The following is a 62,408-nucleotide window of genomic DNA, read 5'->3' as shown; positions in this document are numbered from 1 at the left end:
ACCGATCTACGTGGCCCTGACGCGGAATTCCAAGCGGTTCTACCTTCTGCTGCTCTGACGCCCCACCAAACCCCTCACTCATCGTCTGACGCGTGGCTTCATCAACGGCTCTCTTCACTTGCCGTTTGCGCTTCCTAAAACCATTTCGAAAACCCTTAAACCCATTTCGCTCCACTGTTCCATCACTTTCTTCGTGCTTGCAAACGCTCTAACTTCCTTCTGCGAAAACTCTCAACGCTCTTCAACACTCTAGATCACCATCTTCCTCCATCGTCTTCCTGATCATCGAAAGGTAACTACTTTCCTTCATCTGCTGGTTTTCCTTGCATTTTCACCGATTTGCATCATCCTGTAACTGCTTGGTGCATACGCTGTGGGCTGTTTTTCCACTTATTCTTCTGCGTAACTTAGGGCTTCGTCAATCGTCGCAACGAACCTACATTCGTTCGTCTTTCACCTTCCTCCTATGATCGAGTCAGCCTTTGTAACCCCCTGATCATTTTTCCTTTCTTCTTCCTTTGCAGCTGCTATCATGACTCGTACCAAGATTACCCCGAACCCCCCTCCTTCAGCACGAAACCTCCCTTCACAAGCATACGACCCAGCACCAGTTCGTGGCGCTTCGTCTTCGCAGGCTGAGAGGCCTGCGTCTTCCCAACCTGTCCTGGCCCAGGCGACTCCACCTAACGCTGGAGGAGGCCCCGTTCCTCTGCCAGACTTCAAAACTTTATATCCCTGGGCCACCTCAACCCTTCTGAAAGAGACATCCTCTGTGAACACCGCGGGAGCAGTCTTGCGGCTGACTAAGGGGGACGAGATTTACCAATCGTTTCACAAGGAGCACGACGAAAAGATGATGGTGCTGCCTTGCCCCGCCGACCTGCCCGTGTGTGCTGATGACAAAGTAAGCGCCGACGGGCCCTTCTGCTTTGTCTATACGACTTTGTTCAAGAAGGTCAGGCTCAGGTTCCCCTTCACCCGATTCGAGAGGGAACTTCTGACCGAGCTCAACATTTCTGCCGCCCAGCTTCATCCCAACAGGTGGGCGTTCGTTCGAGCCTTCCAAGTAATGTGCGCCCACCTGGGGTTGCCCGCGTCGGTGGACGTGTTTTTATTCCTTTTCGAAGCCAGGCACCCAGGAGACCGCCTGTGGATCAGCTTGAACGCGATTGCTGGGAGATCCATTTTTACCATCTTCCAGCAATCGTACAAAGACTGGAAGGGGAAATTCGTCCAAGTACGTGCAAACGACAAGGACACCTCCCTTCTCGACGGCTTCCCCTTGTACTGGGTGGACAAGGGGAAAATGGAGTCCAAGAGCTGCTTCAGGAGGCCCAGAAGTCCTGATAGCATGGGAGCATTGGACAGAGACCTTTGTCTCTTCTGGAAGAAGGTGGCGGACGCCCATATAACTTTCCTCACCACCTCCCTGATCAGCTTTGAATTCTACGAAGATTAGCTAGAATTTCAAATAGGTTAGGTCATTTGAACTGTTGCTTTAATACTGCTTCTGTTTAGCTGTTTCTGAGCGTCTTGTGCGTTATGCGCAAGACTTTGGTTTTACCTTTCCTGCATATATCATCTGCTTTGCTGTTTTATTACCTTATGCACTTATCTGTTTTCCTTAAGTTAACCCATGCATTTCCGTCCCCTGCAGACAACATGTTGCCCAGGAACATGCTCGCCGAACTAAAGGCGCTCGCCCGAAACCACGGGTTGGCGACCGGTTCCCAAACGGTGCCAAACTCGGTGGTGGAGGCCGCCATTGTCCATGGGCGATCACCACCGAAGGAACCCGCCCAACACAAAAAATTGGTCCTTAAGAGACCCAAAACGAAAGCCCCTCAAGTCGTCCATGAGGAGGAAGAAGAGGATGACGAGGTCACCGAGGATGGCCTCGTTACGAAGAGGAAGAGGGTGGCACCCTCTTCACCACCTGCTCCACCCCCTCTTCCATCCTCAACACCACCATCGACGCCCGCTCCTCCTCCATCATCGCCAACACCACAGGCTCCTTCCTCACCAGTCCAAGCGGTTCCACTGGCCACCGCGCCACCTGCAGCTGAGGCCCAAGAGCCAAATTTCCTGGAGGACCCCCCAAGCGCCTCTACGCCATACGTGTCAGCAGGAGGGGGCCCCCCTTCAAACACTTCAGCTGCAGAAAATGTTCCAATCGGGGATGAGGTTGCTCAAACCTCTCCAATTCTGATCACCGAATCCCCGATCCCGTCGCCACGCCAAGAAGCAAACACTGAAGATCCTACTAGGGAAGGTGGCGACGAGAACCCACAACAGGCCCACCTGGCGCCTCTCCAAGCCGCAAACCTTCCCCTTGAGGTCACAAGGATGTGGGAACCTCTAACCGCCAAACTAAAAACCATAGCAGAGGATATCCCAGCGATTATAACCAGGGCTGTGGAAGGCTCAACCCGGAGGCTCCAAGACGACCTCTTCAACCTCAGAACCGAAAACAGCACCATGAGGCTCGAGGTGGAGAAGTTGTCTGCCAATCTGACGCTCGCGGAGATGGAACACTCCCGAGTAGAAGACGCGATGAGCACCGAGCTCAGATTGGCGCGCCAGGAGGCCACTGACCTTCGCCGCAAGGTTCATCAACTTGCCCAAGAGAAAATCGAATTGGAGAGCAAGATCGTGCCTCTTCGCACCAGGGCGGCCGACCTGGAGGCTCTTATGAAAGCTGACGCCGCTAAGGTGCAGAAACTGGAGCAGAGGTCGATCGACCGAGAAAAGCTACTTGGGCAAGTAGAAAAGGCGAGGGACGACGCCACGGCTGATCTCGTTGAGGCCAACAAAGAGAAAGGAAAGGTGGCTGCTGAGTTGGCCCAAGCACAATCGGAATCCAAGAAGATTACTGAAGATCTTCTCCAGGCTCAAGAGACCAACGAACAACTCAAAAAACAGGTTGAAGAGCTGGAGCGACAGAATCAAGAGCTGAAAAAGCAAACTGAAGACCTCGAGAAGCGCATTGAGGAACTTCAGAAACAGATTGAAGAACTCAAGCTGAACTCTGCTCAGATTCTGGCCGCTGGATTCGAAGCTGCGCGGGAACAAGTCGCTTGCCTATTCCCCAATCTGGATCTCAGCCTGGTGTCGCTGAACAACGAAGTAGTAAATGGAAAAGTCGTTCCCGCTGAAGACTAATCAACTCTTCTCCATCTGCTACTTTTATGATTTCCCTTGTATATACCTTGTAACAAACTTTTATGTTCCTCGTATATATGTTCTAAACTGTTATCCACTGTTGCCTGTTAATGACAAAGGTTTTCGTTTTCCCCTTCATAACTTCTTCACTCACCTCAGCTTTCCTTGCTTGCTTAACTTTATCGGACTTAACTTAACGATTTTGCAAACACGACCTTTTGACTTAACTGCTTCGAACCACTTCAAACTCAAGTAATAATCACTTTAACCAACTTGTATTCTTAAGGCAACTAACCTTATCGCAAGAATACCCTTCAAGCGGCGAACTGTAACTCAATTATTGGCTCAAACACCGTCCCACTCGACCTGCTTCATCAAACAAGTCTTTTAACCTTTTCGCCGCTGTTTGAACTTTTCCCGATCGCCAAGAACTCTTGGTAACGTTAGCTTTTCCTAGCCTCATGCTTTGGCAATCGTTTCTTTGCATGGGGGCAGAGACGCCTTTAGGGATCTCTCTCTACCCTCCTGGACTTTAGAACAAAGACCGGCTGACTAGGTGTTCTCTTCAAACCTACCTTAGCCACCTTCCAAACTTCTTCCACCCTCTGCGCCATACCTGAACTCGTTCGAGACGAGAAGGATTTTATCTTGCCTAAGCTCGCATGTAAGCGAGAAGGTCTTTAACTCGCCTGAACTCGCTCATCGGCGAGAAGGTCTTTATCTGGTGCCTCAACTTGCCCAGGGTGTACATCTCCTCCCCCCTGGATGCACTGAGGACCTTTCTCTTTCTCGCCTGCGCTCGCTCGACGGCGAGGAGGTCTTTAACTGGCCTTAACTCGCTCGACGGCGAGAAGGACTTTATCTGGTGCCTCAACTTGCCCAGGGTGTACATCTCCTCCCCCCTGGATGCACTGAGGACCTTTCTCTTTCTCGCCTGCACTCGCTCGACGGCGAGGAGGTCTTTATCTTGCCTCTACATTGCCCCAGGGGTTACATCTTCTCGCCCCCAGAAACACGGAGGACTTTTACTCTTTCTCGCCTGCACTCGCTCAACGGCGAGGAGGTCTTTACTTGCCTCAAAACGCGCGAGGGCGTTGAGGTCTTTCATCTGGTGCCTCCGATCGCCGAAAGACGATGAGGACTTTAAAAACTTAACTGGTGCCTCCAATCGGCGAAAGACGATGAGGACTTTAAAACTTAACTGGTGCCTCCAATCGCCGAAAAACGATGAGGGCTTAAAAACTTAACTGGTGCCTCCAATCGCCGAAAAACGATGAGGGCTTAAAAACTTTAACTGGAAAACATGCGACATATCTTTTCTTGCCTTAAATCACTTACAAGTGACAAGGTCTTTCTTCAAAACTTTTGGAAAACAGCAAACATGCAACCAGAAAACGCCTTATACTTCGAAAACTCTTCTTTTATTGGGTGGCCTCATTAAAAACCCTCCTTAGGGAAAAAAGAGTGCCCCCTTTCAAACTGTTTCATCAGAGACATTGTATTATGACTTTGTGTTTGTCTTTACTTACAAAGCTCTTAACTATAGTACAACTTCAGGTGTGTGGCATTCCAGGTGCGAGGAATCGCCCCTCCTTCCAGCGTCTCTAAGCGGTAGGCTCCGTTCCCGAGCGCCTCGGTTATTCTGAACGGTCCAGTCCACTTGGGTGACAGCTTATTCTCCATCTCGTACTGGTGGGCCTTCCTCATCACCAAGTCTCCTTCTCCAAACTGCCTTGGCATCACCTTTGAGTTGTATCTTCGTTCAACCCTTCTCTTCACAGCTTCAGCCTTCAACCTCGCCTCTTCCCTGACCTCATCCAGTAGATCCAGGTTCAGCCTTATTTCCTCATTCGAGTCTTCCTCTACGAAGTTCTGGAATCTCGGCGAGCTCTCCTGGATCTCCACCGGAATCATGGCATCACACCCATAGACCAAGCTGAACGGGGTCTCATGGGTTCCTGACTGCTCGGTGGTGTGATATGCCCAGACTATACGGGGCACCTCCTCGGTCCAACCTCCCTTGGCTTTCTCAAGCCTTCTCTTCAAACCTCTCAACAACACCCGATTAGCTGACTCTACCTGGCCATTTGTCTGAGGGTGCTCGACGGATGCAAACACTTGTTGAATTCCCACCCCTTCGCAAAGCTTCTTCAACAGGTGGCTTGCAAACTGCGTCCCATTATCTGACACCAGGCGTTTAGGCACTCCAAACCGACACACGATGTTCTTCCATACAAAACCTTCGATTTTGTGTGCGGTGATCTGGGCCACTGGTTCTACTTCAATCCACTTGGTGAAATACTCAATCGCCACCACCAAGTACTTCATCTGCCTGATCGCCAGCGGGAAAGGTCCCAGGATGTCGATTCCCCAAGTATGAAACGGCTAAGGGCTATAGATCGACTTCAACTCCTCGGGAGGTGCCTTATGCCAATCGGCGTGCTGCTGGCATTGTTTACAACTTTGGGCATACTTCTTGCAATCTTCTCTCATGGATGGCCAGTAGTAGCCTGCACGGAGAGTCCTCGCGGCCAGAGCTCGACCCCCGACGTGGCTTCCGCATATACCCTCGTGGAGCTCTGCCATGATCCTCGTGCACTTCTCGCCGTGTATACATTCCAGGAGCGGGTGAGTGAACCCAAACCTGTACAGATCACCATCAATCAACGTACACTTGCTGGAATTTTTCTTTACCTTCCTAGCTTCTGCCGGGTCAAGCGGGAGGAGACCATCTGCCAGGCATCGCTTGTACTGTATTATCCAAGTGTCTGGCTCATGGGTGGTGCAAACCTGCATCACGTCCACCTCCTCTCCTCGACATGCTCTAATTCTCGGCGATCTCAGAGTTTCTTGCGTCAAGGACTTATGGCTTCTCGCTGCTCTCTCCGTCGACTTGCTTATTTGAAGGACCAGGTGATCTGCTACAAATGCCCTTGGCGTCTTCAGAGTTTCTTGAATCACTGTCCTCTGCCTACCCCCCTTGCCTGAGCTGGCGAGCTTGGCAAGCAAGTCAGCTCGGGCATTCTGCTCTCGGGGAACATGTACTACTTCAAAAGAGGCAAAGGAACTCTTCAATTCCTGCACATACGCCAAGTAAGCCGCCATTTGTGGATCTTTAGCCTGGAACTCGCCTGTTACTTGCCCCGAGACTAGCAGCGAATCACTCTTAGCCATCAGCACCCTAGCTCCCATCTCCTTGGCCAGTAAAATCCCGGCGATCAGCGCCTCATACTCTGCTTGATTGTTGCTGGCTTTGAAGGCAAATCTCAACGATTGTTCGATTAGCACGCCGTTGGGTCCTTCCAATATGACTCCAGCACCGCTGCCCTGCTGGTTCGACGATCCATCCACCGAAAGTACCCAACGGAAATCGTCTCCTTCAACCCGATCGCCTCTGATGAGAGCTCAACCACGAAATCTGCAAAGATTTGCCCCTTGATCGGGCCTCGGGGCACGTACTTAATATCAAACTCTGACAACTCTACCGCCCACTTCACCATCCTTCCCGCAACGTCAGGCTTCTTCAAGACCTTCTGGATGGGCAGGTCAGTCATCACCAGTATTGTGAAACTGTGGAAGTAGTGGCGCAACCTCCTCGCCGAAAACACCACAGCCAGCGCAGCCTTCTCCAGGGCCTGATATCTCGTTTATGGGCCCTGCAACACCTTGCTCACAAAATAAATAGGCTTCTGAGCCTGATCTTGATCCTGGGCGAGCACCGCACTCACCGCCCTCTCAGTCACAGCCAAATACAACCTGAGAGGGACCCCCTCCAGCGGTTTGCACAGAACAGGCGGGCTCGCCAGATACTCCTTCAGTTTGACGAAAGCTTCCTCGCACTCTTTCATCCAAACAAACTTATTATTGCGCCGCAGACATTGAAAATAGGGATGCCCCTTTTCTCCGCTAGCTGACACGAAGCGAGATAGGGCTGCCATCCGACCTGTTAGCTGTTGGACTTCTTTCATCGTAGCTGGGCTCCTCATCGCCAAGATGGCGGCACACTTGTCTGGGTTGGCTTCTATTCCTCTTTCAGTCAAGAGGAAACCCAAAAACTTTCCAGCCTCCACGCCGAAAATGCATTTCTCCGGGTTGAGTTTGAACTTGAACTTGGCGATCGTCGTGAACAATTCCTCCAAGTCTGCAACGTGCTTGCTCTTTTCCTGCGAGGTCACGACCATGTCATCGACGTAGGCTTGCACGTTCCTTCCCAGCATTGGTGCAAGTACTCGATCCATCAGCCTCTGGTACGTGGCCCCCGCATTCTTCAGCCCGAACGGCATCACCTTATAGCAGTAGCACGATCTCTCCGTCATAAAGGCTGTTTTCTCTTCATCCATGGGATGCATCTTGATCTGATTATATCCCGAGAAGGCATCCAGGAAACTCAGCAGCTTGCACCCTGCAGCACTATCAACCAGGGCATCAATGCTTGGTAAAGGATACGAATCCTTTGGGCAAGCTTTGTTCAGATCGGTGAAATCGACGCACATGCGCCATTTCCCGTTACTCTTCTTCACCAGTACGACATTTGCCAACCTTTCAGGGTACTGGACTTCCCTGATGTGGCCTGCGGTGAGGAGTTTCTGTGTCTCGTCCCTGATCGCCTGCCTCCTCTCCTCGTTGAATTTTCTTCTCCTTTGTCGCACCGGTCTCACCATGTTGTCCATCGCCAGATGATGGCACAAGAAGTCGGGATCGATCCCGGGCATGTCCGAAGCGGACCATGCGAACGCGTCCAGATGCCTCTCAATCACCCTGGCGATCTGGTCCTGGAGCTCAACCTCCAGAGATCTTCCCAGCTTGAAGATCTTTCCTCCGATCTCCTTTTCGAGCCACTGCTCGACAGGTTTTGGCCTGGATTCTCCGGCGATCACCGCCCTGGCGATTCCCTGCTCCCTCGCTTCCTCAGGGCGATTCCGCGCCTCTTCCTCCTCCAGACCAGCATTCCTCTCGCCCAGCTCAGCGTCCACCATCTCCACATCTCTTCCGACGACCTCCTCTGTTACCGTCGATCTGGGCTTCCCACCGGGAGGTGGGGTGGTTGTTACATAACTCACTGATCTTTTGTTTTTCAGGATATTCTCATAGCACCTTTTCGCTTCTTTCTGATCAGACTTGATCGTGATCACCACCCCTTCCATGGACGACAACTTTACCTTCATGTGCCGAGTTGACGGAATGGCGCCTATCCTGTTAAGCGTGGGCCTTCCCAACAGGATGTTATATGCTGAAGGAGCGTTTACGATGAGGTACTTGATTTTCTCCGTCCTCGACCCAGCCTCATCAGTAAACGTGGTTCTCAGCTCTATGTACCCCCTGACCTCCACCTGGTCACCAGCGAACCCATATAGGCACCCTCCATAGGGCCTTAGCTGGTCAAGGGGCAACTCCAGCTGCGTGAAAGTCGGCCAGAACATCACGTCTGCCGAGCTTCCTTGGTCCACCAGAACTCTGTGGACCTTCCTTCCCGCTGTAACCAACGAAATAACTATGGGATCGTTCTCATGAGGCACAACGTCCCGAAGATCCTGCTTGGTGAACGTAATGTCCACTTCCGGCGAGTGATCTTCAAACATGTCCACTGTCATCACCGATCGCGCGTACTTCTTCCTCTGCGATGCGGTGCATCCACCACCTGAGAAGCCCCCTGCAATGGTGTGGATCTCCCTGTGGATAGGCATCTCGTGTTGCTGGGCATCTCCACCTGCTGGCTGGGAACTCGACGCTCCCCCCGTCCTCCTGTCCAGCAGATAGTCATTTAGGAACCCGCTCTTAACCAGATCGTCGAGCTGATATCCCAAAGACAAACACGAGTCCAAAGTGTGGCCAAAACACTGGTGGAACTCACACCAGGCGTCCGGCTTTGACCCCAGCACCTTGTCGCCCACCTTTTCAGGCGCTTTCAACCTAGCAGATATGTTAGGAATGGCGATCAGATCCGCCAGCCCCATGACAAACTTGTGCTTAGGCGGGCGATTGTATTCCCGACGTGCTGGTTGCTGGCGTGCTTGGCTCCTTCCCTTGTTCCTCCTCTCGTAAGGATGGCGAGTCCTCTGGTCCTTCCTGGCCGCCGCTGCTGTCTCCAGCACCCTCTGCGGCTGGATCCTGGTCTGGGCGCGTGGCCTGGCGGGAGCCACGCTTCCTCTCTTCTCGGCGACTTCATTCTCGTCAGCGATGTGAGCCACCGCAAGTCGCCTGACTTCAGCAAATGTCGCAGGGTGAGCCCTGATCAAGGCCTCGCAGAATGGTCCCGGCTGCACGCCCTTCTTGAAGGCATAGACCAGCATTTCTTCATCCTTGGCCGGCGATCTGACCATCTGCGCTCCAAAGCGATTCAAGTATTCTCTGAGGGACTCTCCCTGGTACTGCCTTATATCAAACAGATCATAAGACACCCTGGGCGGTGCCTTATTCACGATGTACTGCTCGACAAAAATCTTCGAGAACTGTTGAAAATTGGTTACGTGGCCGTTAGGCAGGCTCACGAACCATTCCAACGCCGTTCCCTGGAGCGTACTCACGAACATCTTGCAGTAGACGGCGTCTGACCCTCCTGACAGCATCATCTGCGTATGGAACGTGGTGAGATGAGCCTCAGGATCCTCCACGCCGGTGAAAACAGCCTTAACCGGAACCACGCTCGCGGGAATGGGCGTGTCCGTGATCGCCTGAATAAAAGGCATGGGAAAAACACGAGGTGGCGACGATGGCGCAACCTCTTCAGCGGCAGAACGCCCTTGCTGCTCCTGAAGAGCTTGACGCAGCTCCTCAGTCATCTTCCTGAGCTCCTCGTTCCTGGCGCGAGAGGTGACCAGGTCCTCATGCATTCTCGCCTGCTCTACGCGTGAGGCTTCCACAGTTGCCTGCAACGAACGCATCATCTCCGCCATCTGCGCCATGGTCATGGCAGCGGCGCCTTCAGCAGCGACAGGTGCCACGGGCGCAACCGGACTTGAGCGATTGCTTCTCATTTTTCTCATGAAACTCAGCGAACCACAAAATGCAGCGGACGACACTTACTTCAGCTACGATCGACTCAGCGATCAATCGGAGAAAACTGTGCGAAACTGCGCAAGAAACTCAAGAACACCGTAAACCTTCCAAGAAAACCACAACTTCACCAGAAACCCTACGAACAACCGATCGAGCAAAAGAACTCAAACTCCACCGAACAAACCACGCGCAAACAGCAGGAAACCTCGCTTCACCGAACAAAACTCGGAACGAACGGTGGAAAAATGCGAATTCACCGAACGAAACTCAGACAAACAGCGAACGATGGTTGCACCAGCACACAACCACGCCAAAACTTCGAAAACCTCCACGAACTCACGCTGTGGATGGGAGCAAGTTTTACACGGCCCCACGGTGGGCGCCTGATGATCCTGCCTGTTGACCGGAACGCTGGAAACTGCCTCGTCAAAGGATCGACGTGTGCACCGCCTCGAACCTCCGTTCGTCTTCAAGATCCACCTCAAGAACCTGCAAAGAAACAGGGCGGCGCCGCTGCGGCCGATCGCACTCCAACGCCCAAGTCAGTGACGGTATCACCAAATTCTAAGAGAACAAGAACCGTGCAAATCCTCTCTCACAGTCAGCTATATCACTCGCAAGCGTAAAGAGTATGAACTGAACGTGCGTACCTCAGAAAGTTCGTTAAGAACTCTTATATACCTGGTGGCTTTTCCTCTCCTGGCAGTTACAGACTTGGACACGTGTGATGTGATTCCAATAGCCACATAGAACAAGATTCTTGACATTTTTAGGAATCACCTAGAGCTGGAAAATATAGAGGCACTTTTTCTTAGAGTTGGATCATGGTTCTAAGTCAAGAACTCACCAATAACAAGTACCAAATCCCAAACTCATTTGGATGAACCAAATATTGTCAAATTGAATCAACAAAGGAAATTAAAAAGAAAGGACCGAACAGAATTGTACCAAAATCAAATGTACCGAACAGAATTAAGAAACAAACAGAATATATGTGCTAGAAAATTAGAAGAACCGAAACAACAACAACTCAAAACACAAGGCAACATGAACAAATTGAAGAAGAAGAAAGGAAGGAGAAGAGAATGCTCATGAAGATGGAAGAATGGTTGGATGATCACGCCACTAGAAGTATGGATGCTCCTAGATGAGTGTGCAAGCCGCCACTTGAGGAAACCATGGTCCTTCAAGATAAGACTAGAGTAGAAGGCTCAAAAGCTCTCCAAATGCTCACTCCAATTTTGAGTATAGTTTCTTTAGATAAATTCAAATCTGAATTTTACAAAGAGAGCACCTCTATTTATAGCCTAAGATGCTGAAATGTAAGCTACACAAATTCAAAAAAAACTCCCTCCCAAAAAGCTTCTAGAATTTGCGCCTAAAACAAGGCATGAGGAAGGTGTGATCCTTTCTCTCACTTTGGCACCTCCTTATTTACTCCTACACCTATCTACTAATACACCCCCCCTAAGACTCTTAACTAAAGACTAAAAGATGCTTTAACAATAGAGGTTTCTAATGTTTCCCTCTAAGCACCTTTCTAAACAATATTTATTTAAAACTTGGCCTTGCCCTTCATGGGATGGTCTTTGGGCTTTTGTGGGCTTTGGCCTTCTTGGGCTTGGGCTTGGGCTTTATCTTTTGCAAAGATTAACAAGAAAAACTTTAAATGTGAAGGCGAATGATCTTGTTCTTCATTATAAAAAGCCACCTTTAGTTGATTCTCATCATACTCCCCGAGTTGGAGAGAATTCGCCCACGAATTCTGAATCCCTGCATATAACAAAGCCAATGTACTTTTACAATCAAAAGAGTAAGAAAAAGGAATACATGACTTAGTAGAGGGAATCAAAGGGATTGCAGAAAAGGAGGTCCTATGAATCAACCAAGTTGGAAAAATTTGTTTGGGAATGATGATATTTTTGGAAAAAGACCTCTTAAATGGTGAAACCCATTAGGAGGTATGAAAAAATCATCCCTAACATATTTTAACCAAGGTGGTGTTGAAATAGGAACCTTGGGTAATGAAAAAGATAAAGAAGAAGAAGACCTTGGAGGGTCCATTTGAGGTATAGCACGAGTCAACATGATGGATTTAGAGGAGAAAATGGTGTGACTCGGTGTAGTACTTACTTCTTTTTCTTTCTCATTTTCTCTTTTAGTTTTCATTTTTATTTGGTCCTCATGAACCTCTTTGGGAGAGAGGGGTTTTAATATAACCTTGCGCCCTAGGAAGGAAAAAGACATTGTATTGGATAGGCCATCATGTAAAACATGTCTATCATATTGCCAAGGCCTTCCTAAAAGAAGATGAGAAGCTTCCATGGGCACAACATCACATAAAACCTCATCTTTATACTTTCCTATAGCGAAGTTAATGAGGACTTGTTTATTCACCATGATTTCACCTACTTCACTAAGCCATTGTAATTTGTAGGGCTTGGTATGAGAGATAGTGGGTAAGGCTAACTTCTCCACAACTCTTGTACTAGCCACATTAGTGCAACTTCCCCCATCAATAATCAAGGAACATAACTTGTTGTTGATAAGACATCGGGTGTGAAAAATATTTTCTCTTTGAGTATCATTCAAAGATTTTGGAATTGTGCCCAACATACGTCTTACCATCAATAAGTCACCTTCACAAGGACTTTCACTCTCATTTTCACTTGATGGTCTAGAAGGTGAAGAATGCCTAGGTGAAGTGGAATCATGCTCACTAACTACAATGCCTTCATGCATGTACATACTTCCTTTAGAAGGGCAATTAGCAGCAATGTGACCATATCCCAAACATTTAAAACACTTTTGACTAGACGATTTAATTGGGGATTTAGGCCTAGAAGTAGATGGCGTAGGATCCTTGGGTTTGAAAGAAGAATCTTTGGAAGGATGTTTAGAAAAAGAATTTTTGGTTCTCCAAGACTTGGAGTAGTATCCATCATTGGAAGCATTTTTTAAAGAGTTTTTCTTAGCAAGTTGGGCTTCCACCTTCATTGCAAGATGAACTAAAGAGCCCAATGATGAATACTCTTGTAACTCAACAAAATCTTGAATATCCTTCCTAAGACCACTCACAAACCTAGCAATCATAGCTTCCTCACTTTCCTCTAATTCAATTTTAAGCACAAGCGTTTCTAGCTCTTTATAATATTCATCCACATTTAGCGTGCCTTGTTGAAACCGTTGGAGTCTCAACATGAGGTCTTTCCTAAAATGTGGGGGCACAAATCTAGCGCGCATTTGATCCTTTAAAGAGTTCCAAGAGTCCACGGGAGGACCCTTGTGATAGATAATGTCCTTTACAATTCCATGCCACCATTTCATGGCATAATCACTAAACTCTAGGGTGGCTAGCTTAAGCTTATGCTCATCTTGGATCTCATGGATCTCAAATATTTGTTCACACTTAGCCTCCCAATCTAAATATACATTAGGATCACTTGAGCCATTGAAACAAGGAAGCTTGACCGAAGGTAGCCTAGCCTTTGCATCTTGGTAGTAGCCATTGCCATAGTGAGGTCTCTCCCCTTGGTTGTGATGTCTATGTCCAAGGAATTGGGGTGGAGTTCTCCTTCTCCTATGGTCATCTTCACGGCCAACATCATTTGAAGAAGCTCTTGAAGATGGTCTATGAGAATGATGTCCATCATGGATAGAAGGAGATGGTCTAGCTTGTTGGACCTCCATCTTTTGCATTTTCTCCTCCAACCGTCTAATGGTTCTTTGAGCTTCATGTAATTCACCAAGGATTGAAGCTTTGGAAGGAGAATTCTGCTTGTAGGATGCATCACTTGAAAATCCAGCCATTTGTAATTAAAAAACAGCAAACACACAAAAACAGCAAACAAATTAAAAATTAGCAAAAACAGTGAGCTTTGGCAATGAAACTGCCGAAGTGAAATGAAGCTGAAAAAAGAGATCACTCTCAAAGAAACAATGTTCTTGCACCAATCTGATCTTGAGGCCTTGGAATCCTCAAATGAAATATGTCAAAGCAAGCACACCAATCTTAAGAGCAAACCACCACAAAACCAAAGAAACAATAAAGACAAACAAGAAAAGGTATAAGCAAGGAAAGGTAATTGCAAAAGGAATACTATATGTAAGACAAACTCAAAGAGTAAGAATGAAAGACAATCAAGAAAATAAAGAACTCAATGAGAAAAGTAGGCACACAAAAGAATACCTAAGGAAAAGCACTAGAGTAGATGAAGAAAACAAAAAAATTTAGCTACTGGAAAATTTTTTTTTATGCAAACTGTGTTTGATATTCACTGATTTAACTGGAACGTTGTAGAGCGAACTGGATTATGAAATTTATACCACAGAAACTTCAAGATGTTAACTCAATAATGGCACTGGAATCAATTAAAAACAGTAAGCCAATTGAGAGAAATAAATTTTTTAAAATCACTGCCAGATTACCGTATTTTTTCGGCAGGAATGTACACTTTTTTTATTTTATTTATCATTTTTTGTGTACTTCATATTTTTGAATGATTCTTTTTTCTATTCTTTTCTAACACTTTGAATATCTCAAATCCAGAATTTCAGAATTTTACAGTACGTAAATCAAATGCAATAAGGAAAAACAGTAAGCACTTTTTTTCAGAAACAGAGGAATCCTAATAGGAATAAAAAAACAGGATGATGAACTAGCAAAGACATAATAGAAAATGATGTATTGGAACTTGTATAGGTCTAGAATACAAGTATGAACTCAATTCTAAAAAGAAAATGCACAAAGGATCAACATCAATTCAGAAAATTATATGACACCAAAGCAAGAAACAATCAAAACAATAAAAGTACTACTAGAAGTAATGACATATATGGAATAACATGACTAAGACAAAACTTGACATGATTCAAAAATTAAAAGACACATCACAAATTGTAACAAGTGAAAGGAAGCTTAAGGTAAACTCTAGGAAGGATAATGCCATTCCAAAAGAGCAACCATACTCATAAGAATTATGAGTGCCATAAACCTTTCCACAAACACTTGGAGCAAAAGAAAAACAGCAAGAATACTCAATTAAAATTCTAAAACAGAAACTTAAATTGCAAGAAATTAAAGAGCTCTTGAAATTAAAGTGCACACAACTCAACAATTAAACAAGAAGAACCTAAGACTCATGATACCACATGATGTGATTCCAATAGCCACATAGAACAAGATTCTTGACATTTTTAGGAATCACCTAGAGCTGGAAAATATAGAGGCACTTTTTCTTAGAGTTGGATCATGGTTCTAAGTCAAGAACTCACCAATAACAAGTACCAAATCCCAAACTCATTTGGATGAACCAAATATTGTCAAATTGAATCAACAAAGGAAATTAAAAAGAAAGGACCGAACAGAATTGTACCAAAATCAAATGTACCGAACAGAATTAAGAAACAAACAGAATATATGTGCTAGAAAATTAGAAGAACCGAAACAACAACAACTCAAAACACAAGGCAACATGAACAAATTGAAGAAGAAGAAAGGAAGGAGAAGAGAATGCTCATGAAGATGGAAGAATGGTTGGATGATCACGCCACTAGAAGTATGGATGCTCCTAGATGAGTGTGCAAGCCGCCACTTGAGGAAACCATGGTCCTTCAAGATAAGACTAGAGTAGAAGGCTCAAAAGCTCTCCAAATGCTCACTCCAATTTTGAGTATAGTTTCTTTAGATAAATTCAAATCTGAATTTTACAAAGAGAGCACCTCTATTTATAGCCTAAGATGCTGAAATGTAAGCTACACAAATTCAAAAAAAACTCCCTCCCAAAAAGCTTCTAGAATTTGCGCCTAAAACAAGGCATGAGGAAGGTGTGATCCTTTCTCTCACTTTGGCACCTCCTTATTTACTCCTACACCTATCTACTAATACACCCCCCCTAAGACTCTTAACTAAAGACTAAAAGATGCTTTAACAATAGAGGTTTCTAATGTTTCCCTCTAAGCACCTTTCTAAACAATATTTATTTAAAACTTGGCCTTGCCCTTCATGGGATGGTCTTTGGGCTTTTGTGGGCTTTGGCCTTCTTGGGCTTGGGCTTGGGCTTTATCTTTTGCAAAGATTAACAAGAAAAACTTTAAATGTGAAGGCGAATGATCTTGTTCTTCATTATAAAAAGCCACCTTTAGTTGATTCTCATCAACGTGGCTCGCATCCAGCTGTACACGTGCCATCATCTAGAGGCTCCTTGACTTGGGCGCTGCTTCTGACTCTCATTTTGGCTAAGTTACTTATGCATGGTACTGCCGAGTGCATAGCTAACTTGGGAGTGCGATCTCTACTGGAACTGGCGAGTTAAGGGCCTTCATACACCTTCCCTGTGGTCTCGCCGGCCGCCTTCATAATCTGCTTCTCCTTCGTCTTTGGCGATGTGCTTGCTCTGGCGATCTCCAATAACTAGGTCGCCTGAATCTACATCTGGCGACTTCATCTTCAACCTGGTGATCGCCGATTCTGGTAAGCTGGAGATCGGAACACGCCAACTTAACAACTGGCGACTACGCGAGCCCCCCGACTTCCTTCCCTTCTGCCAACCTGGCGCCTTGTCAACACGCCTATACTGTAGCAGGATGCCACGTCATCACTCCCGACTACCAGGGCGGTACAACATTCAAGAACTCACCAAATCACAAGTAACCAAGCCAAACTCATAAAGAAACCCATAATATGGCAAATGAACCGATTAAAATACAAAAGAACACAAATGAACCGATTAAAAACACAAATGAACCGATTAAAACACAAGGAAACTCAATTAAAATCACAAGAACAGAAAAATAAGAAGAACTACTGAATAGAAACACAAATCAAGCAAGTTTAACCGATTGAAATGGATAGAAACAACAAAGACATGTTTTGGAATGAAAATGGATGAAGAAGATGAAACGAAATAGGAAACTTATGTGGTTGGAGTTCTTGGAGATGAGCACGCCACTTCAAGGGTGAAAGGCTTCAAGATGAGTGTAGATGCCGCCATTTGAGGTTGGTTCCAAGAATGCACTCAAGATGAGACTAGAAGAGGAGAAGACACAAGTCTCTCAATCACTCACCAATTTGGGAGAGGTTCTTTACTCAAAATATCAATTCTATTATTTCAAGGACTCAAGCCCTCCTTTTATAGGAGAAAGGATTGGTCATGAGTTACAAAGAAGCTTGCAAGGGAAGCTATCCAAGGTTGCCTTACAACTTTTCCACTTCTAGCGCATAAAATGAAGAGTGAAGGGACACCTTCTAGACTCTTCCTAAAGCTAACGTCTAAAGATGCTTTACACAAGAGGTATCTTTAGGTTTCCCTCTTTAGCATTTTCCTAAACACTACTCTATGTATTTTAAATTTTATACAAAAGAAACTACAAAAAGAGAAAACAGTTGAAGACTGCTTCCTAATTCTTTAGATTTGCTCCTTGTAATGCTTTGAGGTAAAAAGGATGATGAACTAATATGTCTCTGAGCATCTTCAACTTCTACCTCTTTCTCTTCTTCTTCTTGATCTCCATCAGGAAGTAGGCTTCAAATGTTTTCTCTTTTTGTAGTTTCTTTTGTATAAAATTTAAAACACATAGAGTAGTATTTAGGAAGCTGCTAAAGTGGGAAACCTAAGACACCTCTTTTGTATAGCACCTATAGGCCTTAGTTTTGGAAACATCTAGAAGGTGCCTCTTCACTCTCCATTTAGGCGCTAGAATTGGAAGAGTTAGAAGGCTACCTTGTAAAGCTTCTCCTGTAAGCTTCTTTTGTAATAGGTCACTGGTCTTTCTCCCTATAAAAGGAAGGCTTGGGTCTTTGAAATAATAAGATTGATTTTGTGAGTAAAGAACCTCTCCCAAATTGGTGAGTGAGATTAAGAGAGACTTGTGTCTTCTTCTCTTCTAGTCTTATCTTGAGTGCATTCTTGGATTCTCAAGTGGCGACAACTACACTCATCTTGAAGTCATTCATCCTTCAAGTGGCATGCACATCTCCAAGAGCTCCAACCACATAAGTTTCCTTGTTCTTTTCATCTTCTCCTTCCATTTCCATTCCAAAACAAACTCTAAAACATGTCTTTGTTGTTTCTTATCATTTCAATCGGTAGAACTTGTTTGCTTTGTGTTTATATTCGATAGTTTCTTTTAGTCTATTGTTCTTGTGATTTTAATTGTGTTTCCCTGAGTTTTAATCGGTTCATTTGTGTTCTTTCTTGTTTTAATCGGTTCATATGTCATAATATGGGTTTCTATATGAGTTTGGCTTGGTTACTTGTGTTTTAGTGAGTTCTTGAATGTTAAGAACATTGATCCAATTCTTAAAAAGTGCCTAATCATATTCCAACTCTTGTTGAATCCATAACATGTTCATGTCATATCTCTATCATGTTATTGGAATCATATCAATTAATCATTTACTTGTCTTCATGTAGAGAAAATGCTTTCCAACATCAGCAAGGCGGAGCTAGCTGAGCTTACCAAGAAGATAAGAGCAGCTGCCAGCCTGCCCAAGGAGTCTTTGACATAGAAGAAGAAGGCTCCAACTATGATTTCATGAACTTCAACCGATCAAGACAAGCATACCACTTCAGGGCTCATCTTCAAGAGGAAGTGGAAAGCGACCACTCCCCCTTCCGAGCATTCACACTCAGACGATCAAGCACCTCACCGAGAGGTTATCACCATTTAGGAGTGCGAAGCCGAGAGCTCAAGGGGAAAGGTTTGTGGGACCCCGACTTCGATGACCCAGCCCATGGTGAGGCTTTCTTCCTGCCCAGCGAGGACAAGGCTAGGCTGATGGTCCATGATGAAGATCACCTACTCCATGACGCCTTGAAGCTATCTGGGAAGCATTTGCCATGGCTTTTCTAGTTAATGCTAAGGCAAAAATTCAAAATGATGTCGAGGATCAACAATTAAGGAGAAAATGGAGCTTCAAAAGAAGGTAGAACGCCTCCGGGCTGAAACCAACCGCTTGATTCATCTACACTAAGAAATTGAGCGACTCTGAGCTGAAAATAACTGCCTGAACAATCTATACCAATAAGCTAAACGACTCTAAGCAGAGAAGGCCCAATAGGCCTCGAGCCTATCTGAAGAGAGGAGTACACTTTTATCGGAAGTCGACAAGTTGAAGAGGGAGGTAACCCGTAGAAAGGAAGACCTCACCAAAGCCACTGAGTCCTTTAAGCAAGATGCTGCTCAATCCTGCCGAGTAGGATTCGAGGCAGCCTTGGAACCTATGAAGCTCAAATACGCCTCTTAAATGGCATGTCCGTGTCGGACACACGTATCGAACACCGACACTCGTACGACACTCGTAGGACATGTATCAGTGAAGTGTCCAATTCAAAAAATATTTGTTGTATTTCTAACAATTATAACACGGGTCTAACACAATTTTAAAAAGGAGAAATACATTATTTTTCTAAAAACTCAAACTTATTGCATAAATTTTTATTATGATTATAAAAATAAGGAACAAATCCTTTTGAACTTGCCATGAAAAACATCTTTTTGCTCCAAAAAAAATACCTGAAACATGCTTAGTGTACATAAATCTTTATAGTCAATTTATATAATTCATAATTATATAATATATAGATCCGTGTCCCGTGTGCTACATTTTAGAGATTATATGTATCTCCGCGTCCATGTCAGTGTCTGTGCTACATAGTTTGGAACAAGCAGTGGTTATCCATCCCACCCTGGATCTTTCAAAGCTTGACCCGGGTAAAACCGTGGTTGATGGCCAATTAAGGGGGGATTAATTCAAACTCTTTATGGAATGTAGTATTTATTTTCCTACCAAACGTACCTGACACTTTGAACCTTTTATTCATGCTTATCTAGCGCTTTCAAACTCTTTGATGCATATTGTTTTTTGTATCTCTAAAGAGTTTATTTTCATGCACCAATGTTTTGCTACTTAACTTAACCCATTCTTTTATCATAACATAATTAATATAACAGGGTTTTGCTAGCATAAGTGTGGGAAGTAATAACTTTGTTTTTCTTGATAGAAAATCTACCCTTTGTGGTTAAGACAACCTCTCACTTCAACTTCATACGCGCCCTCCTTTTATCTGGACATTCACTACATAACTTCATTTTGCAAGTTAGGTAAAAGGCATGACACCTTGAGCAGTTATGCTTTACAATATGAATTCAGTATTTGTTCCACGATATCCCACCTCACAAGGCGCCTGCTTGGATATTTGCACCTACTCCGAGCTCGATCGACATAATGTGCACTATCTCGAATGATTCTCCTATTTAACTAATACTTATTGTTCCCGTCGGTTGACTCGCTTCGCCAGTTGACTTGAACGGAAACCTTTGCCCCTCCTATCTCCGCCTGAGAATCGCACTTCCTTGATCGAAGAAACTCTGACCTGCAAAGACAAAGGGTGCCATGACGGTCGTTTGCACTTCGACGCTCAAGTCAGTATTAGGGCAAAGAAACACCAAGTGTATAAAGTAGTTTCAGTCTTAGAAACTGTGTCGCTTGCTAAGGTTCTTAGCACCCTTTATATAGGTTGAAACTAGGGTTTACCTTGCTTCCCTTACCCATGTCTAGGGTTCCTTGGAGAATGTCCCTGAGTCGCTATTTACATAATCTTAGCGTAATCTAGCACATAAACTTCCCTTAATTAGAGTGCAACGACTAACAAGGTGGTCGCCTGTGTACCAACTTGAGCACCTAATATCTGGCGCCATCTGTTCTGCGGGTGCCCTAACTGTTCACGTGCCATGGATAGAGCTTCCCTTGGAAACCCTAATCCTAATGTGCCTTAGCGCCTCCAAGGATAACTCACTCGTGTCGCGCCCGAATGCGCTATACACACCACCTACATGGATCCCTCGTGAATTAGGCTTTCCTTATATCTATCATTTTAACTGATAACTTAGTATAATTCTAGGGCCCACCTTACGTGGCCCAATACAACTATTCAGACCATCGACGTCCGATCTCTCCCTCTTCTGGCGAGGTCTGATGTCGATCTCCAACATCGAGGTCTATGGTACCGATGTCCGAAGACTGACCAACACCCTGATATGCGCATCTGGGGCCCACCTTGTGTGGCCCATCTTTGCTATCAGGCACTGGTGCGCGATGTCTGAGGTCAGTCTCTGGAGTCGATGACCGAGGACTGGTCGGTACACTTATCGCAGGGCACTTATACCAGGGTAGTTGTGCTTACATGAGTTAAGTTGTCTTACCATGCACCAAATCAAATAATTCATCCAATCTATTTAACTCGCAGAGCGCCTATACTCAGATAATCGTACTTATGTCGAGCTAGGTCGTCTTATCGTACACCAAATCAAATAATTCATCCATATCACTTCAACTCGTAGGGCACCTATACTCGGGTAGTCGTACTTACGTCGAGCTAGGTTGTCTTATCGTACACCAAATCAAATAATTCATCCATATCACTTCAACTCGCAAGATACCTATACTCAGGTAGTTGTACTTACGCCGAGATAGGTCGTCTTACCGTACACCATATCAAGTAATTCATCTACAAAAATACATTCATATGACAAGGCGCTTATACTCGGGTAGTCGTGCCTACACCGAGCTAAGTCGTCTTACCATGTACTTCATCAAATAAATTCATCTTCACATGGCGCCTATACTCGGATGACTTTATTCATTCTGGACTAGGTCATCTTATGATGTGCCAAGCCAAATAATTCATCATACTAATTTACCATAAAGAGCGTCTATGATCAAGGTAACCATACTTACGCCGAGCTAGGTCGTCTTACCGTGCACCATCTATGTTACTCAATTCAGGCTAACTTATTTCATACATCATCTTCCAAGAACGAATTTATTACTAGGTGACCTCATTAAAAAACCCCTTTTGGGGGAAAAAGAGCATCACCTCAAATAGCATAACATTCATAGGGAAAGAAATAAGAATTCAAATGTCTGAACTGAAATAAAACTTGAGGTTTGTCGCGTTCCACGTTTGTAGGATGAGTTCACCATCTTGAATTTTTAGCCGATAAGCTCCATCGCCCAACACTTCTATGATCATGTATAGTATAAAAGTTTGGTGTTGTCCTGCCTTTTACTGTCGAGCTACGATAGGACATAATCATTTGTCATTCTCGACACATGAGTTATGGCAAATTTGTCAAAAGTGTTTGATCTTTGTTTCATAAATCTCCTTTTTTTTTCTTTTGTCATAGAGTTAAAATCTAAATATACGCTATGAATAATAATGTTTAGTAGAGCAATGGTTGTAGACCGTGAACTAGAACACCAGGTAAGTTCCCAGGAAAGAGAGGTGGATCACCAATGGACGCGCTTAAATACCAAGTCTTTCCTTGCCAGAACTTTCCTAGACATGTACTTTTTTACACTGCTACTCTCTATATCCAATACAAGAATAATTTCTCTCATGGGAGAGTTCACGATAATTATGATGATGAAGCGGCATCTAAGTTTCAACTGGAACAACAATTGTAGATCGTGAACTAGTACACCAAGTAAGTTCTCAGGGAAGAGAGGTGGGTCACCAATGGACGCGCTTAAATACCAAGTCTTTCCTTGCTAGAACTTTCCTAGACATGTACTCTTACACTACTATGCTCCATATCCAGTAAGAAGAATAATTTCTCTCGTGTGAGAGATCATGATAACGATGATGATAATAATATAACAATAGATTTAAATGATAATAAAAATTTGTATTGTCTTCAGAATAACATGATAACAGATTAAATATATTTGCGGCTTTCAGACTAATATGATAACATATTTAAATAATAACAATTATATCCTTTATCTTCAGAATAATATCCCAAAAGACTTAAAGATTATGATACTTAATTATTTATGTTATCTTCAGAATAACATGATAACAAATTTACATATATATGTTATTTTCATAATAATATGATAATAGATTTAAAAATAACAATCATATCTTTCATCATCAGAATAATATCACAACAGACTTAAAGATAATAATTAATCATTTATGTCATCTTCAGAATAACATGATAACAAATTTACATATATATGTTATTTTTATAATAATATGATAACAAATTTAAGCTATAACGATTATATGTTTCATCTTCAGAATAATATCACAACAGTCATAAAGATAATAATAAATCATTTATTATCTTCAGAATAACATGATAACGGATTTACATATATATGTTATTTTCATAACAATATGATAACAAATTTAAATAATAACAATAATATCTTTCGTCTTCATAATAATATCAAAACAGACTTAAAGATAATAATTAATCATTTATGTTATCTTCAGAATAACATGATAAAAATTTTACATATATATGTTATTTTCATAATAATATGATAACATATTTAAATAACAACAATTATATCTTTCATCTTCACAAGGATATGACAACAAGCTTAAAGATAATAATTAATCATTTATGTTATCTCCAAAATAACATGATACCAGATTTACATATATATGTTATTTTCATAATAATATGACAACAAATTTAAATAATAACAATTATATCTTTCATCTTCAGAATAATATCACAACAGACTTAAAGATAATAATTAATCATTTATGTTATCTTTAGAATAACATGATAACGAATTTACATATATCTATTATTTTCATAATAATATGAACAATTATATCTTTCATCTTCATAATAATACCAAAACAGACTTAAAGGTAATAATTAATCATTTATGTTATCTTGAAAATAACATGAGAAAAGATTTACATATATCTGTTATTTTCATAATAAAAGATAACAGATTTAAATAATAACGATTATAACTTTCGTCTTCATAATAATACCACGAAAGACTTAAAGATAATAATTAATCATTTATGTTATCTTCTGAATAACATGATAACAAATTTACATATATATGTGATTTTCATAATGATATGATAACAAATTTAAATAACAACAATTATATCTTTTAACTTCACAATGATATCACAAGAGTATTAAATTATGAACCATTTATGTGATTTTCATAATAACATGATAATATATTCAAATACAATTATATTTATTATCTTCACAATGATATCACAACAGTCTTAAATGATAAATAATTTATGTGATTTTCATAATAATATGATACCAAATTTAATTAATAAAAATTATGTTTTTTATTTTCAAGAATCTCAACAGATTTAAATGATAATGATTATTTATGTCACGGTAATTAGCGGGATCAGTTTTACCTACCACCATGATTTGTGGCAAGGTTGAGGCCTCGCTTCCTTCAGATCCCAGCAGTCCTTGCCTTGCGTTTCTCATCAAGGCAGAAGGCTCGATGGTAAATGTGGATGGGATTAGATTTTATCGGGCCCGATGGTGGACGCCAAATGTTCTCGTCGAATGACTTCGGTCAGTCTCCGAGTTGAACTTCATTTTTGTTGGGTTCAATAGTGTCAGAGTTCCAGAGGGGGGGGGGTGAATTGAGCTTTTAAAAATTTCAAACAGATTCATTATTTTATCAAAACAGAGTAAAAGAATCGATTTAAATTGGAAAGAACAGATTTATTTTTCTGTTTACTTTAACAGAACAGTATTTCAATTATAACATTTTCAGAAATTGAGAGCATTGATCAGCACGCAATGTATCACATTAATTTGTGTAGATTCAGAACAGAGAATTGAAACAAGATACAATCTTTGAATATTAAACTTCACAGATAAAAGAATTGTGTCAATTGATGTATTTGATTTTCACAGACCTACTCACTTCAATTATCACCAAATTAGACACACTGATTACAACAATATATTTAGATTGATTTTCCAAATAACAAGAACAATATGAACACACCCAGAAAGAACATATTCCATTTTAATTGAACAAATTTCTTTTCTGTCAGATTAACACATGAAATAGTAAATGAGTGTAGAGATTAAGGAAGATTAAACACCACAAAATTATACTGGTTCACCCAAATGAGCTATAACTAATTCAATTATTCTTGTATTTAATTAATTATCTTTTCCACGTAAACTTACTAAAAACAACTGGGTTGAGCTTGTAACGAACTTTTGGGCCCACGCCCGACCTAGGCCGAGCTAGGCATAACTCACACAACCGAGCAGATCATACCTAAGGTAATGTTAGAATAAGAAAAAAAAAAGTTGTAATTATGGAATAGATGTTCTTAATGGGTTAGGCAATGGATTTAGGTTGCAAAAGGTTTTTGTAAGGCTTTTGAGCTAAGGGATTCAAGTTTGAAAGGAAGGATTCAAGTTCTTGGAGGAATCTTGAAGCTTTCTTGAAGGTGTTTTTAATATAAAGTGATGGAAGTTTTTCCATGGTCATTCTTAGATGATGCAATTCTTCTTGATTGTTGAGCGTAGATTGATGGAAGGCAGCAGAAGACTTACAAATTTGTGGAGGAAGCACCAAATGGTCATGAAGGTTCTTGGTTTGGGCGTGAGATTAGAATGTGCAAAGGGCAAGGTTCTTGCTTCTAAGAATGCAATGAGCATCATAGAGGAAAGACTTGGATAACTGTGATGACAATTTCAAAAACATAATTTCATATATCAATTAAGTCTAGAAGTTAGGGGAGTCTATTATTTATAAGTTAAGGAGACTCCTGAGATGACTATTGAGTTCTTAAAATACTCTTCATTCCCAGCATGCCATGTGGCAATCCTAAGACTACAAAAAATATTATTTTAGGCAACAACATAAAAACGTGGCCTAATGTTTAGGTAACAATATTTTAGCCTTGGTCTAGTTGAGCAAGGCTATTTGTAATAGGTCACGATTTTTATAAAGAGAATAATGCATTGTTTTTTTTTTTTAATTTTAGAGGAATTACTCATACAAAATTTCAAGATGGAAAGAATAAGTTTGAAGGATAATCTATATTAAAATAGTAATGACGTAACAAGAAATCTCACATATTTCAATGGATGTGTTCAAACTACATAATCAAAATAAAATTTCTTCAAGGATAATGATAAGGAACAAGTCTTTGAAATTAAAACTACAAACTTACTTACACTAAAAAAAATCACTTTTAACGACCACCAAATTCAGCCACTAAAAGCACAATAAGTCGCTAAACATATTCGCAACTGAAACAATTACCAAATAAAAATGGAAGTGAAAATCCTAGTCGCAAAGCATTTAGCAACCGAATTATAAATTGATTACAAATTTGTGACCGAAATTTTGGTGTCTAGTCCGTCGTAGAAAATTTGGTCACTAGAATTCAAGAACCAAATTAGTAAGCAATTTTTTATACAAAAAATGATGGCTAAATTGATGCCTAAAATAAAAGGTAATAACGATCACCATTTTCGGTTGCTAATGGATTAAAATAATTAATTAAAAAAAAACTTATGGTGGCTAATTCGCTCCTATAACGACAAAGTTGATTTCGGTGGCTAAATATTTTTTTAAAATTATAGCAACCGATTCTATTTCGGTCGCTAAACGAAAGCTTTGTATATATAGCCACCAAATTAGTTTCAGTGGCTATTTTTATATGTATTATTAATACCTATTTAAAAGGGTATTTTGACTTGTTTATAAAAATATTTCAAACTTGCTTATAAATACTCAAAATTCAATCAAGCTAAATAGGAATGAACTTCAAATACATAGTTTAAGTTTAAGAAAGAGTTGTACACAAATTAAAAGTAAATCATATTACACAACAAAAACTATTGAAAACAAGTTAAAAGAGTCAAATCTATTATATAATTCAACATACAACTAATCTTCTTCAAAATTGTCATCTCTAATGTGGTATCCTTTATGATGTCCATTTTTAGTAGGATCTGAAGAGCCTAATATGGGATTATTCATTTGAATGTGTTGTATAATGAGTTGCATATGCTCATTTTGTTTGCCCATCAACTCAGCTTATTTGTGCATGAGTTCACTTTGTTCTTCATGAATTTTCATCAATACCACCATCTTTTCTTCAAGTTTTTGCTCATTTGCATCTTTTGCCATAAGTTCATCATTTAGCTTTTGAATAATCTCACACATTTCTCCTATTTTATGGACTACTGAAGCTTGGCTTGTTGTAGAATGACCACTTGTGGAACTATTAAACCTTTTGCTCTATACACTATGTCTATAGACTTTCCCTTTTTATTTCCACCTCCAACAACATCAATGTATATTTCATTGTCATCAATAGAGGCAACATGAGAGTTTTGCGAAGATGAGCCTTCAAGCATTTGCTGTTGTTGGGCTTCTTCTAGACATTTCTAATATTTCTCTTGAAAATGAAGTCAAATTGATTATTGTGAAGAAAACATATAGTAAAAATTAAATTATAACTTAAAGGTCGCAGGTCTTGTCATTGACCCATTGTCCAGTCTTCAATTTCTTCATTCTCTCTGCAACCTCCCGTAGTTGGTTGTCATTCAAGCTCCTTAGTGTACATAAATTTAATAAAAAGATATAATATATTGTGTTTAAATTAAATATAGGAAAACAAAAAATATAATAATATTATCATTTTCTCAAAGTGAGGTGTTGTAGATATGGAACCACCATAGTAGGTTGAGGTTCCCTTCTCAACAGCTCGATTCGCCTTGGCAATGACACTCTTGTTTTGGAATTTTTTAGAACTCCAATTTTGTAGAATTCCATCACTTTGATCAACTACATTCGCTGATTTGGTTGCAAAACTAACTAACATCATTAACAATTCATTTGCTTGCTATTTCGGTCGCAGATTTGACACTAAGGGTATTTAGTAGGTATTTCGGTCCTAATTGTACCCACTCACTTTCAGTCGCTGAATTCGGTGACTAAATTGTTATTTTCTTGTAGTGTTAAAAAAACATAATGTATTGTTTCTATACTACATATCAATAAGTTAATTTTTTTTCAAGATTGACTTCATTGCCTTCAAGCTGCAAAAAAAAATATAAAAATATATATTGATTAAGTCTAATTGAAACAAAATAAATATAACAACTAACAATATATAATTGTATAAATAGAAGTGTTTTAATTAATCAAGAACATGCCTTAATCAAATCCATTAAACTTTCATGTAACGCTGGAAAATTGCATGCATGTGTTTTCAACACAACTTCAAGAGTACCACATATTCCAATCTACATCGCTAAACATATTAACATAATTGAAATTGAAATATGATTATCTATGTGTTTATATCTCCAAGATCCAAGCAAAAAAGAAGAAACTTAAGGATGAAGCAGTAACTTTTATATGCACTCCTCCAACATTACAAATAAAAACAGTTCCATGTGTAACTTGAAAACATATTTTAAAGCCCAATAAACAAGTTTTAGTTAAATATACATGCTCATAATGAGGATCATGGGTGGATGCAGATGAATGTAGACCCATTCCACTAATTTCTTTACTTAAAACACGTGTCATTGTATTATTAATGTTATCCTCCTCTAACTCTGGATTTTGCTTCTTTACAACAAATTTTACCATTGCCTCTAGTTCTTCAATTTTCTTCGTCATGACACTCATTTCATTTGCATGTTCTTTTCTTATAGAACAATTTCTTCCTTTTTTAAATGTTGGCGAGGTCATAGTCTTCCCATAACAATGTATTATCCTAAGTTTTTCTTTCCCAAATATTGATTGAAATGCTTGTTCCACATATTCAATTGAGTTTTCAATGGAACCTTGAAGCTTAGTCTAATAAAAGAGAATGAATTTTGTACCGTCCCGTATCCGGGCGTTGACTAAGTCAAGGTCAAAGTCAACGACTAGAGAGTCAAAGTCAACGCAAGGCTCCGCCTAGGTGGAAGAGACGCCGAGTGCCAGCATCGCCAAGAGGAAGCGTCGCCAAGGCAAGGCGTCGCCTAAGTGAAGGCGTCGCCCAACCAGGGCGTCGCCAGCTCAAACAGTACTAAAGCGAGGCAATCACGGTGTGGTTCCCCGATACCCATGGGTAGGAAAGACCATGGAGGGAGCAACGCCGTGGGAAGGCCCCAAACCCTGGATAACCAGGGAACAGTAATAAAAAGGAGAGAAAGGTGGCTTCAAGGCCATAGTGATGACACCAGTGTAGGGCAGCCTGACTCGTGAAGTACCTCTGCCCCCCCAGAGATGCCTTTGGGACAGATACGACTCAAGAGGAAGGTCACGCCTAGGGTAGCCGGGTGCAGAGTACGAGAGGAAGGCAGATACGCTCTCAAAGTAAGTGACTAGATAATTGGGGGCATGAGTTGGCACCCAAAAAGTCACCCCTAGCGTAGTAGCACTCCCAGGCGGGAGGACTCACACGTAGAAACGTCCCCAGATGGGCAAAAGCGCCCCCAGATGGGGTTACGGCGTCGTGAGGCCCTCCACGTGTACGACAGCCATGCCAGAATAGAAACACTCTTTAGTCAGGTGCCAGGTAATTAAAGTCATTCAATACAGTTTCCCTTTCGAGCATTCAGGTACTATAATGGCTCCCAAGCGTTTCAACGTCTTAACTGCGCTACGTTTTCTAATTAAATACGCTGATTGAGTGCGTTACATTTGTAATTAAAGGCGCTTTAAGGCGCTTTAAATGCTTGGGTAGTTTAAATAGCGCGGAGAATGTTGGAAACAGGGTTGGAATTTTTGGCAAATTTACCAGAACTCTCTAGTTGCTTGCTCGTGCTTCAAGGTTACGAACAAGGGACTGGGGAATATCTTGGCCTGAGAGAGAGAGAAAACACAGACACACGATACACAGTTATTTTTTACCACCTTCAGAGTGCCATACGTGGTGCTCAGAGACGGAGGTGAACAGTTTTGGTGTTTCTTGTTGGCTGACTTGAGCGTCAGAGTGCAAACGGCCGCTAGGGCGCCTCTTTGTCCTCTTTTTTGCAGGAATCCACAGGTAATCAGTGGGAAGGAGTCCCTAGCTGACGGTTGAGGTCGCGCACGAAGACGTCCCGGTCAACCGGACGGAACATTTGGCGCCCACCGTGGGGCCGATATAAAACATCAGTCCCATCACAAGTTCAAGGACGTACTAAAGTCGCAGTAACGTTGGAGGAGGTTGGAGTGACAATGGCCCCACCAGACGAAGTACAGCACGCGCAGCCCCAGCAGAACTATCCATGCAACAGGTCCTGGAGATAATGAGGGGGTTGCAGCAGGACATGGCGGAGTCGAAAATGGAACAGGAACGCATGCAGGCGGATCTCGATGCCTCGCATGAGCGAAATGAAGAGCTCCACCGTGTAAATGAGGAGTTGCGCCAGGGCCTGAGAAATGACCGGAGGCGGCCTGGACATGACGAGATGGAGAACCATTCCCCACCAAGGGAGTTTTCCACCCCTTTCTCGCAGGAGATCCTAGATGCAGTGATCCCGAACACGTTCGCGGGGCCCAAGGTGATCTTCACCGGGATGGAGGACCCAGAGACGCACCTTGCTGCATTTCACACACAGATAGTCCTGGTAGGCGGTTCTGATGTTGCCAAGTGCAAGCTCTTTATGAGCACCCTGACCGGGATGGCTATGGACTGGTTCATCAGCCTTCCAGATGGTCATATCACATCTTTCCGCCAATTGTCATGATTGTTCAGGGAACAATACTTAGCAAACAAGGCCCCGCCGCCGGTCTCTTACGATCTGTTTGATGTGAAGCAGTATCAAGGGGAGACCCTGAAGGAGTATATCAATCGCTTCGGGGCCCAGGTCGTGAAGGTTGGTACGACCGAGGAGCCTATGATCGTGTACGCATTTGTGAAAGGCGTATGCCCCGGTCCTTTTGGAGAATCCATCATCCGCAACCGCCCTAGGACTTTCGCTGAACTACGGCGTAGGGCGGTAGAACATATTACTTCTGAAGGGGAGGTGTGTGTGAAGCGCACCAGCGTCGTGCCCCCACGCCCGAGGGGACCGGCGCGAACTCAACCCGTCAGGGTCAATGAGACCACGACGGGAAGAAAGAAGCCAGAGCGAGACGCCCCTACGAGGCCAGAAAGCCCCAGCCCTAGGGTCCAGCAGGAGGCGATCGCCCAGCCAGAGAAAGATCGAGACCGGCAAGGTACAACTTCGTGGTTGAGTTGAAGGATTTGATCGCCGTGCCTAACATAGCTGAGAGGCTGAGGTGACCGGCGAAGACCGACAAGGTGTTAGGGCCTCGTAAAGACTCTTGGTGCGAATTCCACGAGGCTTTCGGGCACCACATTGATAATTGTCTGTCGTTGGGCTACCAGCTAGATGAGCTGGTGAGGACTGGGTTTTTGAAGGACTATGTCGCAGAGCCCACAACGACCGCCACCTTGCCGCCGCCGGCAGAAGAACCAGCACACGAGATGCCTGTGCTTGGTGAGGTCCACACCATTGCTGGAGGTTTTTCCGGCGGGGGACCCACCGCCTCCCAGCGGAAGAAATACGCGAGGGGGGTAAATTCAATCGAAGAGAGGCTCTCGGGGGAGCCATGGGAGTCGGATCTCGTGTTCACAAGAAGAGACCTCCGAGATGTGGTACCCCACGACAACGACCCCGTTGTCATCTCAGTCGTCACAGCCGGAAGGAAGGTGCACAGAGTGCTTGTCGACCAAGGAAGTTCAGCAGACGTCATGTTTCTGTCGACCTTTAATAAGTTACGGCTGTCCCCCGATCTGTTGAGTCCCTATACGGGGTGCCTGTGTGGGTTCGGGGATAACCAGGTGGAAGTCCGGGGGTACCTGGAGTTGAGGACTACGTTCACAGACGGGGAGGCCTCCCGTACCGAAAGCATCTGGTACCTGGTCATGAACGCCAACTCTGCCTACAATATCTTGTTGGGCAGACCGGCGTTAAACCGTCTGAACGCGGTGTCCTCCACACGCCACATGAAGATGAAGCTGCCGGACCTCAATGGCCAGGTCATAGTCATCAGGTCAGACCAGGAGGAGGCAAGGAAATGCTACGAGAACAGCCTGAAAACGAAGAGAGGCGTGTTCATGGTGTATGAACGTCCGCCGAGCGCGGACACGACGATGATTGAGGCGACGCCCGCTGGGTTGACGCCTAAAGAGGCCATAGCAGAGAGGGCGATGCCCGAAGCAGATGCGCCTATGGAGGAAGGCCCTGACGACGCGGCGCCCGTCGAAGATGATAGCAGGGAACGGCCCGCGGCTAACGCCGTAGAAAGGGAGATTGGCGGCAAGACTTTCAAGTTAGGAAGTTCGCTGAGCCCAGAAGAACAGGAAGGGGTGGCAGAAGTGATTTCACGCCACCTGGACGCCTTCGCATGGTCCGCCTCGGATATGCAAGGCATCGATCCCGATTTCCTATGTCACCACCTCAGCATGGACGCCACGGTCCGTCCCGTGCGTCAGAGAAGGAGAAAGTTCAATGAGGAACGACAGCAGGTGGTGAAAGACAAAACGCAAAAGCTGTTGAGTGCTGGCCACATCAGGGAGATTCAATACCCTGAGTGGCTTGCGAACGTCGTCTTGGTGAAAAAGGCGAACGAAAAGTGGAGGATGTGTGTTGACTTCACGGACCTGAACAAAGCATGCCCAAAGGACTCGTATCCGCTGCCCAGCATCGACGCCTTGGTAGACAGTGCGTCCGGCAGCAAGGTGCTGAGTTTCCTGGACGCCTTTTCAGGGTACAACCAAATCAAGATGCACCCAAGAGACGAGAGCAAGACTGCATTCATGACTGAGACCTGCAGTTACTGCTATAAGGTGATGCCTTTTGGGCTGAAAAATGCGGGCGCCACGTACCAAAGGTTAATGGACAAGGTCCTGGCGCCAATGCTCGGGAGGAATGTGTACGCCTATGTAGACGACATGGTGGTGGCGTCGCAGAATAGGGCGCAGCACATGGCGGACCTGGAGGAGTTGTTCGTCACAATATCCAAGTACCGCCTCAAGTTAAACCCTGAGAAGTGTGTTTTCGGGGTAGAGGCCGGTAAGTTCTTGGGTTTTCTGCTCACAGAGAGGGGGATAGAGGCGAACCCCGACAAATGCGCGGCAATTATCGCCATGCGGAGCCCGACGTCGGTAAAGGAGGTGCAACAGTTGACAGGGCGGATGGCGGCGCTCTCGAGGTTTGTTTCCGCCGGAGGAGAGAAGGGGCACCCATATTTCCAGTGCCTCAAGAGAAACAGTCGCTTTGCATGGACTGATGAATGCGAAGCGGCTTTCATTAAGCTGAAGGAGTACCTGGCGACGCCACCGGTCCTCTGCAAGCCGGTAGCGGGCGTGCCCCTCCGGTTATATTTTACTGTAACGGAGCGGGCCATCAGTTCTGTGTTAGTCAAGGAGCACGACCAGAGTCAGAAGCCCATCTATTTTTTAAGCAAGGCATTACAGGGAGCTGAGACGAGGTACCAAGCGCTAGAGAAGGCGGCGCTAGCGGTGGTATTTTCTGCCAGGAGGCTCCGTCATTACTTCCACAGCTTCACGGTGGTGGTGATGACCAACCTCCCTATACAGAAAGTGCTGCAGAAGCCTGATGTGGCGGGAAGAATGGTGCGCTGGGCGGTAGAACTGTCAGAATTCGACATCTAGTATGAGCCTAAAGGATCCATCAAAGGGCAGATGTACGCAGATTTTATAGCGGAACTTTCGCCCGGAGGTGAGCAAGAAGTGGAAGTGGGTTCGCAGTGGCTGCTCTCGGTTGATGGCTCTTCCAACCAACAAGGGAGCGGTGCGGGAATAGTCTTGGAGGGACCCGACGGCATACTGATCGAGCAGGCCCTGCGCTTCGCCTTCAAGGCAAGTAATAATCAGGCAGAATATGAAGCCCTGATAGCAGGAATGCTCCTGGCCAAGGAGATGGGCACGCAGAACCTCCTGGTGAAAAGCGACTCCCAGCTAATTACGGGGCAGGTATCGGGTGAGTTCCAGGCGAAGGACCCACAGATGGCGGCGTATTTGAAATACGTCCAGTTGTTGAAGGGAGCATTCAACGCTCTTGAGCTGATACATGTCCCGAGGGAGCAGAATGCCAGAGCTGACCTGCTTGCAAAGCTGGCCAGCTCAGGCAAGGGGGGTAGACAGAGGACAGTGATCCAAGAGACTCTCAAAGCTCCGCGTAGGTTCGTGGAAGACAACAGGGTGGATGTCCTCCAGATTTATACATCAAGGGGAAGGCCAAGGAGTCATTGCTCTTTGACCCAGGATACGCAGAGGGCGCCCCGCATCAGCACATACGCGGACGCGCCCGAAGAAGGGCAGATGCAGGTATGCGTTTTGACCCAGGGAGACACCTGGATGACGCCCTACAAGCGATACCTGGCGGATGGGACTCTCCCAGTAGAGCCTGAAGAGGGTAAAAAGGTCAAAAGAAACGCCGCAAGATACACCCTGGTGGATGGGGTGTTGTTCAGGCACGGTTTCACTCACCCTATCCTAACATGTGTAAGTGGCGACGAGTGCACTAGGATAATGGCAGAACTACACGAAGGCATCTGCGGGAGCCACGTAGGGGGAAGGTCCCTAGCCTCCAAAGTAATACGCGCAGGTTTCTTCTGGCCAACAGTGAAAGAGGACTGTGCACGACACGCCCAGCGGTGCAGGCAATGCCAAAAGCACGCCGACTGGCATAAGGCGCCGCCGGAAGAATTGCGATCCATATACAGTCCGTGGCCTTTCCATACATGGGGAATCGATATCCTGGGCCCGTTCCCACTGGCAATCAGGCAGATGAAGTATTTGATCGTCGCCATCGAATACTTCACCAAATGGATAGAGGCAGAGCCCGTTGCACAGATCACTGCGCACAAGGTACAACATTTTGTGTGGAAAAACATTGTGTGCCGTTTTGGCGTACCTAGGCGCCTGATATCTGATAACGGGACCCAGTTTTCCAGTCAGCAGCTGAGAAACCTGTGTGCTGAGGTAGGAATCAAACAAGTGTTCGCATCGGTCGAACACCCCCAAACCAACGAACAAGTGGAGTCGGCGAACAGAGTTCTGCTGAGGGGGTTAAAAAGAAGGTTAGAAAAAGCCAAAGGGGCGTGGGCGGAAGAGGTACCAAGGATCTTATGGGCATATCACACCACGCCCCAATCCTCTACTATGGAGACGCCTTTCAATTTGGTGTACGGGTCGGACGCGATGATTCCGGTAGAAATACATGAGAGCTCGCCACGTTTTCAAAACTTTGTGGCGGAGGAATCCAATGAAGAGAGGCGGGTAAACCTGGATCTACTAGATGAGGCCAGAGAAGAAGCCAGAATCAAAGCGGAAGCAGTAAAGAGAAGAGTAGAGTGACAATACAGCTCTAAGGTAAAGTCGCGGCAATTTCAGATTGGCGACCTAGTGATCAGGAAAGCTCACCCATACGAGTTGGAGAATAAACTGTCTCCTAAGTGGACCGGACCCTTCAGAATTACTGAGGCTAAGGGCAACGGTTCATACAACCTAGAGACCTTGGAGGGAGGTCCTATCCCGCGCAGTTGGAATGCAGCCAACTTAAAATTTTATTTCAGTTGACTTATGTAAGCAGTTATGTAACAATTTAGTTGAAGGGGACGCTCTTTTTCCCTCTCAGGGGTTTTTTAATGAGTTCACCCTAATAAAAGGTAAAACCAGTTCAAGAAAAAGAAGTGCCTTGGTTTTTAGCCTTTATCTTTCTCCGTTTGAAATAAGGTAAGGCGTCGCCAAGAGAAGGCATCGCCAAGAAAGAAGGCGTCGCCTAGGTCAAGGCGCCGTCAAGAAAGGAGGCGTCGCCTGGATGGAGGCGGGCGCTGTTGATGAACATGGCGAAGGAAAGCGCGCACAATATGCGAAATGTATGCAGAGTAGAGTGACGTTGCAAAAATCAATTATGATATAGAAAAAGTTGGTGTTACAAGCAATGTTCAATACAATGGAAATAGCCCAAATGGGGCGAATATTACAACTCATGCAAGTCACAAAAGAGCCACTTTTCAGTGGCCATCAGAGTCAGCACTGGAAGAAGACGAAGCCCTGATCCCCGCCCGCAAAGCTCGAGTAAGTCGTGTCCTCCTTTCTTGGCTTATTTTTGAACCTGCACCAAGGGAGATAAATGTGTCAGAGATACCATGAAGCAAGACATGCACGTTTGGAAAGTGTACCGCCCTGGTGGTCGGGTGTGATGACGTGGCACCCTGCTGCAGGGTAGGCGTGTTGACAAGGCGCCAAGTTGGCAGATAGGAAGGAAGTCGGAAGGCACGTGTGATCGCCGATTGTTAAGTTGGCGTGTTCCGATTTCCAGTTTGCCAGAATAGGCGATCGCCAGGTCGAAGATGAAGTCGCCAGATGTAGACCCAGGCGACTAGGCAGTCGGAGATCGCCAGAATGATCACATCGCCGAAGATGAAAGAGAAGCAGATTATGAAGGCGGCCGGCGAGACCACAGGGAAGGTGTAGGAAGGCCCTAACTCGCCAGTTTCAGTAGAGATCGCACTCCTGAGTTAGCTATGCACTGGGCAGTACCATGCATAGGTAACTTAGCCAAAATGAGAGTAGAAACAGCGCCAAGTCAGGGAGCCTCCAGATGATGGCACGTGTACAGTTGGATACAAGCCACGTGTCCAAGTCTGTAACTGCCAGGAGAGAGAAAACCACCAGGTATATAAGAGTTCCTAACAGATTTTCTAAGGTACGCACGTTCAGTTCATACACTTTACGCTTGCGAGTGACAGAGCTGTTTGTGAGAGAGAGAGTTGCACGGTTCCAGTTCTTAGTATTTGGTGATACCGTCACTGACTTGAGCGTCGGAGTGCGATCGGCCGCAGCGGCGCCGTATCGTTTCTTTGCAGGTTCTTGAGACAGATCCAGAGGAGGAACAGAGGTGAGAAGCGGCGCGCACGTCGATCCTTTGACGAGGCATTCTCCAGCGCTCCGGTCAACAGGCAGGATCATCAGGCGCCCACCGTGGGGCCGTGTAAAACGTGCTCCCATCCACAACGTGAGTTCGTGGAGGTTTTCGAGGTTTCCTGCGCGGTTGTGTGCTGGTGCAACCGTCGTTCTTAGTTTCTTTGAGTTTCGTTCGGTGAAGTTTGTATTTTAAACCGTTTGTTTGGCTTTTCGATCGGTGGATTCGAGTTCTTTCGTTCGGTTGTTTGGTTCGCGGGGAAACGGTGGTTTTTGGGTGAAGCTGCGATTTTCTTCGAAGGTTTGCGGTGTTCCTGAAGTTCTTGCGCAGTTTCTTGAGTTTTCTCCGGTTGATCGTTGATTCGATCGTGGTTGAAGTGTCATTTGCTGTATTCCTGTGGTTCGCTGAAGTTAATGAGAAAGATGAGAAGCAATCGTTCCAGTCCCGTGGCTCCCGTCGCAGCCGAAGGTGACGCCGCCATGACCATGGCGCAGATGGCAGAAATGATGCGCTCATTGCAGGCCACTGTAGAAGCCTCGCGCGTCGAGCAGGCAAGGATACATGAAGACCTGGTCGCCTCTCGCGCCAGGAACGAGGAGCTCAGCAAGGTAGCTGAGGAGCTACGTCGAGCTCTTCAGGAGCAGCAGGTTCGTTCTTCCGCTGAAGAGGTGGCACCGTCGACGCCGCCTCGTGTTTTCCCAATGCCTTTCATTCAGGCGATTACCGACACGCCAATTCCCACGAGCGTGGTCCCGGTTAAAGCTGTCTTTACTGGCGTGGAGGATCCAGAGGCTCATCTGACCACGTTCCACACACAGATGATGCTGTCAGGAGGGTCGGACGCCGTCTATTGTAAGATGTTCGTGAGCACGCTCCAGGGAACGGCGATGGAGTGGTTTGTGAGCCTGCCTAATGGCCATATAACTAATTTTCAACAATTCTCGAAGATCTTTGTCGAGCAGTATATCGTGAACAAGGCACCGCCCAGAGTGTCCTATGATCTGTTTGATATAAGGCAGTACCATGGGGAGTCCCTCAGAGACTACCTCAATCGCTTCGGAGCGCAAATGGTCAGATCGCCGACCAAGGATGAAGAAATGCTGGTCTATGCCTTCAAGAAGGGCGTGCAGCCAGGGCCATTCTGCGAGGCCTTGATCAGGGCTCATCCAGCGACGTTTGCTGAGGTCAGGCGACTTGCGGTGGCCCACATCGCCGACGAGAGTGAAGTCGCCGAGAAGAGAGGCAGCGTGGCTCCCGCCAGGCCACGCGCCCAGACCAGGATCCAGCCACAGAGGGTGCTGGAAACGGCAGCGGCGGCCAGAAAGTGATGGAAACCAAGTAGAGGATGCTCTAGGCCATGAAGACCAAGCCCAACAAGGGGCCCAAGCCCATCAAGGGGTCCAAGCCCAACAAGGGGCCCAAGCCCAACGAATTACTAGGAGCATGGCAAGAGCTTTGGGACAAGAGTATAATAAAATGGCTCTTCTTATTTCTTTTATAGAATAGGGGTGTGAATGTAATAAAAAGGTGTAAGTAGTAAGGGAGTCTAGTGGGGAGTGTAGATAGGAGCCTAGGGGGTGCCAAACCGAATTTCATTGCATTTGTGTGCCATTTAGCTTGCATTTTCAGCACCTCTAGGCTATAAATAAAGGTGCTTAGCTTGTACAATTCAGATTGGAATTTTATAGTAGAGAGACTATACTCAATTTGGGAGAGAATTTGTGAGTTTTGAGTCTTCCTCTTCTTTGCCTTATCTTGTGAGCTATGGTGAGCTTCAAGTGGTGGCACTCCATCACTTATCTTGGTTCAAGGTTCCAAGTGGCGTGAATGGCTTCTTCCAATTCTCAAAATCCAGCAAGCATCTTATTCTATAAGTGTTCTTCTTCCCTTTTCTTCAATTTTCCATTCGGTAGTTTTGATTCCTAGAGTTTACTTCTTTTTCTACCATTTATTTTGTGTTTCCAGCATTGTGTTCTTAATTCTGTTTTGGTTCAGTAGCTATCATTTAAATTCTGTCCAGTTTTAATTCTTGTTCTTCTTTCCTTTTGTTTTGATTCAATTTGACAATACATGGACTTCAATATGAGTCTTGGTTGGTGCTTAGTTTTGGTGAGTTCTTGAATTTAGAACATTGATCCAATTCTAAAGTAGAGTGCCTTTTAAATCCAGCTCAAGTTGTTCCTAAGAATGTCAAGAATCATGTGTTCTTGTAGTTACATTCACATCATGTGGTATCTAGAGTCTAGGCTTGTTTTTGCTTAATTCTTGAGTTGTATTGCACTTTACTTTCAAGAGCTCTTTAATTCAAGTTGTTTACCATTCTGTTTTAGGATTTATTTTGAGTTTTCTTGCTGTTTTCTTTTGTTACACCATGTGTTTGTGAAAAGGACTCTAGCACTCATTGTTCATATGAGTATGGCTGCTCTTTTGGAATGGCATTCTCCTTCCTAGAGCTGACCTTAAGCTTCCTTTCACTTGTGGTTATACCTTGTTATATGTCTTTTAATTTTGTAATCATGTCAAGTTTTGTCTTAGTCATGTTATTCCATAATTGTCATTACTTCTTGTAGTACTTTTATTGCTTTGATTGTTTCTTGCTTTGGTATTACTTTCTGTTTTTTAGTTTATTGCTTGATCCTTTGTGCATTTTCATTTTTAGATTTGAGTTCATGCTTGTATCTTCATTCTATACAAGTTCTTTTACACAAATTCCATTATGTCTTTGCTAGTTCATCTTACTGTTTTTCTTTCCTGAATAGGATACTCTGTTTTCTTACAAACGTGCTACTGTTTTCAATTTACTGCAATTAATTGGCTCACTGAAAATTTGTGAAAATTTGGATTTACATACTTCAAAGTGTTACAAAAGCATAGAAAAAAGAATCACTCAAAAATTCCAAGTACACAAAAAATGATAAATAAAATACGAAAAGTGTACAATACTGCCGAAAAGAATACGGTAATTGGGCAGCAATTTTGAAAAAATTATTTCTCTCAATTGGCTTACTGTTTTTACCTCATTCCAGTGCCATTTTTGAGTTAAGACATTGAAGTTTCTGTGGTTAATTTTTCACAGTCCAGTTCGCTTTCAATCGGTACAGTTAAATCTGTAAACATAGCACAGTTTGCTTTAAAAAAAAAAAAACAATACATTTCCAGTAGCTGTTTTCTGTTTTCTTTAATCTACTCTAGCACTTTTCTTTAGGACTCTTTTTGTGTGCCTTCTTTATTCATTGAGTTCCTTATTTTTCTTGATTGTCTTTCATTCATATTCTTTCTAGTTTGTCATACATTACTCTCTGTTTTTGGTTTAGCTTTTATTGTTTACACCTTTTTCTTGCTTGTCTTTTTGTTCTTCTTAAAAGTTGTGTGGAGACTTGTTCTTAAGTAAGTTGGTTTGCTGTGACATATTTCACTTGAAGCTACTCCATTCCACAAGCAAGGCTTGGTTGAGGACAAAATATTTTCTTGGAGTGGTTTGAGTGTTTTCTTGGGCATTTTCCAGCAACCTATATCTCACTATTTTTAATTGTCTAACAAGTTTCTTTCACTGTTTTTTTTTCTGTTTTTGTGTATTTTCTGCTCATGGCTCATTTCTCTAGTGGAGAGTCCTCCAAACCGTGCTCACCACAAAAGGAAGCCCTTTATGAGGACTTAAATAATGCCAAGCAATCCAATGCTCACTATCTTGAGGTGATAAGGAAGATGGAAGCACGGCTCCAAAGTTTGGAGTTAAACCGAGAAGAAATGCATCAAAACCGTGAGAGAAGAACTCCTCCTCCTAGTTGCATTCTTCAAGGTACACCCATGGTTATTATGAAGATAATCCAAGGCCAAGACATCATCACCATGAAGAGAGGCGCCAACATGTGGCTGGCCCTTGTTCTCCTAATGTAAAACTTCCTAGTTTTAGTGGTGAAAGTGATCCCAATGTATACTTAGGATGGGAGGCTAAGGTTGACCAAATTTTTGATGTAAATGGGGTTAGGGATGAGCATAGGGTTAAGTTAGCTTCTTTACAATTTTTGGACTATGCCATGCAATGGTGGCATCAATACCTCATGGACATTGACCTACACAAGAGGCCGCCCGTGGTCTCTTGGAACGATTTGAAAGCATGTTTACGCGCTAGATTCGTACCCCCACACTTTAGGAAAGACCTTATGTTGAAACTCCAACGGTTTCATCAAGGCGCGCTAAGTGTGGATGATTACTTTAAACAACTAGACACGCTTTTAATTCGAGTTAATATGGATGAGAGTGAGGAGGCTAAGATAGCTAGGTTTGTGAGTGGACTTCGAAGGGATATTCAAGACGTGGTAGAGTTACAAGAATATTCTTCTTTGGAAAATGTGGTGCACCTTGCTAGCAAAATTGAAAATCAACTTGCAAGGAAAAATGCTTTCAAAAATTCTTCTAAAGATAACTACTACCACTCTTCTTGGAAAAATAAAAACTCTTTTTCAAACATCCCTTCTAAGGACTCTACTTTCAAACCTAGAGAGTCTAAGCCTTCCACTTCCAATGCTAGGCCTAAATCACCACAAAAATCGTCTAGTAAGAAGTGTTTTAAATGTTTAAGCTATGGACATATTGCTTCTAATTGCCCTACTAAACGAACTATGTATATGCATGATGGGGTAGATAGTAGTGAGCATGGGTCCGAATCTTCTAGACATTCCTCACCTTCTAGATCCCCAAGTGAGAGTGAAAGTGAAAGCCCACATGAGGGTGACCTATTAGTAATAAGGCGCATGCTTGGACAAGTGTTAAAACCTTTTGATGAAACTCAAAGAGAAAATATTTTTCATTCAAGGTGTCTTATTAATGATAGAGTTTGCTCTTTGATTGTGGATGGGGGGAGTTGTGCAAATGTGGCAAGCACAAGAGTGGTAGACAAACTTGGATTGCCTACCATCTCTCATGCCAAGCCCTACAAGTTACAATGGTTGAGTGAGGTGGGTGAGATAGTGGTGAACAAACAAGTCCTCATTACATTTTCCATTGGCAAATATAAAGATGAGGTCTTGTGTGATGTTGTTCCAATGGAAGCTACTCATATCCTTTTAGGTAGGCCATGGCAATTTGATAGAAAAAATTTTCATGATGGCTTTACCAACAAAATTTCTTTTAACTTCCATGGACACAAAGTCATTCTCAAGTCTCTCTCTCCAAAGGAGGTACATGAGGACCAAGTCAAAATGAGAGAAAAGAGAGAGAAAGAAAAAGAAATTAAAAATTCCAAGAGAAGCCTTCTCATATCTTCCCAACAAGTTCAAAAGGTAATAGTTACTCACAAACCTATTTTTTTAGCTATTCCTAGACCTATTGAATATGAGTCGGCTAAGGATAGTCCCACATGTTTGGACCATTTGGTAAAGGAATATGAAGATGTGTTTCAAGATCCTCCTAAAGGCTTACCACCTCTAAGAGGGATTGAACACCAAATAGACTTCATGCCCGGGGTTTCTTTACCAAATCGCCCTGCATATAGGACCAATCCCCAAGAGACCAAAGAAATTCAAAGACAAGTTGAGGATTTATTAGCTAAGGGGTGGGTACAAGATAGCATGAGCCCATGTGCTATGCCTGTCATACTTGTCCCTAAAAAGGATGGGACATGGAGGATGTGTACGGATTGTCGCGCTATAAATAACATCACCATCAAATATAGGCATCCCATTCCTAGGTTAGATGACTTGTTGGATGAATTACATGGGTCTAAAATATTTTCCAAAATTGATCTTAAGAGTGGTTACAATCAAATTCGAATTAAACATGGTGATGAATGGAAAACCGCTTTTAAGACCAAATTTGGTTTATATGAGTGGTTGGTCATGCCTTTTGGCTTGACTAATGCTCCTAGTACCTTCATGCGACTCATGCATCATGTTTTAAGAGCATTCATTGGCAAGTTTGTTGTGGTTTACTTTGATGATATTCTTATATATAGCTTGTCCTTAGAAGATCATGAGTCACATGTTAGACAAGTTCTAGAAACCCTTAGGAAGGAGAAGTTGTATGCTAACCATGCTAAATGTTTCTTTGCATTAGATCATATAGACTTCCTAGGGTTTGTGGTTAGTCATAAAGGGGTGCATGTAGATCAAACAAAAGTTGCAGCAATTCAACATTGGCCTACACCCACCAATGTCAACGAAGTACGAAGCTTTCATGGCCTTGCTAGTTTTTATAGGCGGTTTGTGAAAGACTTTAGTACAATTGCCGCACCTTTAAATGCCATAGTAAAGAAGGATGTGGTTTTTAAGTGGGGACAAGAGCAAGAAAACGCTTTTCAAACTTTGAAGGATAAATTAACTAAAGCCCCCATTCTAGCCCTTCCTAACTTTGCTAAGACATTTGAAATAGAGTGTGATGCCTCTAATATAGGCATTGGGGCCGTCCTCCTTCAAGAAGGACACCCCATCGCTTATTTTAGTGAGAAACTCAAAGGGAGTCATCTCAATTACTCCACTTATGATAAAGAACTTTATGCTCTTGTTAGAGCTTTGCAAAATTGGCAACATTATCTTTTTCCAAAGGAATTTGTGATTCATAGTGATCATGAGTCCCTTAAATATTTGAAAAACCAAAGCAAGCTTAATAAGAGACATGCTAAGTGGGTGGAGTTTATTGAGCAATTTCCTTATGTGATCAAACATAAACAAGGTAAAATTAATGTAGTGGCCGATGCTCTTTCACGAAGATATACCTTGTTAAATGTTTTAAATGTTCAATATTTAGGTTTTGATCACATAAAGGAACTTTATCATGATGACTTAGATTTCTCTCTAATCTATCAAGAGTGTTCCAAGGGAGGTCATAAAGACTTTTTCTTACATAATGGTTTTCTTTTCAAAGGAAAAAGACTTTGTGTTCCCCAAGGATCTATTAGACAATCTCTTGTTAGAGAGGCTCATGAGGGTGGGCTTATGGGACATTTTGGGGTAGCTAAGACCTTAGAAACATTGCATGAACATTTCTTTTGGCCTCACATGCGCAAATCCGTACATACCTTCTGTGATAGATGTATAGCATGTAGGAAGGCTAAATCTAAGGTCCAACCCCATGGTTTATATACCCCTCTTCCTATCCCTACAATGCCTTGGGTTGATATTTCTATGGATTTTATCTTACTACCCAAGACATCGAAAGGTAAGGATTCCATCTTTGTGGTAGTGGACCGTTTTTCTAAAATGGCTCATTTTATTCCATGCCACAAAGTGGATGATGCATGCCATATTGCAAATCTTTTCTTCAAGGAAGTTGTTCGTTTGCATGGACTTCCAAGAAGTATAGTATCTGATAGGGATTCTAAGTTCTTAAGTCACTTTTGGCGGACCTTATGGGGGAAACTTGGCACCAAACTTCTGTTTTCTACTACCTGCCACCCCCAAACTGATGGTCAAACCGAAGTGGTTAATAGAACTTTGGGTCAATTATTAAGATGCTTTATTTCCGGGAATCCAAGGGCTTGGGAGGATTTACTACCTCATGTTGAATTTGCCTATAATAGAGTAGTGAATTCCACCACTAACCATTCTCCTTTTGAGGTTGTTTATGGGTTTAATCCCCTCACACCTCTAGATCTTCTTCCCATTCCTGTCCTTGATGAGGTTCTATGCAAAGACGGTTTTGAAAAGGCATCTTTTGTTAAAGATTTGCATAACCGCATCAAGTTACAAATTGAGAAGAAAGTTGGTAAGTATGCTGACACTGCCAACCAAAGGAGAAAGGCATTAATCTTTGAGCTCGGTGATTGGGTTTGGCTTCATTTGAGAAAGGATAGATTTCCTTCTCTAAGGAAGTCCAAACTTATGCCTCGTGGTGATGGCCCTTTCCAAGTCATCAAGAGGATTAATGATAATGCCTATGAGTTAGATATGCCCTCTACTTATCTTGGTAGTAATTCTTTCAATGTTACTGATCTCACTCCTTTTGCTGCAGGTTTCCCAAATTCGTGGACGAATTCTCTCCAACCCGGGGAGCATGATGGAAACCAAGTAGAGGATGCTCTAGGCCATGAAGACCAAGCCCAACAAGGGGCCCAAGCCCATCAAGGGGTCCAAGCCCAACAAGGGGCCCAAGCCCAACGAATTACTAGGAGCATGGCAAGAGCTTTGGGACAAGAGTATAATAAAATGGCTCTTCTTATTTCTTTTATAGAATAGGGGTGTGAATGTAATAAAAAGGTGTAAGTAGTAAGGGAGTCTAGTGGGGAGTGTAGATAGGAGCCTAGGGGGTGCCAAACCGAATTTCATTGCATTTGTGTGCCATTTAGCTTGCATTTTCAGCACCTCTAGGCTATAAATAAAGGTGCTTAGCTTGTACAATTCAGATTGGAATTTTATAGTAGAGAGACTATACTCAATTTGGGAGAGAATTTGTGAGTTTTGAGTCTTCCTCTTCTTTGCCTTATCTTGTGAGCTATGGTGAGCTTCAAGTGGTGGCACTCCATCACTTATCTTGGTTCAAGGTTCCAAGTGACGTGAATGGCTTCTTCCAATTCTCAAAATCCAGCAAGCATCTTATTCTATAAGTGTTCTTCTTCCCTTTTCTTCAATTTTCCATTCGGTAGTTTTGATTCCTAGAGTTTACTTCTTTTTCTACCATTTATTTTGTGTTTCCAGCATTGTGTTCTTAATTCTGTTTTGGTTCAGTAGCTATCATTTAAATTTTGTCCAGTTTTAATTCTTGTTCTTCTTTCCTTTTGTTTTGATTCAATTTGACAATACATGGACTTCAATATGAGTCTTGGTTGGTGCTTAGTTTTGGTGAGTTCTTGAATTTAGAACATTGATCCAATTCTAAAGTAGAGTGCCTTTTAAATCCAGCTCAAGTTGTTCCTAAGAATGTCAAGAATCATGTGTTCTTGTAGTTACATTCACATCAGAAAGGACCAAAGGACTCGCTATCCTTACGATAGGAGAAATAAGGGGAGAAGCCAAGCGCGCCAACCGCCGGCACGCCAACAACCAGCACGCCGGGAATACAATCGCCCGCCTAAGCACAAATTCGTCATGGGACTAGCGGACCTGATTGCTATCCCTAACATATCCGCTAGGTTGAAGGCGCCCGAGAAGGTGGGCAACAAGGTGCTAGGGTCGAAGCCGGACGTCTGGTGCGAGTTTCACCAGTGCTTTGGCCACAACCTAGACTCGTGTTTGTCTCTAGGATACCAGCTCGACGATCTGGTTAAGAGCGGGTTCCTAAACGATTATCTGCTGGACAGAAGGACCGGAGGAGCGTCGAGTTCCCAGCCGGCAGGTGGAGAAGCCCAGCAACACGAGATGCCTATCCATGGGGAGATCCACACCATTGCAGGGGGTTTCTCAGGTGGTGGATGCACCGCGTCGCAGAGGAAAAAGTACGCGCGATCGGTGATGTCAGTGGACATGTTTGAAGATCACTCGCCCGAAGTGGACATTACGTTCACCAAGCAGGATCTTCGGGACGTTGTGCCTCATGACAACGATCCCATTGTTATCTCGTTGATCACGGCGGGGAGGAAGGTCCACCGAGTTCTGGTGGACCAAGGAAGTTCGGCAGACGTGATGTTCTGGCCGACTTTCACACAGTTGGAATTGCCCCTTGACCAGCTAAGGCCCTATGGAGGGTGCTTGTATGGGTTCGCTGGCGACCAGGTGGAGGTCAGGGGGTACATTGAGCTGAGAACCACGTTTACCGATGAGGCTGGGTCGAGGACGGAGAAAATCAAGTACCTCATCGTAAACGCCCCTTCAGCATATAACATCCTGCTGGGAAGGCCCACTCTTAACAGGATAGGCACAATTCCATCGACTCGGCACATGAAGGTGAAGCTGCCGTCGATGGAAGGGGTGGTGATCACGATAAAGTCTAATCAGAAGGAAGCGAAAAAGTGCTATGAAAATAGCCTGAGAAATAAAAGATCGGTTAGCTATGTTACAACCACCCCACCTCCCGATGTGAAGCCCAGACCGCCGGTGATGGAGGAGGCCGCCGGAAGGGACGTAGAAATGGTAGATGTTGAGCTGGGGGAGAGGAATGCTGGACTGGAGGAAGAAGAGGCGCGGAATCGCCCGGAGGAAGTAAGGGAGCTGGGAATCGCCAAGGCGGTGGCCGCCAGAGAATCCAGGCCCAAACCCGTCGAGCAGTGGCTCGAGAAGGAGATCGGGGGGAAGGTTTTCAAGCTCGGAAGATCTCTGGAGGTCGATCTCCAGGACCAGATCGCCAAGGTGATTGAGCGGCATCTGGACGCGTTTGCCTGGTCCGCTTCGGTCATGCCCGGAATCGATCCCGACTTCTTGTGCCATCATCTGGCGATGGACAACATGGTGAGACCGGTGCGGCAAAGAAGGAGGAAATTCAATGAAGAGAGGAGGCAGGCGATCAAGGATGAGACCCAGAAACTCCTCGCTGCAGGCCACATCAGGGAAGTCCAGTACCCTGAGTGGTTGGCAAATGTCGTGCTGGTGAAGAAGAGCAACGGGAAATGGCGCATGTGCGTCGATTTCACCGATCTGAATAAGGCTTGCCCAAAGGATTCGTATCCTTTACCAAGCATTGATGCCCTGGTTGATAGTGCTGCAGGGTGCAAGCTGCTGAGTTTCCTGGATGCCTTCTCGGGCTATAATCAGATCAAGATGCATCCCATGGATGAAGAAAAAACAGCCTTCATGACGGAGAGGTCGTGCTACTGCTATAAGGTGATGCCGTTTGGGCTGAAGAATGCGGGGGCCACGTACCAGAGGCTGATGGACCGAGTACTTGCACCAATGCTGGGAAGGAACGTGCAAGCTTACGTCGATGACATGGTCGTGACCTCGCAGGAGAAAAGCAAGCACGTTGCAGACTTGGAAGAATTGTTCACGACGATCGCCAGGTTCAAGTTGAAGCTCAACCCGGAGAAATGCATTTTTGGCGTGGAGGTTGGAAAATTTTTGGGTTTCCTCTTGACTGAAAGAGGAATAGAAGCCAATCCGGACAAGTGTGCCGCCATCTTAGCAATTAGAAGCCCGGCTACAGTGAAAGAGGTCCAGCAGCTGACAGGTCGGATGGCAGCCCTATCTCGCTTCGTGTCAGCGAGCGGAGAAAAGGGACATCCCTATTTCCAATGTCTGCGGCGCAATAACAAGTTCGCTTGGACGAAAGAATGCGAGGAAGCTTTCGTCAAGCTGAAGGAATATCTGGCGAGCCCGCCGGTTCTGTGCAAACCACTGGCGGGAATCCCTCTCAGATTGTATTTTGCTGTGACTGAGAGGGCGGTGAGTGCGGTGCTCGCCCAGGACCAAGATCAGGCTCAGAAGCCTATCTATTTCGTGAGCAAGGTGTTGCAGGGCCCAGAAATGAGATATCAGACCCTGGAGAAGGCTGCGCTGGCTGTGGTGTTTTCGGCGAGGAGGTTGCGCCACTACTTCCACAGTTTCACGATACTGGTGATGACTGACCTGCCCATCCAGAAGGTCTTAAAGAAACCTGACGTTGCAGGAAGAATGGTGAAGTGGGCAGTCGAATTGTCAGAATTTGACATTAAATATGAGCCCCGAGGCCCGATCAAGGGGCAAGTCTTTGCAGATTTCGTAGTCGAGCTCTCATCGGAGGCGACGCGGGTGGAAGGAGATGACTTCCGTTGGGTACTCTCGGTGGATGGATCATCGAACCAGCAGGGTAGCGGTGCTGGAGTAATATTGGAAGGACCCAACGGCGTGCTGATCGAACAATCGTTGAGATTCGCCTTCAAAGCCAGCAACAATCAAGCAGAGTATGAGGCGCTGATCGCCGGGATTCTGCTGGCCAAGGAGATGGGAGCTAGGGTGCTGATGGCTAAGAGTGACTCGCTGCTAGTCACAGGACAAGTAACAGGCGAGTTCCAGGCTAAAGATCCACAAATGGCGGCTTACTTGGCGTATGTGCAGGAATTGAAGAGTTCCTTTGTCTCTTTTGAAGTAGTGCATGTGCCCCGAGAGCAGAATGCCCGAGCTGACTTGCTTGCTAAGCTCGCCAGCTCAGGCAAGGGGGGTAGGCAGAGGACAGTGATTCAAGAAACTTTGAAGACGCCGAGGGCATTTGTAGCAGATCACCTGGTCCTTCAGATAAGCAGGTCGACGGAGAGAGCAGCGAGAAGCCATAAGTCTTTGACGCAAGAAACTCTGAGATCGCCGAGAGTTAGAGCTTGTCGAGGAGAGAAGGTGGACGTGATGCAGGTCTGCGCCACCCATGAGCCAGACACTTGGATAACACAGTACAAGCGGTGCCTGGCGGATGGCCTCCTCCTGCTAGATCCAACAGAAGCTAGGAAGGTAAAGAAAAATTCCAGCAAGTATACACTGATTGATGGCGATCTGTACAGGTTTGGGTTCACTCACCCACTCCTGGAATGTATGCACGGCGAGAAGTGCACGAGAATTATGGCAGAGCTCCACGAAGGAATATGTGGAAGTCACGTCGGGGGTCGAGCTCTGGCCGCGAGGACTCTCCGTGCAGGCTACTATTGGCCATCCATGAGAGAAGATTGCAAGAAGTATGCCCAATGCTGCAAACAGTGCCAGCAGCACGCCGATTGGCATAAGGCACCTCCCGAGGAGTTGAAGTCGATCTATAGCCCTTGGCCGTTTCATACTTGGGGGATTGACATCCTGGGACCTTTTCCACTGGCGATCAGGCAGATGAAGTACTTGGTAGTGGCGATTGAGTACTTCACCAAGTGGATTGAAGCAGAACCAGTGGCCCAGATCACCGCGCACAAGATCGAAGGCTTTGTATGGAAGAACATTGTGTGCCGGTTTGGAGTGCCTAAGCGCCTGGTATCAGATAATGGGACTCAGTTTGCAAGCCACCTGTTGAAGAAGCTTTGTGAAGGGGTTGGAATTCAGCAAGTGTTTGCATCCGTCGAGCACCCTCAGACGAATGGCCAGGTGGAATCAGCTAATCGGGTGTTGCTGAGAGGTTTGAAGAGAAGGCTCGAGAAAGCCAAGGGAAGTTGGGCTGAGGAGGTTCCCCGTATAGTTTGGGTGTACCACACCACCGAGCAGTCAGGAACCCATGAGACCCCGTTTAGCTTGGTCTATGGGTGTGATGCCATGATTCCAGTCAAGATTCAGGAGAGCTCGCCGAGATTCCAGAACTTTGTAGAGGAAGACTCGAATGAAGAGAGAAGGCTGAACCTGGATCTGCTGGACGAAGTCAGGGAGGAGGCAAGGCTGAAGGCTGAGGCGGTGAAGAGAAGGGTCGAGCGAAGGTACAACTCAAAGGTGATGCCAAGGCAGTTTAGAGAAGGCAATCTGGTGATGAGGAAGGCCCACCAGTACGAGATGGAGAATAAGCTATCACCCAAGTGGACTGGACCGTTCAGAATAACCGAGGCACTCGGGAACGGAGCCTATCGCTTGGAGACGCTGGAAGGGGGGGCGATCCCTCGTACCTGGAACGCCACACACCTGAAGTTGTACTATAGCTAAGAGCTTTGTAAGTAAAGACAAACACAAATATTACATTACAATGTCTCTGTTAAAACAGTTTCAAGGGGGCGCTCTTTTTTCCCTAAGGAGGGTTTTTAATGAGGCCACCCAATAAAAGAAGAGTTTTCGAAGTATAAGGTGTTTTCAGATTGCATATGTGTTATTTCCAAAAGTTTCGAAGAAAGACCTTGTCATTCGTACATGATTTAAGGCACGGAAAGATATGTCACGCGTTTTCTAAGTTTTTAAAGTCCTCATCGTTTTTCGGCGATTAGAGGCACCAGTTAAGTTTTTAAGTCCTCATCGTTTATCGGCGATCGGAGGCACCAGATGAAAGACCTCCTCGCCGTCGTGCGGGCGCAGGCGAGAAAGAGGAAAAGTCCTCCGTGATTCTGGGAGCGAGAAGATGTAACTCCCGGGGCAACGTAGAGGCAAGTTAAAGACCTCCTCGCCGTCGTGCGGGCGCAGGCGAGAAAGGTCCTCAGTGCATCCAGGGGGGAGGAGATGTACGCCCTGGGCAAGTTGAGGCACCGGATAAAGTCCTTATCGCCGTTGTGCGAACTAAGGCCCATCAAACACCTCCTCGCCGTCGAGCGAGTGCAGGCGTGAGAAAGAAAGGGTCCTCAGTGCATCCAGGGGGGAGGAGATGTACACCCTGGGCAAGTTGAGGCACCAGACAAAGTCCTTCTCGCCGTCGAGCGAGTTAAGGCCGTTTAAAGTCCTTCTCGCCGATGAGCGAGTTCAGGCGAGTAGAAGTCCTTCTCGCCGATGAGCGAGTTCAGGCGAGTAAAAGTCCTTCTCGTCGATGAGCGAGTTCAGGCGAGTTAAAAGACCTTCTCGCCTGTGTGCGAATATAGGCAAGATAAAATCCTTCTCGTCTTGAACGAGTTCAGGTATGGCGAAGAGGGTGGAAGAAGCTTGAAAGGTGGCTAAGGTAGGTTCGAAGAGAACGCCTAGCCACCCTGTCTCTAGCTCTGAGGTTCAGGGAGGTACAGGAAGATCCCAAAGTGCATTTCTGCCTCAGATAAAGAAATGACTGCCAAAGCCTGAGGCTAAGAAAAGCTGGTGTTACCAAGAGGTCTAGGTGATCGCGAAAAGTTCAAACACGCCGAGAAGGTTGAAAGACTTGTTTGATAAAGCGGGTCAAGTGGGACGTTGTTTGAACCGATGATTGAATCACAGTTCGTTGCTTGGAACTTTTCTTGTGATCAGGTTAGTGCCTCAGGGGTACAAGTTGTTCAAAGCGATTATTGCTTAAGTTTGAATCGGCTCGAAGCAGTTACGCCAAAGGTCATGTTTGCAAAATCGCTAAGTTAAACGTAGCAGAGTTAAACATACAAAGAAAGTAAAGCGCTCAAAAGAAGTCAGAAGAAATATCCAAGTCTCGCTACTGAAATGAATAACTGTTCAAAACACATGTGCAAGAGTTTTTTTTACAAGGTAAATACAGGTGAATTTATAAAGAAGCAGATGGGGTGGAATTGGTTGAGCCTTCGGCGGGAACGACCTTTCCATCTACTACTTCATTGTTTAATGACACCATGCTGAGGTCAAGATCAGGGAATAGGCATGCAAATTGCTCCCGAGCGGCTTCGAATCCAGCAGTCAGAATCTGAGCAGAATTTAGCTTAAGTTCTTCAAATTGTCCTTGAAGCTCTTCAACCTGTTTCTTGAGCTCCTCGTTCTGCTGTCCCAGCTCTTCAGCTTGTTTTTTGAGCTCCTTGTTCTGCTGCCCCTGCTCTTCAATCTGTTTTTGGAGTTGTTTGTTAGTCTCTTGAGCATGGAGAAGGTCGTCAGTAACCTTCTTGGATTCTGTTCGAGCTTGGGTCAACTCGGCAGCCATCTTCTCTTTTTCCTTGTTCGCCTCGGTGAGATCAGCCATGGCGTCATCCCTTGCTTTTTCAACTTGCCCAAGCAGCTTCTCGCGGTCGATTGACCTTTGCTCCAGTCTTTGTACCTTATCGGCATTAGCTTGAATTTGAGCCTCCAGGTCGCTCGCCTTGGTACGTAGAGGCACGATTCTGCTTTCAAGTTCAACTTTTTCTTGGGCAAGTTCATGGACTTTGCGGCGAAGGTCAACAGCTTCCTTGCGCGCAAGCCTAAGCTCGGTGTTTAGGGCATCCTCCACTCGGGAATGTTCCATTTCCGCGAGCGTTAGGCTGAAGGCCACCTTCTCCACCTCAACCTTCATTGTGCTGTTCTCGGTCTTGAGGTTGTAGATATCATCCTGTAGCCGCCTGGTGGAGCTCTCCACAGCTCTCGTTATGATCGATGGGATGTCTTCTGCGATGGTTTTGAGTTTAGCAGTCAAAGGTTCCCACATCCTCGTGACATCGAGGGAAAGATTTGCAGCTTGGAGAGGCGCCAGGGGGGCTTGTTGAGGGTTCTCGCCGCCACCTTCCTTAGCGATATTTTCAGTGGTTGCCTCTTGGCGTGGCGACACGATCGGGGACTCGGTGATTAGGATTGGAGAGGTGTGAGCAACCTCGTCCCCGATTGGAGCGATTCCTGCAGCTGAAGTGTTGGAAGGAGGGCCCCCTCCTGCTGATATATGTGGTGTAGAGGCGCTCGGGGGGTCCTCCAAGAAGTTTGGCTCTGGAGCCTCAGTTGCAGGTGGCGCAGTGGCCAATGGAACTGCTTGGACTGGTGGTGAAGGGGCTTGTGGTGCTGGTGATGAGGGAGGAGGAGCGGGTGTTGATGGTGGTGTTGAAGCTGGAAGAGGGGGCGGGGCAGGTGGGGAAGATGGTGCCACCCTCTTCCTTTTCGCGACAAGGCCATCCTCTGTGACCTCGTCGTCCTCTTCCTCATCCTCTTGGACAACTTGGGGGGCTTTCCGCTTTGGCCTCTTAAGGACCAGTTTCTTTCGTTGGGTGGGCGCCTTAGGCGGTGATCGCCCCTGGATGATGGCCTTCTCGACCGCCGAGTTGGGAACCGTCTGGGAGCCGGTCGCCAACCCGTGGTTGCGGGCGAGCGCCTTTAAGTCGGCGAGCATGTTCTTACCCAACATGGTGTCTGCATGAAATGAAAGTGCATAAGTTAGCTCAAAGGAGAAAGGGGTAAGTGTACAAGACAATGAGACAGCAAAAGCAGGCATATGCAGAAAAGATAAAACCAAAGTCTTGTGTGTGTCGCACAAGACGCCCAGAAACAATATCAGAAGCAATGTCAAGACAAAGATGTAGCGTCCTAACCTATTTGGAATTCCAACTGGTCCTCAAAGAACTCGAAGGAAATGAGAGCGTATGCAAGTGTGAAGAAAGTGATGGAACAGTAGGAGCGTAAGGGGTTTAAGGGTTTTCGAAACGGTTTTGGGAAGCGCTAACGGCAGATGAAGATAGCCGTTGATGAGAGCCACGTGTCGAATGATGCGCGAAGGGTTTGGTGGAGCGTCAGAGCAGCAGAAAGTACTATCGCTTGGAATTCTGCGCCCATGCCACGTAGACCGGTGTTAACGAAGGCTTTTTCAGTCTTTTCGCTAGACAAGTCTTCGCTTAAGACTGGGGGGCTTGTGTACCGCCCTGGTGGTCGGGTGTGATGACGTGGCACCCTGCTGCAGGGTAGGCGTGTTGACAAGGCGCCAAGTTGGCATATAGGAAGGAAGTCGGAAGGCACGTGTGATCGCCGATTGTTAAGTTGGCGTGTTCCGATTTCCAGTTTGCCAGAATAGGCGATCGCCAGGTCGAAGATGAAGTCGCCAGATGTAGACCCAGGCGACTAGGCAGTCGGAGATCGCCAGAATGATCACATCGCCGAAGATGAAAGAGAAGCAGATTATGAAGGCGGCCGGCGAGACCACAGGGAAGGTGTAGGAAGGCCTTAACTCGCCAGTTTCAGTAGAGATCGCACTCCTGAGTTAGCTATGCACTGGGCAGTACCATGCATAGGTAACTTAGCCAAAATGAGAGTAGAAACAGCGCCAAGTCAGGGAGCCTCCAGATGATGGCACGTGTACAATTGGATACAAGCCACGTGTCCAAGTCTGTAACTGCCAGGAGAGAGAAAACCACCAGGTATATAAGAGTTCCTAACAGATTTTCTAAGGTACGCACGTTCAGTTCATACACTTTACGCTTGCGAGTGACAGAGCTGTTTGTGAGAGAGAGAGTTGCACGGTTCCAGTTCTTAGTATTTGGTGATACCGTCACTGACTTGAGCGTCGGAGTGCGATCGGCCGCAGCGGCGCCGTATCGTTTCTTTGCAGGTTCTTGAGACAGATCCAGAAGAGGAACAGAGGTGAGAAGCGGCGCGCACGTCGATCCTTTGACGAGGCATTCTCTAGCGCTCCGGTCAACAGGCAGGATCAGAAAGCGATAAAGGCCAAAGTTCCTAGGGCAGTGACTCTTACATATGTACTTTTCGAGAGTCCTAGCGTTGAACTCCAGGCTGATCAAAGTGGCAGAGTCAAAACCTCCCGCCTCAGCAAGAATCCGGCAAGCTATTTGATCACTTGGAGCCAGTCTCTTGAAGGGTTTGGTTTTGAGGGCCCTCGCTTCTCTCACCCAGTACAGCGGAAACCCGTCCAGGGCGTCGGGAACAAGGTCAGTGCAGCAGATCTTGAAGAACCGGCCTTTCCACCCGGTGAACGAATTTTGGAAGGGTGTGAAGAGAAGTCTCCCGGGTACGTTACTGAGAGTTACCCAGAGGTTGTGTCTCTGCCTCTTCACCTCAAAGAAGTGAAGAAAGAGGCCAACCGAGGGTGCACAACCCAGAAACCCGAAGAGAATGTCAAAGGCTTTGACAAAGGCCCAGCTGTTGGGGTATAACTGGGCCGGAGCAATGTTGATCTCCGTCAGCAGTTCCTTCTCGAACCAGGAGAAGGGTAGGCGCACTCCGATGGTCTTGAACACCACCTGGTAAAAGTAAAAGAAAGGGACCCCTTCGTTGGCCCGTTTGTCTCCACATACTGGCTCCCCTAGAGTGCAAGGGAGCACAGCGATGTCGTCGTCATGCCTCCTCGCGAAGGCCCGGTGGTCATAAGAACACGAATCCCCTTTGTGCTCCCTTATGGCCCTGGTAGCGAGTAAGCATGAACACTCATCAAGAAGTTCACTCGAAGCCCAAGGATACAAGTCCTTGGGATTGGCCTTGGAGGAAGCAGCATGAGAAGACATTCTTTAACAAGATAAGGGATTATCAAGGGTGTAGGGACTGCCGGAAATGCAAGAGTTGAGCGAGGCGAGCGAATGCTGGAGCAACCCTTCGTGAGAAAAGAAAGGGTGCAAGAAGGAAGGGTGCAAGAAGAGAGAACGTAAGTAGCTTATGAAGAGTGGGAAAATGATGAGGATAGTTTCAGAGTTTGAAGAGTTAAATAAAGCGGTTAGAGCGCCAAACGACGCGAATGAATGCACCGCACGATCAAGCCACGTGGCAGAAGAGGAAAGGATGACCCTGGCGCCGCTAGTTAAACTCAGAGAACGTCGTATCAACAGAATACCCTCACGCCCATGGAGAGGCTCACTTAGTGACGCCGCATCGTCCATGGGATGTCTCTTATACTGAAAGGTCTTTTCTTTGATCCTTAACACTCGGCGCCCACGCCTAAGGAGAGGCCTGCTACAGCAGCACCGTGTCGTCCCGGGTGTCTAAAACGCTGAGTGCTATGGGGGGGTGTCTGTTCCCTCCATGGTCTTTCCTTCCCATAGGAATCGGGGAACGCCTTGCCAGTGATTCGCTGGCGTTTGGCGGTCTCGTTTCCCTCCGCAGTCTTTCCTACCTGTGGGTATCGGGGAGGCGACGCCTGTGACTAACTTTGCCTTCTTGGATTTCGTCTCCCTCCACAGTCTTTCCTACCTGTGGGTATCGGGGAGGCGACGCCTGTGACTAACTTTGCCGTCTTGGATTTCGTCTCCCTCCACAGTCTTTCCTACCTGTGGGTATCGGGGAGGCGATGCCTGTGACTAACTTTGCTTTCTCTGGTCTCGTCTCCCTCCACAGTCTTTCCTACCTGTGGGTATCGGGGAAGCGACGCCAGCAATTAACTCTGCTTCCTTCACTTTCGTCTCCCTCCACGGTCTTTCCTACCTGTGGGTATCGGGGAGGCGACGCCCGTGACATCTCACGCTGGCGTCGCCCTTCACATCCTTCCGGGCGACGCCTCGGGCGTTTCCTTTACTTCGACATTGACTTTGATTCTTGCCTTGGTCGATGCCTGATGGCTGCGAAGGACTCAAAGCTTTGTCTGCGCCATCCACGTGGCGCTCCTTGTATAGCCGATGGGACGTTCCATCATTCGACTTGATCCACGTGGCACTGCTTGTATGGTTGATGGGACATCTAGTCATTCCATTAAGTTCTGACTCCTGCTGTACTCCTGGCTCACTTTCGACGGAGCATCGTACCATTGGATATTCTGCTGATACGACGTTTTCTGATTTAAACCAGTGGTGCCAGCGTCATCCTTTCGTCTTCTGCCACGTGTATCAATCGTGCGGTGCATCCATTCGCGTCGTTTGGCGCTCTAACCGCTTTATTTAACTCTTCAAACTCTGGAACTATCTTCATCATTTTCTCACTCTTCATAACCTACTTGCGTTCTTTCTTCTTGCACCCTTCCTTCTTGCACCCTTTCTTCTCTGTCGAAGGGTTGTTCTAACCTTCGCTCCCATCGCTCAACTCTTGCATTTCTGGCAATCCTGATCTTGTTAAAGAATGTCTTCTCACGATGCTTCCTCCAGGGTCCGTCCCAAAGACTTGTACCCTTGGGCCTCGAGTGAACTTCTTGACGAGTATTCGTGCTTGCTCTCAACCAGGGCCATACGGGAACACAAAGGGGATTCGTGTTCCTATGACTACCGGGCCTTCGCGAGGAGGCATGATGACGACATCGCTGTGCTCCCTTGCACTCTAGGGGAGCCAGTATGTGGAGACGAACGGGCCAACGGAGGGGTTCCTTTCTTTTACTTTTACCAGGTGGTGTTCAAGACCATTGGAGTGCGCTTACCCTTCTCCCGGTTCGAGAAGGAACTGCTGACGGAGATCAACGTGGCTCCGGCCCAGTTATACCCCAACAGCTGGGCCTTTGTCAAAGCCTTCGACATCCTCTTCGGGTTTCTGGGTTGTGCACCCTCGGTTGACCTCTTTCTCCACTTCTTTGAGGTGAAGAGGCAGAGACACAACCTCTGGGTAACTCTCAGCAATGTACCCGGAAGAGTTCTCTTCACACCCTTTCAAAGCTCGTTTACGGGGTGGAAAGGCCGGTTCTTCAAGATCTGCCGTACTGATCTTGTTCCTGACGCTCTAGATGGGTTTCCGCTGTACTGGGTGAGAGAGGAAAAGGTCCTCAAAGCCAAACCCCTCAAGAATCTGGCTCCAAGTGATCAAATAGCATGCCGGATTCTTGCTGAGGCGGGAGGTTTTGACTCTGCCACGGTGATCAGCCTGGAGTTCAACGCTGGGACTCTCGAGAAGTACATATGTAAGACCCACTGCCTTAGGAAACTCGGCCTTCGTTACTTCTAACTGTGCTTGTCTTTCTTCATGGTGTCTCTAACACATCTTTTCCCCTGGTGCAGGTTCAAAAATAAACCAAGAAAAGAGGACACGACTTACTCGAGCGCTGCGGGCTGGAAAAGGGGCTTCACCTTCCTCCAGTGATGACTCTGATGAGCGCTGAGAAGTGGCTTGTTTGTGTTTTTGCATGATTTGTTGCATTTACTCCGTTTGTACTGCTCCCAATGTATTGAACATTGCTTGTAACAACAGCTTTTCAATGTCATACTTGATTTTCGTAACGCTACTTCACTTTGCATATGCTTCATGTACTGCGCGCTTTCCTTTCATCTCGTTCTTCCAACGATGCATGTCTTCACTTGGGCGACGCCTGCTCGGGGCAACGCCCTTATCCAGGCGGCGCCTTCTTTCTGGGCGATGCCAGGACCTAGGCGACGCCTTCTTTCTTGGCGACGCCATGGCCTGGGCGGCGCATCACATAATCTTCAAACAAGGAAAGATAAAGGCTGAAAGCCAAGGCACTTTTTTTTCTCAAACTGGTTTTTCCATTTATTAGGGTGACCTCATTAAAAAACCCCCGAGGGGGAAAAAGAGCGTCCCCTTCAACTAAATTGTTACATACTGCTTACATAAGTCAACTGAAATAAAATTTTAAGTTGGCTGCATTCCAACTGCGCGGGATGGGGCCTCCATCTAAAGTCTCCAAGTTGTACGAACCATTGCCCTTAGCCTCAGTAACCCTGAAGGGCCCGGTCCACTTGGGAGACAGCTTATTCTCCAACTCGTATGGGTGGGCTTTCCTCATCACTAGGTCGCCCACCTGAAACTGTCGCGGCTTGACCTTAGAGCTATATTGCCGCTCTATTCTTCTCTTCATCGCTTCAGCTTTTATTCTAGCTTCTTCCTTGGCTTCTTCTAGCAGATCCAAGTTTACCCGCCTCTCCTCATTGGACTCCTCCACCACGAAGTTTTGAAAACGTGGTGAGCTTTCATGTATTTCTAATGGAATCATCGCGTCCGAACCGTACACCAAACTGAAGGGCGTCTCCATAGTAGAGGATTGGGGCGTGGTGTGATATGCCCATACAATCCTTGGCACCTCTTCCGCCCACGCCCCTTTGGCTTTCTCTAACCTTCTTTTTAACCCCCTCAGCAGAACTCTGTTTGCCGACTCTACTTGTCCATTGGTCTGGGGGTGTTCAACCGACGCGAACACTTGTTTGATTCCTACTTCAGCACACAGATTTCTCAACTGCTGACTGGCAAACTGGGTCCCATTGTCAGATATCAGGCGCCTAGGTACGCCAAAGCGACACACAATGTTTCTCCACACGAAATGATGTACCTTATGCGCAGTGATCTGTGCCACGGGTTCTGCCTCTATCCACTTAGTGAAGTATTCGATGGCGACGATCAGATACTTCATCTGCCTGATTGCCAGTGGCAAAGGGCCCAGGATGTCAATTCCCCATGTATGGAAAGGCCACGGGCTGTATATGGACCGCAACTCTTCTGGCGGCGCCTTGTGCCAGTCGACGTGCTTTTGGCATTGCTTACACCGCTGGGCGTGCCGTGCGCAATCCTCTTTCACTGTCGGCCAGAAGAAACTTGTGTGTATTACCTTGGAGGCTAAGGACCTTCCTCCTAGATGGCTTCCGCAGATGCCTTTGTGTAGCTCCACCATTATCCTGGTGCACTCATCGCCACTGACGCATGTTAGGATAGGGTGAGTGAAGTCGTGCCTGAACAGCACCTCATCCACCAAAGTATATCTTGCAGCATTTCTTTTGACTTTTTTACCCTCTTCAGGGTCCACTGGAAGAGCCCCATCCGCCAGGTATCGTTTATAGGGCGTCATCCAGGTGTCTCCCTTGGACAAAACACAGACCTGCATCTGCTCTTCCTCAGGCACACCCGCGTATATGCTGATGCGGGGCGCCCTCTGCGTATCTTGGGTCAAAGAGGAGTGACTCCTCGGCCTTCCCCTTGATGTATAAACTTGGAGGACATCCACCCTGTTGTCTTCCACGAATCGACGCGGGGCTTTGAGAGTCTCCTGGATCACTGTCCTCTGTCTACCCCCCTTGCCTGAGCTGGCCAGCTTTGCGAGCAGGTCAGCTCTGGCATTCTGCTCCCTCGGGACATGTATCAGCTCAAGCGCGTCGAACGCCCCCTTCAATAACTGGACGTATTTCAGATACGCCGCCATCTGTGGGTCCTTCGCCTGGAATTCACCCGACACCTGCCCCGTAATCAACTGAGAGTCGCTCTTCACCAGGAGGTTCTGTGCGCCCATCTCCTTGGCCAAGAGCATTCCTGCTATCAGGGCTTCATATTCTGCCTGATTGTTACTTGCCTTGAAGGCAAAACGCAAGGCCTGCTTGATCAGTATGACGTCGGGTCCTTCCAACACTATTCCCGCACCGCTCCCTTGTTGGTTTGAAGAGCCATCAACCGAGAGCAGCCACTGCGAACTCGCCTCCATCTCTTGCTCACCTCCGGGCGAAAGTTCTGCTACAAAATCCGCGTACACCTGCCCTTTGATGGATCCTCTAGGCTCGTACTGGATGTCGAATTCTGGCAGTTCCACTGCCCAGCGTACCATTCTTCCTGCCACATCGGGTTTCTGCAGCACTTTTTGTATAGGGAGGTTGGTCATCACCACCACCGTAAAACTGTGGAAGTAATGACGGAGCCTCCTAGCCGAGAACACTACCGCCAGCGCCGCCTTCTCTAGTGCTTGGTACCTCGTCTCAGCCCCCTGTAAGGCCTTGCTTACGAAGTAGATGGGCTTCTGACTCTGTTCCTGCTCTTAGACCAACACAGAACTGATGGCCCGCTCCGTTACAGTAAAATACAACCGGAGGGGCACGCCCGTTACCGGCTTGCAGAGGATCGGTGGCGTCGCCAGGTACTCCTTCAGCTTAACGAAAGCCGCTTCGCATTCATCAGTCCATGCAAAGCGACTGTTTCTCTTGAGGCACTGGAAGTACGAGTGCCCCTTTTCTCCTCCGGCGGAAACAAACCTCGAGAGCGCCGCCATCCGCCCTGTCAACTGTTGCACCTCTTTTACCGATGTCGGACTCCGCATGGCGATAATAGCCGCACATTTGTCGGGGTTCGCCTCTATCCCCCTCTCGGTGAGCAAAAAACCCAAGAACTTACCGGCCTCCCCCCCGAAAACACACTTCTCGGGGTTCAACTTGAGGCGGTATTTGGATATTGTGTTGAATAACTCTTCCAGGTCTGCCATGTGCTGCACCCTGTTCTGCGACACCACCACCATGTCGTCTACATAAGCGTATACGTTCCTCCCAAGCATTGGCGCCAGGACCTTGTCCATTAGCCTCTGGTACGTGGCGCCCGCATTTTTGAGCCCGAAGGGCATCACCTTATAGCAATAACTGCATGTCTCCGTCATGAATGCAGTCTTGCTCTCGTCTCTTGGGTGCATCTTGATTTGGTTGTACCCTGAAAAGGCGTCTAGGAAACTTAACACCTTGCTGCCAGACGCACTGTCTACCAAGGCGTCGATGCTGGGCAGCGGATACGAGTCCTTTGGGCATGCCTTGTTCAGGTCCGTGAAGTCAACGCACATCCTTCACTTTCCGTTTGCCTTTTTCACCAAGACGACGTTGGCGAGCCACTCAGGGTACTGAATCTCCCTGATGTGGCCAGCACCCAGCAGCTTCTGCGTTTCGTCTTTCACCACCTGCTGTCGTTCCTCATTGAACTTCCTCCTTCTCTGACGCACGGGGCGGACTGTGGCGTCCATGCTGAGGTGGTGACACAGGAAATCGGGGTCGATGCCTGGCATATTCGAGGCGGACCATGCGAAGGCATCCAGGTGGTGTGAAATCACTTCTGCCACCCCTTCCTGTTCTTCTGGGCTTAGCGAACTTCCTAACTTAAAAATTTTGCCGCCAATCTCCCTTTCTATGGCATTAGCTGCAGGCTGCTCCCTGCTATCATCTTCGACGGGCGCCGCCTCTTCTACGGGAGCCGCGTCGTCAGGGCCTTCCTCCATTGGCACATCTGCTTCGGGCATTGCCCTCTCCGTTATGGCCTCTTCAGGCGTCAGCCCAGCTGGCGTTGCCTCAATCATCGTCGCGTCCGCGCTCGGCGGACGTTCATACACCATGAATACGCCTCTCTTCGTTTTCAGGCTCTTTTCATAGCATTTCCTCGCCTCCTCCTGATCTGACCTGATTACTATCACCCGGCCACTGAGGTCCGGCAGCTTCATCTTCATGTGACGGGTGGAGGACACCGCGCTCAGACGGTTTAACGCCAGTTTGCCCAGCAAAATATTGTAGGCAGAATTAGCGTTCACGACGAGGTACCGGATGCTCTCGGTACGGGAGGCCTCTCCGTCTGTGAACGTAGTCCTCAACTCCAGGTACCCCCGGACTTCTACCTGGTTATCCCCGAACCCATACAAACATCCCGTATAGGGACTCAGCAAATCGGGGGACAACCGTAACTTATTAAAGGTCGACAGAAACATGACGTCTGCCGAGCTTCCTTGATCAACAAGCACTCTGTGGACCATCCTTCCGGCTGTGACAACTGAGATGACAACGGGATCGTTGTCGTGGGGCACCACATCTCGGAGGTCTCTTCTTGTGAACACAATATCTG

At 45.9% G+C, this 62,408-nt stretch overlaps 1 protein-coding gene across 1 annotated transcript; it reads left to right on the top strand.

Annotated features, from left to right (window-relative positions):
- Positions 1–2,553: 2,553 nt before the first annotated feature.
- LOC137807736 (uncharacterized) lies at positions 2,554–45,358 on the top strand. Its single transcript, XM_068608518.1, has 3 exons — positions 2,554–3,042; positions 40,665–42,161; positions 44,827–45,358. Exons 1-3 carry the CDS (start codon positions 2,554–2,556, stop codon positions 44,884–44,886), a joined length of 2,046 nt encoding a protein of 681 aa, XP_068464619.1. The 3' UTR covers positions 44,887–45,358.
- The last annotated feature ends 17,050 nt before the right edge of the window (positions 45,359–62,408 follow it).

This window comes from Phaseolus vulgaris, chromosome 11, assembly GCF_000499845.2.
Source record: "Phaseolus vulgaris cultivar G19833 chromosome 11, P. vulgaris v2.0, whole genome shotgun sequence".
Classification (NCBI taxonomy): Eukaryota; Viridiplantae; Streptophyta; class Magnoliopsida; order Fabales; family Fabaceae; genus Phaseolus; species Phaseolus vulgaris.
This window is presented reverse-complemented; position numbering and strand designations above follow the sequence as displayed.

What these genes read in the sequence shown, in the direction of transcription:
- LOC137807736 (XM_068608518.1), top strand. Translation starts at nt 2,554, where the DNA reads ATGAGCACCGAGCTCAGATTGGCGCGCCAGGAGGCCACTGACCTTCGC. An exon ending in TGAACTCTGCTCAGATTCTG is followed by an intron (nt 3,043 to 40,664) that starts GCCGCTGGATTC and finishes TCCTCCTCCTAG; the next exon opens with TTGCATTCTTCAAGGTACAC. An exon ending in CTTCCCAACAAGTTCAAAAG is followed by an intron (nt 42,162 to 44,826) that starts GTAATAGTTACT and finishes CTTTTGCTGCAG; the next exon opens with GTTTCCCAAATTCGTGGACG.